At 41.6% G+C, this 72,089-nt stretch overlaps 1 protein-coding gene, 2 long non-coding RNA genes and 1 pseudogene across 3 annotated transcripts; all 4 read right to left on the reverse strand.

Annotated features, from left to right (window-relative positions):
* Positions 1-2,340: 2,340 nt before the first annotated feature.
* LOC130989087 (uncharacterized) lies at positions 2,341-5,473 on the reverse strand. Its single transcript, XR_009090458.1, has 3 exons — positions 5,256-5,473; positions 3,237-3,300; positions 2,341-2,720 (listed from the first exon to the last, which is right to left on the reverse strand). It is a non-coding gene; the product is annotated as an uncharacterized LOC130989087 (long non-coding RNA).
* Positions 5,474-11,669: 6,196 nt separating this feature from the next.
* On the reverse strand, positions 11,670-15,175 carry LOC130989088 (uncharacterized). The gene is made up of 3 exons (XR_009090459.1): positions 14,958-15,175; positions 12,939-13,002; positions 11,670-12,421 (listed from the first exon to the last, which is right to left on the reverse strand). It is a non-coding gene; the product is annotated as an uncharacterized LOC130989088 (long non-coding RNA).
* A 16,968-nt stretch (positions 15,176-32,143) lies between these two features.
* LOC130990764 (uncharacterized) lies at positions 32,144-33,157 on the reverse strand. The gene has a single exon (XM_057914996.1). The coding sequence runs from the start codon at positions 33,155-33,157 to the stop codon at positions 32,144-32,146; it is 1,014 nt and encodes a 337-aa protein (XP_057770979.1).
* A 10,900-nt stretch (positions 33,158-44,057) lies between these two features.
* Positions 44,058-47,355, reverse strand: LOC130990765 (protein trichome berefringence-like 7; annotated as a pseudogene).
* Positions 47,356-72,089: the final 24,734 nt, after the last annotated feature.

Here is a 72,089-nt window from a genome sequence, read left to right on the forward strand (position 1 = left end):
TCGATACTATCATCAATCATCTGTGCATCCGATTCACAAGTAAGTAAATCCTAACACCTGTGTGCAGCTGTTAAATTCATAGGAGCATGTTAGGATTACTCGTTGTATGGTAAATTAATAATAACCAAGAAACGATCATCGGGCAAAGTGGAACGTTAATTCAATTAAATATTCCTTCACATTGGTGTTTGATCCTGATATTGATCGTATAGAAAGACGACTGCGCGCAGGAGCACGAATAGCGAGACACGAAACGTGATGAGATGGGATGAGATGGGATATCCGCAGCATCAGGCAAGATGGGCTAGAATCCTTCTACGAATACTGGACGAGATTCAAGAGGATGTTAAGCAATTGTCCTCATCACCAAATCTCTCCAAAAGATCAGGCGGAGAGTTTTGTAAAAGGCATGCGGAAAAACGATCGCAGTTTGGTCCTAGCAGCCTGCAATAGATCGTTGATGAGTAAGACCCCATTGGAGGTCTTCCAATTGTTAGGCACCATGGCAGAAGAATCACGCGATGAAGGACATGAAAGGAATCTGGAAAAACCAAGGAGAGCTGAAGAGAAGGAGGAGATGTCTAAACTGGAGAAAACTATGGAGAAGAGTATGAACGAACTCAAGGAACTTCTATCGAGCTTGACTATACCGAAGAAGATTCGCCAGTGTGGCCTTTGCGATGCCACAGGACATCAATCTGAAAATTGCCCCAATTTTGGCGAAGATATTGTTGATGTCAACGCCATAGGAAGACATGATGGGAATCCACAGAAGTATGATCCTTATGCAAATACTTACAATCCAGGGTGGAGAGATCACCCCAACTTCCGGTGGAAGCAAGATGGTCCGCCCCAACAGCAGAACAATATGGCCGCACAAGTGCAACGTCCTCAGTATAATCAGAACCAGCGTCAACAACAGTACCAGTTAGGACCACCTCAACACCACAACCAAAATCAGCAACAACCCCCTTACCAACCACCACATCGGAGAGCACCTTGGGAAGAAGCCATTGAAAGCATGGCTAAGGAGAGCGAGAAATTTCGCAATGAAATTCGTGCCGGCATGAACCAAACTAACCAGCAAATTAGTCATTTGACTAAAGCCGTGGTCAAACTGGAGGAGAACGCTGGTAAACTTCCAGCCATGGGAATCAACCCCAGAGAACATGCCCAAGTTGTGCTGACTGAGTTCCCTGAGGGAGAGGAAAATGAGGAAGAATTGTTAGCAGAGGCTGAATTGCTTCGAGGAGGCTGGAATAAGAGTGGGAAAGGTCCAACTGATGAACAAGCTGGAGGTAGCAACCCAACCGAGGCACCCTACCCAGGACGCCTGAAACAGAAAGCTAGAAAGAAGGAAGCAAGTGAAATGATGAAGATGTTTCAAAAGGTTGAGTTGAGCATACCTCTACTCGATACTATCAGGCAAATTCCAAAATATGCCAAATTCTTGAAAGACCTTTGTTCAAGAAAAGTCAAAATGGAGGAAGAAGTCCGATACGTGATGGGAGAAAGTGTTTCGGCAGCGATCCAACGGAAGCTACCCACTAAGCGAAAGGATCCAGGGATGTTCACCATTCCATGCAACATAGGAGGAACCAACATGGATAAGGCAATGATGGATCTGGGAGCCTCCATTAATGTGATGCCATTGGCTGTATACACGAGATTGAATATTGGCGAGATGAGGAACACCCGTGTGGTCATACAGTTGGCTGACAGGTCCAACGCTTACCCTGAAGGAGTGGTGGAAGACGTACTGATCAAGGTTGAGGATTTGATTTTTCCAGCAGACTTTTATGTTCTAGATACCGGACCCGAAACAGGAGAGAATGCCATACTATTGGGGAGGCCATTCATGATGACCGCTGGAACTAAGATCGATATGAAAACCGGAATCTTGACATGTGAGTTCGATGGAGTTCAAGTGGAATTCAACATCTATGAGACCATGAAGAGGAAACAGGCAATGGAAACGGTAGACATGGTCGATGTATTTGAATCCTTGGTGCAGGAACAAGGAATTGCTTTCGGTTCCAGGGATACTACAGAGAAGGTGATTCAGTATGGTTTAACTGATAGGGATGCAGAACATATGGAGGATGATGAGATGAAGGAAGCCATCATGGAGCTTTACTCTCTCCGAGAAAGCACTTTAGAAGCCGAGGTAGAGGTAGACCAGAAGATCAAGGAATTAATCCAGGAGGTCTATCTAGCTGGGGGAATAGAGGCAAGCAAACCGGAGTTATTGGCTCAGTATGGGCAGAACGAGAAGCTGTGTCGCAGCCCGAAATCCCGACACTAGTGATAGTGGGGTACGAGTATCGATACGACTATTTTTAAAGAATAAAGGAATAGAAGAGTAGGTCGAACATCAAGCGGAAGCTCACATCAAAGCATGCTAAGGAAAATATTATTAATTGAACCCAAGGGTAAAATCGTCAACGTTGTTGTAACTTTTTAATTATCAGGAATTTCACGAACAAAAACAAAACAGGTATAGCTTATTTTTCGTAAGGAAAAATAATATGCAGAGTATCGCAGCAAAAGGCGAACCGATTACATGTATGGAGACACATAACCGTGAGTATATTACTTGATTCATATTTAAGGTAACTTCACATCAAGACTTTATCGATAAAAAAGGAAAATACGATAAAGTAAATACGTCATCCAACGATCCCCCACCAGCACCAGACCAATCTCACTCCTCGCTTAGCCTGCACATTTAGAAATACATGCAGGGCGTGAGTATATAATACTCAGTGGGCAAACGCCGAAAAACAAGAAAGGTGCTCTTAGAGCTATAAGTTTGAAGCTTGCCACATCTCAGCAATACACAGAAATAAGTTAGTATCAATGAATCTGTGCATGCAGTTTTCATAATCAACATCATAAATAAGTAACTGCGCAGTTTAAACATTCATCATGTATGTACCACATCCACTACTCATCATCAAAGGTACTGAGAAGTAGGCCTCCCTCTCAAGTACCGTGACCGGCCGACCCGAAGACGGCTCACAGTCACCTCTGTGCACAAAATCCCGCTTGTGGCAGGACCGAATTCGTCTCATCAGTAGAGGGTAACACACAAGCTCAACATCAAAAAATTGGCAAGTCAAACAGTTCTCAAACATCATTTATCTCAAAACATTTGATAAGCTCATAACATCATTATATCATCAAATCATTTTGGAAAACTCGGATAATATATTTATACTCAAAATATTGCCCACCTGAAGACCTTACTCAAAAACTCCCGTCAAAGCGGAGTTACTTACTTCCCTGCTCTGCTCGTGTCTTCAGGGATCATCGTCATCATCGAAGGTTCATGTCATAAAATGAATCTCGATTAGAACTCAACGATAAAAACTCATGCCTCAACTCATGCTCTATATTATATTCTATCTTCTTAACCAACTCTACATAAACTCTTCACTCATTTCAAATCCTTAAGTCTAAGGATAGGTTTCAAGAAAATCATGGTTCTAAGTCTCGATTTATCACTCATATAAGGCTCGTCTAATCTCATTCAAACACTTAGGCAACACAATCACATAAGGCACATAAGAAAATACCATCAAACATCATCAAGACATGTTCTGTTTTTACACAGACTCGACTTCAAACTTTAACACGTTCTGACTCCGACATCCCCTGGATTCCAGACTCATACCAAAAGAAAGGTATTTGAGTCTAGTTTCATTTAAAAAAAAGTAGAGTCAGAAACTCCAAGTGGTTTGGGAGATATGACTGTTTTACTACAGTCTACCATATTCGGCAGTTTTGAGCAATCGAAAAGTTTGATTTTTCAAAAATAGTAAACGTTGTCAAACTGCGCTCAAATTTGGTGGATATCTAGCCCATACAGTAAGGTTGATACCATAAAAATTTGGAAATCTAATTCACACAGGAAGTCACTGAAATGAATGACTTTGTCCCCTGTTCTCTGAAATTCCCGGCAGAAATGTGCAGATTTGGTTTTGCATTTTATAAAAATAGTAAATCAAGTCCAAATGACTTGAAATTTTACAGAGGTGCTCAAGACTCATGTAGGGACATTCTGTAAAATTTTCAAAGCTTTTTGACATCGAAAAACCGTCGATCACAGTAGGTCAGTAGCCTACGAAAAATCACCAAAAATTCATTCCCAACTCTTAAATGCTCAAATTAACATTTATACAAAGCAACCACATCAAAACTCATTTTAAGCACTTAAAGCACTTAAAAACATTCAAATACATCAAAATACTCATCATACTCAAATTAACTCTCCTCTTTTACATCTTAACTCAAATCTCAAGGGAAACGTTTCAACAACGTATCAATCAAATTCTCTTTTCAATCTCATGCTCAAAAACACTCAATCATTCATTATTGACTCCATACATCATGTAACTCATTTTACACATATATTTCCCTTTTTATCATGTAAACTAACTCTAGTGAAAAACTCATATATCAACATAAAATTCTCAACAAAAGCATGACATCTTTCACATAATGGTCATAAATCAAAATAGACCACATTTAAACATTCGATGACTTCTCAAATATGAAGACTCAAAAATTCTCATAAACTAACTCAAGTCAAAATTTTACTTAGTTAACAATAGACTTAATCATACATAATAAAACCCTAACATCATGTTCAATTTCATATATCTTAAGCCAAAACACTTATTAAACACATAGACAAGAAAGTCCTAATTTTTATTAAACTAAACCCTTTGAAATTTTATAAACTCACATGGATCTTTAATCTCATCATATATCTATCAATTTTTGTCATTTAATCTCACATCAAAACCATCAATTCACAAATAAGGGCATATATACACATATCCCTAATTCTAGTAAACTAACTCACATCAAAACTCCAATTGACATCATATACTCAAATTACTCCATCAATCATCATCATATACACCTCATAAACTCATTTTCATCATCAATTCATCACCTTGATCATCAACCCAAAAATTCCCAAATTTGGGGTAAACTAAACTCATCGAATCTTTACATCTCAAAACATAGTTTTTCAAAACACACCTCAATCATCACCAAACATCACATAGTTCATTTTTCTCACCTCAATTCAAGGAAAGAAGAAGAAAAATTTTTGAAGGGTAAGATACCCATTTTTTCGAAAATTTGAAGGAAAAAGGGAGGGGGTGATTTCTTGCTCCAATCCTTCAAATAAGCTCATATACACACTCATACAAATTATATCTATGAATATGGAGATCACTTACCCAAGTTTTCACCAATTATCCAAATTTTCTCTCACTATTCTTGAAACCAATCTTCAAGGATTCTCTTGGATTTAAGTTGATAAGAGGTGTTTATGGAGGATTTAAGTAGTGATTTATGTGTTTGGCATACTTGGGTGAAGCTTCGAAGGTTTCATCAATGGCTAACAATGGAGGAAAGTAGAGAGATGAAGGGAGGGAGAGAGAGCTCGAAAATTAGGGAAGAAGGAGAGAGAGGAATTCTTGCAAGATATGAAATGGATTTGGAAATCTTATAAAAGATTTGTGAATCTTTAGAGAATATTTGGCATTAATGCATCTTCTCACTCTAATCTCTTCTTTCTCTCTCAAATCTCTACACTTTCTTAATCTCTACTCTCTAATCTCTACTCTCTCAATTCTATACTTAGCAAAATTTAGGCATATGACATATGGTATGGGTAATTAAATAAAGTGTGTGAAAGGTGATCAAATAAAATCACAAAACTATGGTAATGTCACTCATTAATAAAATACCACATCATAAATATTCATGTGACCAAAATAATAATTATAGCACTCATATTAGTGCACTCACATATATATAATATTCCTCTTCGTAGGAAGAAAATTAATTTAAAAAAATATTATGCTCGGAAAAATTTTCATAAACCGGCATCATTCGATTTCTCGATAAAAATAAACTGCACTTGCTTTGTAAACTTAATAAAAATTCCAAGTGCTAAGGTCTCAAATAAAAATCATAATAACTCGGTCACAGTGACACACATCACGAAAATCACATAATCATTCAGTCATGTAAATTCACATAACATCACATCAAAATAGTCGGCAGGCTCAAATAAGCTAGACGTCTCTCTGACCGACTCTATATATCAAGGTTTCTCACTCTTTCGTCCTCGACTCTATTTCCAACTCAGTATTCCTATTTTCTTAATAGGACAGTCAGTCTCTGATAATTCAGTATCCGGTAACTCTATTCCCGGTGGTTGGAAATAAAATAAAATCTCAGCTCAATTCAATCAGCATCTCTATCTCAACTCATTTATCACATCTCTTCACTTTAGCTCCATCATTGATTTATTCACTCGTATCTCTATTTAAAAGACAATCTGTCTTATCTACTCATATAAAAAAAAAGTCTCGTATTTCGACATCTCAGTACTCTCAATAGTGTTAAGACACTATCTCACATCATAGGAAAAGTACGGGGTGTTACATCCTACCCCCCTTAAAAAAAATTTCGTCCCGAAATTTGAGTTGTTCACCTTCGGGAAAAAGCTCTGGATACTTCTCTTTCATCTTTTCTTCAAGTTCCCATGTTGATTCTTCTTGACCGTGATGTCTCCATTGAATTTTCACCAAAGGAATCGACTTGTTCCTCAATTGTTGGATCTTCCGGTCCAGAATAGCATCAGGTCTCTCTTCATAGCTCAAATCTGGTTTCAGGGATACTTCTTCTTGATGAATGACGTGTTTTGGATCAAACACGTACTTTCTCAATTGAGAAACATGGAAAACGTCATGGACGTTCGCGAAGCTCGGAGGCAACGCTAGTTTATAGGCTACAGGGCCTACCTTCTCTAATACATCATAAGGTCCTATATACTTCGGTTTAAGTTTTCCTTTCACTCCAAAACGGTGAACTCCTCTAGATGGGGAAACTTTTAGAAAAACCTTGTCTCCCTCTTCAAAATGAATCTCCGTCCTTCTGGTGTCTGCATAAGATTTCTGACGATCTTGTGCCTCTTTTATTCTCTGTCGAATCTGTCTCACAATAGTGATCATCTCTTCTATCGCGTCAGGTCCAAGTACCTTTCTCTCTCCAACTTCATCCCAATAAAGCGGAGATCTACACTTCCTTCCATACAAGGCTTCGTATGGAGCCATGTTGATAGTTGACTGAAAACTATTATTGTAAGCAAACTCGATCAGGGGTAAAACTTGCTCCCATTGGCTTCCTCTATCAAGCACTACAGTTCGGATCATGTCCTCCAAAACCTGAATAGTCCTCTCGGACTGTCCGTCTGTTTGCGGATGAAACGCTGTACTAAAATTTAATTTAGTACCCAACTCTTTCTGCATGCTCATCCAAAATCGTGAAGTAAACTTCGAGTCTCGATCTGATGTGATCGTCATCGGTACTCCATGCAATCGCACTATCTCTCGGATATAAATCTGAGCTAACTTGTCAGATCCATAAGTAATCTGAATCGGTATAAAATGTGCACTCTTCGTCAATCGATCGATGATTACCCAAATAGCGGTATTTCCTCTTTTTGACTTTGGCAGTCCTGTCACAAAGTCCATGGCTATATCACTCCATTTCCACTCTGGAATTTCCAATGGCTGTAACTTGCCATAGGGTCGTTGGTGTAACGCTTTCACTTGCTGACAGGCTAGACATCTTTCAACGAAAGACGCTATCTCTCGCTTCATTCCTTCCCACCAAAACTTCGTTTTCAAGTCCTGGTACATCTTCGTACTTCCTGGGTGCGCGGTATAAGGGGTGTCATGAGCTTCACTCATGATTTCATTCTTCAGCTCCTTTTTATCAGGCACACACAGTCTTCCCTCAAACAAAATGGCATTATCTGCCGCCTCTTGATAATTCTCCACTTTTTCAGTTCGAATCTTCATTCGTAACTTTTCCATCTTCTCATCCTCTCTCTGAGCTGTGACTACTCTCGTTCGTAAGTCAGGTGTAATGCTCAGTGCAGAAATTACTATCTCTGTCGTTTGTGGTGGTATTACTACCTCCAAATTCATCTTCTTGAATTCCTTGATCAGGTTCTCTTCTCGAGTAAGGAGAAATCCTAACTCTCCCTGATTCTTTCTGCTCAAAGCGTCAGCTACAACGTTAGCTTTTCCGGGATGATAATTGATCCCGCAATCGTAGTCCTTTACCAACTCTAACCATCTTCGTTGTCGCATGTTCAGATCTTTTTGCTCAAAGAAATATTTGAGACTTTTATGATCAGTGTATATCTCACACCGTGTTCCATAGGAATGGTGTCTCCAGATCTTCAAAGCATGCACTACGGCTGCTAATTTTAAATCATGCGTCGGATAACTCATCTCGTGTGATCTCAGTTGTTGCGAAGCATACGCTATAACTCTTCACTCTTGCATCAGTGCACATCTTGGACCATTTCTCGATGCATCAATATAACTGCATACTCTTGATCCCCTTCTGGAATAGCTAACATTGGGGCTATAGTGAGCCTCTTTTTCAGCTCTTGAAAACTTCGCTCACATTCGTCCGTCTGACGGACTTGACTTCTTTCTTTAGCAGGTGCGTCAATGGCTTGGCGATTTCTGAAAAGCCCTCAATAAAACGTCGATAATACTCTGCTAATCTCAGAAAACTGTGAATCTCGTGCGGTGTGGTTGGCGATCTCCGCTCCTGTACCGCTTGAACTTTTGCTCGGTCTACTTCAATTCCTCCCGCAGAAACAATATGGCCGAGAAAATTGACTTCTTCAGGCCAGAACTTTCATTTGCTAACCTCGCTTAAAGCTTTTCAGCTCGTAATCTTTCTAACACGGTCATCATACGCTCTTTGCGTTCTCGTTTACTCTTCGAGTAAATCAGGATATCGTCTATAAAGACTATCACGAACTTGTCTAGGTATTCGTGAGAAATGCAGTTCATATGATCCATGAATACTGTCGGGACGTTCGTCAAACCGAAAGACATATCTTCCAAACATCTTTGAGTTTATAGTAATGCCATAATGCATACGCGATGCCGTCTTCGGAAATATCTTCCGATCATATCTTCAGCTGATAGTATCCCATCCTCAAGTCAATTTTTGAAAAAGTGCTCGCTCCTTGTAGTCGATCGAACAGATTATCGATCCGGGGTAACGGATATTTATTCTTTAACGTCACTTTGTTCAGCTCTCGATAATCGATACACAACCTCAAGTTTCCATTCTTCTTTTAACAAAAAGAACTGGTGCTCCCCATGGTGAAACACTGGGTCGAAAAGAAACCCATATCTAGAAGTTCTTATAGTTGCAGCTTTAACTCTTGCAACTCTGTGGGGGTCATTCTGTACGGCGCTTTTGACGTCGGTACGACGCTAGGTTCTAACTCGATCGTAAACTCAAGCTGTCGATCTGGGGTAATCCCGGTAAAGTCTTAGGGAAAACGTTTTTATACTCTCGCACATCTGGTACGTCGTCAACGTTTGCCTCGAATTCATCTCTCTGGTTCAAAATATACAACATACGCGGTTGTATCTTTTCTTCGCAAGAGATTTCTTGCTTGCAGCGCCGAGATAATCGGCGTCTTCTTCCATTTTCTCTCAATACCAATGAAGGAAATTGGTTCTCGGCCAAAAGGCTGAAAATATATTCGTCTCTCCGTGCATTGTTTCTTCGCACGATTTTCCTCTAACCAGTCCATTCTTCACATTTATATCCAAGTACCACATATGCATCAGTCTCAGATTTCTAATCTCGAGCTTAATCGATTCTAACTTAAATTCTAAGTTAGGGCATACGGATGAAACCGTAGTAATTCTGTCTATGGGTATGGCTATTCTTTAGAGGTTGTGGAGCAAGCTCTATGTTCAGTGTCGAACAAACATACTATGGGCACATCTTTCAACTCGCCTATATCTAACGAATTTCCTCTATTCTTGTCCGGTGCTTCCTACTCAAGCGCGAACAGTTTCTGGCGATGCGGTTGATACGCCCACGACGATGCAGTCGATTCGCCTGCGGGGCTGGTAGTTGCCTTCCTGACTGACGCGGTCGATAGGCTGGCTGTTGTCGCTGTGGTGGAAATAGCGGTAGATTCCCTCCATTGCTTTGAGTTGCGGTCGAAACTGAATCGGTCGTCTTTACAAAATACAAATCCTCGTTTCTCATTTCACTTCTATATCTCATTTGTGATCTCAAAGTTCTCAAAACTCTCATCCAGTCTATTTCTCGTCTATCATCGTTCGAAATTCTCATCAATCTCTATTTCTCATTTTTCATCATGCATCAGCATCATCATCATTCTCAAAGCTCTGCTAAAGATAGTGAAACTCACTGATCATAAACATCTCTTGTATATATATATATGGAAAATTGCCTCTTTATCGAGGTCTTTTACAAAAGTGAAGTCTTATGTACAAAAGCCCTAACTCCAAAATGATGCTCTGGCTATACAAGCATCATACATACTAAGCATATATAGATCTAGGCTATACACACATACACACTATACTATGCTTCTCTACCTATATATATATATATAACAACTATGCACCTATACATATATACGCGTCTACAAGACATACGTAATCACTAGGCATCATCTCTCGAGATCCAGCTCGTCGCCTCAATCAATACGGGCTGTCATAATCTGACTCATCCGCTATCGGAGTATAGACAGGTGTCTCAGGAATAGGTATCCACGTATCAACTCCATCGGCAGTAGTCTGACGCTGCAGTGGCTGAGTCCAACCATAGCCGACCGTCATCTCTGGAGTCTCCTCCTCGGGGTCCTCCTCATCACTATCGGAGCGTGCCGGCCGAGATCCTCCCTCCTGGGCGTCTCGGTACGGTGAATATAAAATCGGGTGCATGTACGTCTGGAAGGCCAAAGTGCCAAGCTCAGGCAGCGGGGCAACCCTCGGATATGGATCGGAAGGAACATGCTGCGTCTCAGACTCAGTAGAATCAATCGGCTGTGTCGACTTAACAGGTGGCAATGGCAACGGTGTCGTCGCCGGTGTCAAATCCCAAGGCGGGAAATCAGCACTGGGAGAAGGAATAAGTGATACAAACGCAAACGGATCACGCTCAATCCCAGGTGAATACGGCTCGAAAACCATCGGCTCTGGATCATCAGACTCGAGAGAAACTGAAATCGGATCAGCTGGGGGTAGAGGTGCCATCAGAATCGGCTCCTCGAGAGGTGGAGGCACAACAACTAGCTCCCTTCCCTGGGCTGGTCCCTCAAGCTCTCCATACGGCGGTGAAGGCGGATCGCCATGAGCAAAATAACGGTGGCTCAGCGTCGCGATGAAGCCACTAAGGTCTCCGTACCTGATGCCCTCCAACCAGGTAGTATCTACGTACTGGGGCACTAACGATGTCGCCCAGTCTCGCCACAAAGGTGGCAGTAGTGGAATCAAAAGCGTAATGGCCTCTGCGCCATCGATCCCATAGGGAATAGCCCTCCTCCATCGTCGGTGATAGTGTGCCAGAAGTTCACCCAAGGTGTCATCCTCGTCCGGGATATACTCCCTGAACCATCGCTGCATCGCTGTCTCGATATGACTCGGCATCCTGTAATATAAAACATCATATCCATTAGAAAATGGATGACGAAACTTACTTGGTACATCTCAATCAACAACATACTCGTCCTCGTTTGGTACGGTGGGGCATCGGCTATATTAGCCTCAACATTCCTCCTCATATTCCACATCAACTGCCTCATATCAGATTCCATCATCTCAAATAATTCCGTCATCAAAACAATTCATAACTCATTAGTAACCCAAACTCAGCTTTTAACAGAAAAGCAATAAGAAACAACATCAACCTCTTACCTCGTTAAGCCGGAGGAGATGGGGTGCTGGGGTTTCGTTTCAAACTGACTCTCTCAAACTAGCCTAAGAATTCAAATTAGACTAGTACTCAAGTTAAAAAGATACCAGTAATCAAAGGTTCAACTCAGTCAAGCAATAGACTCAGAGCAGATGACCTGCTCTGATACCACCCTGTCGCAGCCCGAAATCCCGACACTAGTGATAGTGGGGTACGAGTATCGATACGACTATTTTTAAAGAATAAAGGAATAGAAGAGTAGGTCGAACATCAAGCGGAAGCTCACATCAAAGCATGCTAAGGAAAATATTATTAATTGAACCCAAGGGTAAAATCGTCAACGTTGTTGTAACTTTTTAATTATCAGGAATTTCACGAACAAAAACAAAACAGGTATAGCTTATTTTTCGTAAGGAAAAATAATATGCAGAGTATCGCAGCAAAAGGCGAACCGATTACATGTATGGAGACACATAACCGTGAGTATATTACTTGATTCATATTTAAGGTAACTTCACATCAAGACTTTATCGATAAAAAAGGAAAATACGATAAAGTAAATACGTCATCCAACGATCCCCCACCAGCACCAGACCAATCTCACTCCTCGCTTAGCCTGCACATTTAGAAATACATGCAGGGCGTGAGTATATAATACTCAGTGGGCAAACGCCGAAAAACAAGAAAGGTGCTCTTAGAGCTATAAGTTTGAAGCTTGCCACATCTCAGCAATACACAGAAATAAGTTAGTATCAATGAATCTGTGCATGCAGTTTTCATAATCAACATCATAAATAAGTAACTGCGCAGTTTAAACATTCATCATGTATGTACCACATCCACTACTCATCATCAAAGGTACTGAGAAGTAGGCCTCCCTCTCAAGTACCGTGACCGGCCGACCCGAAGACGGCTCACAGTCACCTCTGTGCACAAAATCCCGCTTGTGGCAGGACCGAATTCGTCTCATCAGTAGAGGGTAACACACAAGCTCAACATCAAAAAAATTGGCAAGTCAAACAGTTCTCAAACATCATTTATCTCAAAACATTTGATAAGCTCATAACATCATTATATCATCAAATCATTTTGGAAAACTCGGATAATATATTTATACTCAAAATATTGCCCACCTGAAGACCTTACTCAAAAACTCCCGTCAAAGCGGAGTTACTTACTTCCCTGCTCTGCTCGTGTCTTCAGGGATCATCGTCATCATCGAAGGTTCATGTCATAAAATGAATCTCGATTAGAACTCAACGATAAAAACTCATGCCTCAACTCATGCTCTATATTATATTCTATCTTCTTAACCAACTCTACATAAACTCTTCACTCATTTCAAATCCTTAAGTCTAAGGATAGGTTTCAAGAAAATCATGGTTCTAAGTCTCGATTTATCACTCATATAAGGCTCGTCTAATCTCATTCAAACACTTAGGCAACACAATCACATAAGGCACATAAGAAAATACCATCAAACATCATCAAGACATGTTCTGTTTTTACACAGACTCGACTTCAAACTTTAACACGTTCTGACTCCGACATCCCCTGGATTCCAGACTCATACCAAAAGAAAGGTATTTGAGTCTAGTTTCATTTAAAAAAAAGTAGAGTCAGAAACTCCAAGTGGTTTGGGAGATATGACTGTTTTACTACAGTCTACCATATTCGGCAGTTTTGAGCAATCGAAAAGTTTGATTTTTCAAAAATAGTAAACGTTGTCAAACTGCGCTCAAATTTGGTGGATATCTAGCCCATACAGTAAGGTTGATACCATAAAAATTTGGAAATCTAATTCACACAGGAAGTCACTGAAATGAATGACTTTGTCCCCTGTTCTCTGAAATTCCCGGCAGAAATGTGCAGATTTGGTTTTGCATTTTATAAAAATAGTAAATCAAGTCCAAATGACTTGAAATTTTACAGAGGTGCTCAAGACTCATGTAGGGACATTCTGTAAAATTTTCAAAGCTTTTTGACATCGAAAAACCGTCGATCACAGTAGGTCAGTAGCCTACGAAAAATCACCAAAAATTCATTCCCAACTCTTAAATGCTCAAATTAACATTTATACAAAGCAACCACATCAAAACTCATTTTAAGCACTTAAAGCACTTAAAAACATTCAAATACATCAAAATACTCATCATACTCAAATTAACTCTCCTCTTTTACATCTTAACTCAAATCTCAAGGGAAACGTTTCAACAACGTATCAATCAAATTCTCTTTTCAATCTCATGCTCAAAAACACTCAATCATTCATTATTGACTCCATACATCATGTAACTCATTTTACACATATATTTCCCTTTTTATCATGTAAACTAACTCTAGTGAAAAACTCATATATCAACATAAAATTCTCAACAAAAGCATGACATCTTTCACATAATGGTCATAAATCAAAATAGACCACATTTAAACATTCGATGACTTCTCAAATATGAAGACTCAAAAATTCTCATAAACTAACTCAAGTCAAAATTTTACTTAGTTAACAATAGACTTAATCATACATAATAAAACCCTAACATCATGTTCAATTTCATATATCTTAAGCCAAAACACTTATTAAACACATAGACAAGAAAGTCCTAATTTTTATTAAACTAAACCCTTTGAAATTTTATAAACTCACATGGATCTTTAATCTCATCATATATCTATCAATTTTTGTCATTTAATCTCACATCAAAACCATCAATTCACAAATAAGGGCATATATACACATATCCCTAATTCTAGTAAACTAACTCACATCAAAACTCCAATTGACATCATATACTCAAATTACTCCATCAATCATCATCATATACACCTCATAAACTCATTTTCATCATCAATTCATCACCTTGATCATCAACCCAAAAATTCCCAAATTTGGGGTAAACTAAACTCATCGAATCTTTACATCTCAAAACATAGTTTTTCAAAACACACCTCAATCATCACCAAACATCACATAGTTCATTTTTCTCACCTCAATTCAAGGAAAGAAGAAGAAAAATTTTTGAAGGGTAAGATACCCATTTTTTCGAAAATTTGAAGGAAAAAGGGAGGGGGTGATTTCTTGCTCCAATCCTTCAAATAAGCTCATATACACACTCATACAAATTATATCTATGAATATGGAGATCACTTACCCAAGTTTTCACCAATTATCCAAATTTTCTCTCACTATTCTTGAAACCAATCTTCAAGGATTCTCTTGGATTTAAGTTGATAAGAGGTGTTTATGGAGGATTTAAGTAGTGATTTATGTGTTTGGCATACTTGGGTGAAGCTTCGAAGGTTTCATCAATGGCTAACAATGGAGGAAAGTAGAGAGATGAAGGGAGGGAGAGAGAGCTCGAAAATTAGGGAAGAAGGAGAGAGAGGAATTCTTGCAAGATATGAAATGGATTTGGAAATCTTATAAAAGATTTGTGAATCTTTAGAGAATATTTGGCATTAATGCATCTTCTCACTCTAATCTCTTCTTTCTCTCTCAAATCTCTACACTTTCTTAATCTCTACTCTCTAATCTCTACTCTCTCAATTCTATACTTAGCAAAATTTAGGCATATGACATATGGTATGGGTAATTAAATAAAGTGTGTGAAAGGTGATCAAATAAAATCACAAAACTATGGTAATGTCACTCATTAATAAAATACCACATCATAAATATTCATGTGACCAAAATAATAATTATAGCACTCATATTAGTGCACTCACATATATATAATATTCCTCTTCGTAGGAAGAAAATTAATTTAAAAAAATATTATGCTCGGAAAAATTTTCATAAACCGGCATCATTCGATTTCTCGATAAAAATAAACTGCACTTGCTTTGTAAACTTAATAAAAATTCCAAGTGCTAAGGTCTCAAATAAAAATCATAATAACTCGGTCACAGTGACACACATCACGAAAATCACATAATCATTCAGTCATGTAAATTCACATAACATCACATCAAAATAGTCGGCAGGCTCAAATAAGCTAGACGTCTCTCTGACCGACTCTATATATCAAGGTTTCTCACTCTTTCGTCCTCGACTCTATTTCCAACTCAGTATTCCTATTTTCTTAATAGGACAGTCAGTCTCTGATAATTCAGTATCCGGTAACTCTATTCCCGGTGGTTGGAAATAAAATAAAATCTCAGCTCAATTCAATCAGCATCTCTATCTCAACTCATTTATCACATCTCTTCACTTTAGCTCCATCATTGATTTATTCACTCGTATCTCTATTTAAAAGACAATCTGTCTTATCTACTCATATAAAAAAAAAGTCTCGTATTTCGACATCTCAGTACTCTCAATAGTGTTAAGACACTATCTCACATCATAGGAAAAGTACGGGGTGTTACAAGCTGTTACCTTCAATTCAAAAATCACCCGTTTTGGAGCTCAAGCAATTACCTAAGCATTTACAGTATGCTTATTTGGGACCAGAAGAGACGCTACCAGTTATCATCAGTTCTGATTTAACCGTCGTGCAGCGAGACCGATTGGTCAGAGTATTACGACAAAACCGGGAAGCCATCGGTTGGACCTTAGCTGATATAAAAGGCATCAGTCCCACGGAATACATGCATCATATTTACCTTGAGGAGGAAGCCAAACTCGTTCGAGACTCTCAAAGGAAGATGAACCCGGTCATGAAGGAAGTGGTATTGAAAGAAATTCTTAAACTATTGGAATTGGGAATCATCTACCCCATATCCGATAGCCAATGGGTGAGCCCAGTTCATGTCGTACCGAAGAAATCAGGGATACAGGTTGTGGAGAATGATCAAGGCGAGCTTGTGCCCACCCGATTGCAAACTAGATGGAGAGTTTGCATTGACTACAGGAAGCTGAATGATGCAACCAGGAAGGACCACTTCCCATTGCCCTTTATCGACCAGATGCTGGAGAGATTGACCGGTAATGCCTATTACTGTTTTCTAGACGGATATTCTGGATACATGCAATTTTTTGTGGCACATGAAGACCAGGAGAAAACCACCTTCACCTGCGTATTTGGAACATTTGCATACCGGAGAATGCCATTCGGACTATGCAATGCACCGGGAACCTTTCAACGGTGCATGATGAGCATATTTTTCGATTTGTTGGAGAATTGCATTGAAGTCTTCATGGACGACTTCACCGTATATGGGAGCTCTTTCGGCACATGTTTGAAGCATTTAGAGCTTGTCTTGAAAAGATGTGTGGAGAAGAGCCTGGTCCTTAACTATGAAAAGTGCCATTTTATGGTAAGGGAAGGAATAGTGCTGGGGCACGTGATTTCAGAAAGGGGAATTGCAGTGGACAAGGCAAAAGTTGATTCCATCGCCAAATTGCCCTACCCGACAACCGTAAAGCACATACGGGCATTCCTTGGACATGCAGGCTTCTACAGGCGATTTATCAAAGATTTCGCCAAGATTGCCCAGCCCATGACCAGACTTCTTCAACAAGATGTGCCGTTTCAGTTTGATGATGATTGTAAGGAGGCATTCACGATTTTGAGAAACAAATTGGTGTCAGCTCTCAGGAAATACACACTGATAATTATCCAGTATTTGAGAACTGAGAGAGGCGCAGGAAACGTAGGAGTTCGTTAGCTTGGGATTTCTCACAGTTCGTTGTCCATCCAACGGTGAGACTTGAGCAGGATACAGTCCAGAAGATCAGAACTGGAGTTGTTCGATACGATCATCAATCATCTGTGCATCTGATTCACAAGTAAGTAAATCCTAACACCTGTGTGCAGCTGTTAAATTCATAGAAGCATGTTAGGATTAATCGTTGCATGGTAAATTAATAATAACCAAGAAACGATCATCGGACAAAGTGGAACGTTAATTCGATTTTATATTCCTTCACATTGGTGTTTGATCCTGATATTGATCATACAAAAAGACGACTGCGCGCAGGAGCACGAATAGCGAGACACGAAGCTATGGCAGAGGCTGAACAGGCAGAAGCCGTACCGGAGCAGACCCTCAGACAGTTGGCATACCCAACTAACCTCAACCTGAGGCCGAACGGAATCACCCTACCCGCAAATTCGTTCGCACCTCGTCGGTATGACATGAAGCCCTCATTACTTCAGATCTTACCGAAGTTCAATGGATACCCAGGAGATGACCCGCATACCCATCTCCAAGATTTCGAGATGACAATCATGCACCAATCAACTGATGAGCAGCAAGAGTATGTCAAGTTGATACTCTTCCCTTTTACCTTGGTAGACAACGCGAGAAGATGGCTGTATGACCTACCCGAAGGCAGTGTCACTACATGGGCGCAACTGCAACAGGCCTTCTTGGAAGAATTCTTCCCAGCAGCACGAGTGGAGCGGATGAGATGGGATATCCGCAGCATCAGGCAAGATGGGCTAGAATCCTTCTACGAATACTGGACGAGATTCAAGAGGATGTTAAGCAATTGTCCTCATCACCAAATCTCTCCAAAAGATCAGGTGGAGAGTTTTGTAAAAGGCATGCGGAAAAACGATTGCAGTTTGGTCCTAGCAGCCTGCAATGGATCGTTGATGAGTAAGACCCCATTGGAGGTCTTCCAATTGTTAGGCACCATGGCAGAAGAATCACGCGATGAAGGACATGAAAGGAATCTGGAAAAACCAAGGAGAGCTGAAGAGAAGGAGGAGATGTCTAAACTGGAGAAAACTATGGAGAAGAGCATGAACGAACTCAAGGAACTTCTGTCGAGCTTGACTATACCGAAGAAGATTCGCCAGTGTGGCCTTTGCGATGCCACAGGACATCAATCTGAAAATTGCCCCAATTTTGGCGAAGATATTGTTGATGTCAACACCATAGGAAGACATGATGGGAATCCACGGAAGTATGATCCTTATGCAAATACTTACAATCCAGGGTGGAGAGATCACCCCAACTTCCGGTGGAAGCAAGATGGTCAGCCCCAACAACAGAACAATATGGCCGCACCAGTGCAACGTCCTCAGTATAATCAGAACCAGCGTCAACAACAGTACCAGTTAGGACCACCTCAACACCACAACCAAAATCAGCAACAACCCCCTTACCAACCACCACATCGGAGAGCACCTTGGGAAGAAGCCATTGAAAGCATGGCTAAGGAGAGCGAGAAATTTCGCAATGAAATTCGTGCCGGCATGAACCAAACTAACCAACAAATTAGTCATTTGACTAAAGCGGTGGCCAAACTGGAGGAGAACGCTGGTAAACTCCCAGCCATGGGAATCAACCCCAGAGAACATGCCCAAGTTGTGCTGACTGAGTTCCCTGAGGGAGAGGAAAAGGAGGAAGAATTGTTAGCAGAGGCTGAATTGCTTCGAGGAGGCTGGAATAAGAGTGGGAAAGGTCCAACTGATGAACAAGCTGGAGGTAGCAACCCAACCGAGGCACAATACCCAGGACGCCTGAAACAGAAAGCTAGAGAGAAGGAAGCAAGTGAAATGATGAAGATGTTTCAAAAGGTTGAGTTGAGCATACCTCTACTCGATGCTATCAGGCAAATTCCAAAATATGCCAAATTCTTGAAAGACCTTTGTTCAAGAAAAGTCAAAATGGGGGAAGAAGTCCGATACGTGATGGGAGAAAGTGTTTCGGCGGTGATCCAACGGAAGCTACCCACTAAGCGAAAGGATCCAGGGATGTTCACCATTCCATGCAACATAGGAGGAACCAACATGGATAAGGCAATGATGGATCTGGGAGCCTCCATTAATGTGATGCCATTGGCTGTATACAAGAGATTGAATATTGGCGAGATGAGGGACACCCGTGTGGTCATACAGTTGGCTGACAGGTCCAACGCTTACCCTGAAGGAGTGGTGGAAGACGTACTGATCAAGGTTGGGGATTTGATTTTTCCAGCACACTTTTATGTTCTAGATACCGGACCCGAAACAGGAGAGAATGCCATACTATTGGGGAGGCCATTCATGATGACCGCTGGAACTAAGATCGATATGAAAACCGGAATCTTGACATGTGAGTTCGATGGAGTTCATGTGGAATTCAACATCTATGAGACCATGAAGAGGAAACAGGAAATGGAAATGGTAGACATGGTCGATGTATTTGAACCCTTGGTGTAGGAACAAGGAATTGCTTTCGGTTCCAGGGATACTACAGAGAAGGTGATTTAGTATGGTTTAACTGATAGGGATGCAGAACATATGGAGGATGATGAGATGAAGGAAGCCATCATGGAGCTTTACTCTCTCCGAGAAAGCACTTTAGAAGCCGAGGTAGAGGTAGACCAGAAGATCAAGGAATTAATCCAGGAGGTCTATCTAGCTGGGGGAATAGAGGCAAGCAAACCGGAGTTATTGGCTCAGTATGAGCAGAACGAGAAGCTGTTACCTTCAATTCAAAAATCACCCGTTTTGGAGCTCAAGCAATTACCTAAGCATTTACAGTATGCTTATTTGGGACCAGAAGAGACGCTACCAGTTATCATCAGTTCTGATCTAACCGTCGTGCAGCGAGACCGATTGGTCAGAGTATTATGAGAAAACTGGGAAGCCATCGGTTGGACCTTAGCTGATATAAAAGGCATCAGTCCCACGGAATACATGCATCATATTTACCTTGAGGAGGGAGCCAAACCCGTTCGAGACTCTCAAAGGAAGATGAACCCGGTCATGAAGGAAGTGGTATTGAAAGAAATTCTTAAACTATTGGAATTGGGAATCATCTACCCATATCCGATAGCCAATGGGTGAGCCCAGTTCATGTCGTACCGAAGAAATCGGGGATACAGGTTGTGGAGAATGATCAAGGCGAGCTTGTGCCCACCCGATTGCAAACTGGATGGAGAGTTTGCATTGACTACAGGAAGCTGAATGATGCAACCAGGAAGGACCACTTCCCATTGCCCTTTATCGACCAGATGCTGGAGAGATTGGCCGGTAATGCCTATTACTGTTTTATAGACGGATATTCTGGATACATGCAAATTTTTGTGGCACATGAAGACCAGGAGAAAACCACCTTCACCTGCGTATTTGGAACATTTGCATACCGGAGAATGCCATTCGGACTATGCAATGCATCGGGAACCTTTCAACGGTGCATGATGAGCATATTTTTCGATTTGCTGGAGAATTGCATTGAAGTCTTCATGGACGACTTCACCGTATATGGGAGCTCTTTCGACACATGTTTGAAGCATTTAGAGCTTGTCTTGAAAAGATGTGTGGAGAAGAGTCTGGTCCTTAACTATGAAAAGTGCCATTTTATGGTAAGGGAAGGAATAGTGCTGGGGCACGTGATTTCAGAAAGGGGAATTGCAGTGGACAAGGCGAAAGTTGATTCCATCCCCAAATTGCCCTACGCGACAACCGTAAAGCACATACGGGCATTCCTTGGACATGCAGGCTTCTACAGGCGATTTATCAAAGATTTCGCCAAGATTGCCCAGCCCATGACCAGACTTCTTCAACAAGATGTGCCGTTTGAGTTTGATGATGATTGTAAGGAGGCATTCACGATTTTGAGAAACAAATTGGTGTCAGCGCCCATTATTCAACCTCCGGTGTGGGACTTACCGTTCGAGAACATGTGTGATGCCAGTAAGCACGCCGTTGGAGCAGTACTGGGGCATAAGAAAGGCAAAGAGAGTTGCGTGATCTACTACGCATCCAAAATACTGAATCCAGCACAGTGCATCTATACCACTACTGAGAAAGAACTCTTGGCGGTGGTGTTTGCCATAGAAAAGTTTCGTTCCTACCTTTTGGGAACGAAGGCGGTGGTCTACACGGATCATGCCGCGTTGAAGTACTTGATGGCTAAGAAGGAATCCAAACCTCGACTCATCAGGTGGATCCTATTGTTACAAGAGTTCAATATAAAAATAAGGGACAAGAAAGGAGCTGCAAACCTCGTTGCGGATCATTTGAGCAGGTTGCAACTGGAAGAGGATGATGGTATGCCCATTACCGATACCTTTCCAGACGAAAAGTTATATTACATGAGCACCCTAGAGGAAGAAGAAGAACTGTGTGCTCTAACAAAGCAGGAGCCCTGGTATGCGGACATAGCTAATTATCTGATTACCAAAGAGTTACCCCCAGGATTGACAAGGTTCGAACAACGGAAGTTACTCGTGCAAGCACGATACTACTACTGGGAGGATCCATATCTCTGGAGAATTGGAGCAGATCAGGTCATACGGAGATGCATACCTGAGGATGAGCATGCCCAAATTTTAGACATGTGTCATGGAACAGCAAATAGTGGGCATTTTGGAGGAAAGCGCACGGCCCACAGAATTTTGGAGAGTGGATTCTACTGGCCCACCATATTTGCGGATGCAAGAAAATGGGTACAGAGCTGTCCGAAGTGCCAGATGACTGGAGGTATTACCGCAAAGGATGAAATGCCACAAGTTCCAATCATGCCGGTCGAAATTTTCGACGTATGGGGGATTGACTTTATGGGTCCCTTCCCAAAGTCAAAGAACTACGAATACATTCTGGTGGCAGTGGATTACGTATCAAAGTGGGTTGAAGCCAAGGCAACCGCCAGCAATGATGCTCATACCGTGGCAGGTTTCCTGAAGGAGCAAGTGTTTGGGAGATATGGCATACCCAAAATTCTAATCAGTGATCAAGGGTCTCATTTCTGTAATGCCACTATCAGAGCTTTAACCAAGAAAATGGGGGTGACACATAAGGTCACCACTGCATATCACCCCCAAGCAAATGGCCAAGCCGAGATTTCTAATTGAGAGATAAACAGCATCCTAGAGAAGGTGGTACACCCCAACCGCAAAGACTGGAGTAACCACTTGGGGGATGCGTTGTGGGCATACAGAACTGCTTTCAAGACACCCATTGGAATGTCCCCGTTCCGCTTGCTTTATGGGAAAATATGTCATTTGCCTGTGGAGATCGAACATAAGGCGTACTGGGCCATTAAGCAAATTAACCTCAGTATGACCCTAGCTGGAGAAACAAGGAAGTTGCAGCTGAGTGAGTTAGAAGAGCTTCGGTTGGAGGCTTATGACAATGCGGTGCTCTATAAAGAGCGAACCAGAAGGATCCATGATGCCAAGATCAGGACGAAGGAATTCTTGGTGGGACAAAAAGTTCTACTTTTCAATTCACGCTTCAAAATGATGGCTGGGAAGCTTCGTTCAAATTGGTCAGGACCATTCGTGATCAAAGAAATTTTCTCAAACGGAAGCATAGAAGTGTATGATCACAATGGAGTTGATACGTTCGTGGTAAATGGTCATCGCCTAAAGCCCTATCATGAGCTTGCTGAAGTAGAAAATGAGAAGGATGAATGCCACCTTCTCGACCCTGAGTACGAGTGAAGAGTGAAGGAAGGTCGAGCTCAAGACGGGAAACAAGAGCGCTTGCTGGGAGGCAACCCAGTGTGGTTTATTCGGTATGGTCTTTACCGAGTTTTTGTTTCTTCTCTTTTATTTCGTTTTGTTTTTGTTTAGATGCACTAACCCTGCAGGGAGACGGGCCAAGATGAATTTGGGAGGAGGCCCAGAGGTTGATCCGAGCCCACTTTGCGTTGCAAAGTGTGTAGGTGGAGAGTTGGGGGTTGGAACGGTCTGGAAGAGGGCTTACGAAGGGAGGTGACGCGAGCGTGTCAGAGGCAGGCGGCGATGTGACTGCAACTCTTCGGTTTCCGCAGAAATTTGAATTTCAAATTTTGGCCTTGATTTTATTTCCTTAAAAATTCTTTTTCTGCCATAACCGCCACACTTACCATATTCAAAGCCTTAATCCACGATCTTCTCTCCCACAAACCCTAACCTCCGAAAACTGCTACACCATGATCTCCACTCGCCTCAAACCCTAAATTTCCATAATTACCGATCACCCTTCTTAAAGACCAACCTTGCCTCCAAAAACCCCACAAAATCCAAAACTTCCGCACAAATCCTAAGTATTTTGATCTCTGAAAAGCACAATGGCAAAAACCAAGGGAGGAGCAGGCTCCGGAAGTACCCAACCGCCGAAGAAGAAAGGCACCAAACTCCCACCTCCAAAGCGTACCACAAGGCGAACCGCTTCGGAGGAGACCTCCAACAAAATTACTGAGGACCCTTTGCTGAAGATCCAGCCCGAGGACAAAGGGCGTGCCGAAGTCCTTCAACAAGAGGAACAAGAAGTAGCAAGAGCAGCCGCCGAGACGATGCAACCGGAAGAAGGGGAGCCCGAGCTCACCCCTCCTGTGAAGAAATCAAAGAAGGCTCAGGCGAGCAAAGCAACTCCGACGCGATCCACTGTCGCACCACCACCTATTCAAGCTCAACCGCAACCACAAATTCCAGAAACCTCCATGCAGGTGGACGAGGAGAAGGATGATGAAGCAGAGGAAGTTGAGGCCGTTCAAGAGAAGGAAGTAGGAATCCCGACACCCCAGAGCAAGAGACCCAGAGTGAAAAGAAAGCTAGATGTTGCCAAACCCCCACTACCAGTTAAGGCCAAACCGGCACCGGCAGGCAGTAAGACCCGAACAAAAGCTGAACAGAGTAAGAAACCAAGGAAACCCACTGCAGCCGAAAAAGGGAAGGCCAAGGAGATGGAGGAGCCGATGGAAGTAGACACAGAGAGAACCGAGTCGGTTGAAAGCTCCAACTCAGAGGATGTGATCGCCCCTGCTAAGCCGGTGACGAGCACAATCACCTCAAAACCCAAGGGCGTCAAGTGCAAGGGAGTGGTTCGGCCCAGCACTATGGACACGGTCATACTGAGGGACAATCAGAGGTATGCCGTTTTACAGAACCGGGAGATAACCCCTTGGTATTTTCTGGTGACTGAAGTGCTGGAGGATTTCGGGATAAAAGCACGTGTGGAGGGATATTTCAAGAGCATTGGTTGGGGGAAGATTCTGAAGTGGAATGTGTTGGCGTTCAAGAATTTGTCGGAAGAGTTCATGAGTACGGTGGAATTCAAGCCAAAGGGAAATTACTCGATTGAAACACCAGGTACCCTCCGCTTCCAATTGCGGGGGAAGATGTTCCCACTGTCCATCAACGACTTGAACATCCACCTGGGAGTAATCGAGCACAAGGAAGTGTACGATGATGAGTATAAGCAAGCTGAAACCATGGCTCCACCGGAGTGGCGCAGTCAGATTGACCAGTACTGGTCCCAACTCTCAACGGGGGCCAAATATGTGAAGAATATCAGCAAGTCCAATGAACTCCGCGACCCAGCCCTGCAGATTTGCCATCGTTGGTTGGCCTATAACATTTATGGCCAGATTGAGGGATCCAATGTAGTCAAGCAGCAAGAGCTCTTTTTGCTCTGGTGTATGGTGGAGAGAAAGAGGGTGAACTTTGGGTTCACCGCTGCACTACAATTTCAGTATGGGGTAACCCATACCAACAAGTATCTCTCCCTATGCCCGCTGGTGACCCTCCTGGCGAAGAAGCTTGCAGGTTTCAACGAGAAAGCCCCGGATGAAGCAGCCGTGGCAGAAACCCGACTCTTTGATATCGGGCGGCTGGTGCGTTGGCAGATTGTTGAGATGGATGAAGGAGGCGACTACCGTTTGGTCCAACCAGAAGGCAGTTCAGTTCGACCTGAACCGAAGGTTGCACAGGAACAGGGAACTTCTCGCCCAATCAGTGGCGAGATTATCAAGCTGACGGACGAACTGAAGGAAATCAAAGACGAGCTGGTGATGCTGGGAGGAGAAGTGGCCACGTTGAGGGATACTGTGGAAGAAGGATTCAAAGTAGTGGAGGCTGGTTTTAAAGAAATCAAGGAGATGCTGACTGCGGAGGCGAGATCCTCCGACCGAAACGACTAAGTACTTTTCCCCTGAACTCGTAGATTATCTTTTGCTTTTCTTATTTTGGCGTCTGTTTAATCTGTGTTTGAGTCGAGTCTACTTACATTGTTTGATGGTGAAAGATTGTGCATGCTGATTTCAGTCTTGGTATGAATTGGTGGATTGAGTATGAAATGCATGATGGTAGTTGTGAGGTTACTGAGAGTACCCCACCGGTGAGATCAGGGCCAAATTGAAAAAATGCATGTTTCTGGTGAGAATTTGCTGTGACTGGGAAATCTAGACTTTGTTTGAGGACTCATTTTGCTAGTACATGACTTGTGTGATTTGGGCACGATTCTTTGATTTAGGGCCCCAGATTCTGCTTTGTTGTTTAATGTGAAAAGAATCCCCTGTATGCCAATTTGAGCCGAATTCATTCTTTCTTGAGCCTTGCTATTGCTATATCTAGGAGAAAGAATTTATGAAGTGAATAAAATGGTGAACAGGGAATTATAGGAAAGAAAGAAATCTGGGCACAAAAAATTTTTATCTGATGAATGAAAATGATTGCCCACAAAAGAATCAAAGAAAAGATGAACCCCATTGAAAGCGGGGGAATAAATGGTTAGTTGTAGCTGTACTGAACGAGTATACTGAGTAAAGGTGATACTGAAATTAGCCACAGGACCATATATACCTCACCTTAGCTCCGTATACCCCATTACAACCCAACAAAGACCCTCTGATGAGTCATGCTAGTGTGCTTAATTTGTAGTCTTAAATCAAACTCTTAGAAGAACTGACACAGCAAATTATGAGTGTAAACACTTAGCCCGGTGCTTGAGCGAGAAGAGAGACTACCATCACACTTTATGCATGATCACTACTCTGGTTTGTGGTTTGACTAAACTGAATAATGCATGTTGGTATGATCTGATCCTGGAATCTATGCAAGTTTCGTGTCTCTTAGTTTTATTTCTTTTCTTTCAACCTTTTCGTCCGTGTCTTCTGTGAATCCACCTACATACTTGAGGGCAAGTATGCTTTAAGTGTGTAGGTGTGATGCGTCTTCGACTTTTGGGCCATTTGGCCCTATTTTTCTCTTTATTTGTGTCAGTACAGGTCTGTCCAGGGGGAAAACAAAGTTGTGGAGGAAGGAAGGTCAGTGGAGCGGAAACGGAAAGAATGTGGTTGGAATGGGCATTACCAAGCCCAGATTGCGAAGTCATGTTTACCAGCATGGAGCTTCGGCCAACAAGTACCTCTCCAGTTTAACTTGGGGCATGGGAACCTGGAGCAATCCACCTGGTATGAACCACACCGAAGAAAGCAATCCGTCTGATCGTTACCATGAGAAGCAGACAGCCAGAGCCACGAAAGGAAAGTCAATCTCGGAGATTTCGAAGAAGCAAGTAGAAGATGGAGGAAGAAACTGGAAGGATCGGAAGAATGGGAAAGGTTGACTAAGCTTGCAGCTGGAAGCCATCTTTAATCGGATCAATCAAAGATTGAGCTAAAAAAGGAAAGAAGATCCCGGCGAAGATTTGGAGCTGGCGCAGCTAGGGTTGGACCTCGACCATTCGGCGTTATAAAAGAATGAGGGTCTGCAGCGTGCACAAGCTCTTGGCACTTGGAACTTTTGTTTTTACTTAGCTATTACTTTAATTCGCCGTGTGTGGCATCCAAACAATTTACGTTTCAGTACTATTTCTCTATTTCCGTTTGTGTGTTGCATTTGAACGAGATCGAAGGCTTGAAGCCTAGGTATTATTTATCTATTCAAGTATTTCCTTTTGTTCTACAATGTGTTTAATCCATTTTGCATCGTTTTTCAATATGCGTGAGTAGTTCCCTTGGTGAGGTTTTAGGGGTGGAAATAATTGTTGTTAACATGTAAACATTCGTAAGGCATTTGTTCTTTCGGTTGAATCTCGTGGTTCCGGAAGGATCTGTTTCAAACCATGGACAGTAGGGGCCTAACGGGTGATCTCCGTTCGGTAAAACGCCGTCCGTGTCAAGCAAAGGCCAGGGTGTACCAAGGTATAACATCCGGTATGCCCAAGACCGAGTAGCTGAGCAGCGTCAACAAAAGGCGTTGTAGATCCGGAAGGTGGGGAAAGGATTGATGGGATACACTGTCCTTCCTCAGTCTTGGGCTTCTCTATAGACTATCCATCAACTGTGACGAGGCATAAAGCCATGGTTATCAAACGAGGAAAGCAATCTCGGCGCCGTAGCACGTCTATGACTGATCGGCTGACAAGGCCGAAAATGGTTCTGTCCAGGAGGTGTGTGCCACTCAAAGTGCGGAGTTGGGGACCTCGGGAGAGAAGGTTGGTGAGGGCCATACTTGGTGAGTAACGGGTATGGCTACCATCTACGGAGAAGTGAAGCACTGCCTTGTGACCGGGGATTGTGTGACCTTCGGACCAAGTGACCACAATGGGATCAACCATCCTAAATGTGAAGTATAACCCTTTGAAACACCCCAATGTCTTTGGGCCACGCCTTGGGTTTATATGGATCATGAACGGATTATCAGTATGCTTATGACCGAAACAAATGTTAACAACAGTTATGACCTAACCGAATAACCTCACTCCTTTGTTATTATTGATCTTGTTAATTTCTTGTGCAGAGTATACAGATTGAGACTTGTGACACCTCAGTTTGTCGTTGGAGAACAAAGTGGTTCCTCACTCCCTGCGGGATTCGACCCTACACTTACCACTAAGACTGAGTTCTTGTTGTGGGACGTAGGAGCGTGTATTGTCTGTACTGGGCATACACAAGTATTTTGCCTGCACCGCACGACGGGTGTGTGTCAGCCCCCGACAATTGTTGAGCCACTAATTGGGAATTGGTTCTGATGATAACATATTCAGCCCGTAATTCTGATAAAATATGCGCCCTCTGACCACAGCCTCGTACTCGGCCTCGTTGTTGGACATCCGGCAAGTGAATTTGATGGCAAATTGGTATATCCCATAACCTGGGGAGATGATGTACACCCCAATTCCGCACCATTCCTTTGTTACCGACCCATCAACGAAAGTAATCCAAAATTCTTGCACAGGTCGTCGAGTGGTTTCTTGGATGAAGTCCGGAAGAGCTTGCGCTTTGATTGCCGTTCTTGGCTCATATTCGACGTCATACTCCCCCAATTCCACAGCCCACTTGACCATTCTTCCTGACAAATCCGGTCGCCCCAGCACTTGCCTGAAAGGTAAAGCAGTTCGCACCACTACCCGATGTGATAAGAAATAGGGCCTCAATTTCTGTGCCGTGACCATGACCGCCAGAGCAGCCTTTTTGTTTTCCGTGTAGTTTAACTCGGGGCCCTGAACGATTCTGCTGACAAAGTAGATCAGCCTCTGGTGATTTCCCTCATCTCTGATAAGCACAGAGCTAACTGATTCTTCACCCACTGCTATGTATAAATACAATATTTCTCCCGGGACTGGCTTGGTCAGAGTTGGGAGCTCTGCTAGATAGGCTTTGAGATCCTCAAATGCCGTCCGACATTCCGCTGTCCATTGAAACTTGGTTCCTTTCCTTAGGATTTTAAAGAATGGCATGCTGCGCCCCGCTGATCGTGAGATGAACCTGCTCAGAGCAGTGATACGCCCGTTCAGAGTTTACACTTCCTTGATTCCTCTGGGCGGTGTCATTTCCATGACAGCCTTGACTTTTTCTGTATTGACCTCAATCCCTGCGGGAGTAACTTTGTATCCCAAGAATTTTCCCGTGGTGACCCCAAAGGTGCACTTCGTCGGGTTGAGCATAAGTCGGTGGTTTGTTATGACCGTAAAAACTTTCTCCAGATCAGAGACATGGTCCTCCGTTCTGATGCTGCGCACCAACATGTCGTCGACATACACTGATATGTTCCTTGAAAGTTGTTCTTTGAAGATTTTTTCCATCATCCTTTGGTATGTAGCCCCTGACTTTTTCAATCCAAACGGCATACTCTTCCAACCGTAAACCCCACAGCAGACGGCGAAAGCCATTTTAACAATGTCCCCTCTATGTATTTTCACCTGGTGATAGCCCTGGTACACATCCTGAAGGAATATTAAATTGAATTAACGTTCCGCTTTGCCCGATGATCGTTTCTTGGTTATTATTAATTTATCATACAACGATTAATCCTAACATGCTCCTATGAATTTAACAGCTGCACATAGGTGTTAGGAAACATTTACTTGTAAAACGGATGCACAGGTTGTTGATGATCGTGTCGAAAAACTCCAGTTCTGATCTTCTCGACTGTATCCCGCTCAGCTTTCACCATTGGATGGACAACGAACTGTGAAAGTCCCAAGGCAGAAAGCTCCCAACGTTTCATGCGCCTCCTCTCAGCTCTCAAACCCTAATAATTATCAGTGTGTATTTCCTGAGAGCTGACAGCTGTATTTTATAATACAGAAAGAAGGGGGAGGCGCCAGTTATGGTGTATGGGGCGATTTCTAGCCCTACTTGGGCTAGGAGACATTGGGCCAGTCCAGGGACCAGATACAAGGAATAAAGATGGGCCTCAAATAAATTAATTTATCAATGGTCAGCCCAGACCATAATTAATTTATAAATATCAGTTCATTCCACTAGAGAACCGATATTCACTTACCCTTTTATTACCGGTGATGAGTCGGGGCTTGTATTTAGACTTATTAAATCCTCGTATTTAAAATATCCGACATCCATTAATTAATTAGAGCTCTGACAGCCTAAATTAATTAATCTCTTTGTAATCCTTAAGTAGTACCACTCAAATCTTATTATTGCGCCTGAACATAATCAACCTGCAGGGTTTAGCGCAATAAACATTATTGAGCTCCTTAAGGGGATGTCATTATCCTATACCGGATATGAGTACTAATACAAATAATCAGATATCACATATTAACCGCTATCACCCAAGATACAGAGTACTCAAGTTACTATATAACTCTCGCTCATAGTAAGTCAAAGTGATAAACGAATCAACATATATATCTGACATCTTATTAGTATTAAGATCTTATAAGTCACCAAGATCTTTAATTCTTCACTTAAGTCAGATAGAAGAATATATCTCACTGTGGTCCTATCAATACGTATAACGTACCAGTATAGATAAGTAGTCAAGACAAACTACTTCCATCTATACCGCAACCTAAACCAATAACTTGTCCTAGAGTTATTTCGGCTATGATCATATTATATCTCTTAAGGTTAATCCAACTATATGGTCTTCTGTGATCTACAACACACCATATAATCTACTTATATAGAGATAAAGAACATACATATGCAATCATGAACCCAATCAGATAGGAGATTAAATAGTGAACACAGAAATCATTGTATACAAGCATAAAACGTTCTTGCTTTCAGTATACAAATCCAACACATCCATCATTGACAAAAGCGCGCAACCAGAGGTAGAATCTACTAGCTGATCAATCCTCGGCAGAGGATAATAGTCTTTTGGGCAGGCAGCATTCAAGTCCCTATAGTCCACGCACATCCACCAGGTATTTGTCTTCTTAGCCACCATCACGGCGTTCGAAATCCACTCTGGGTATTGTACTTCCTCAATATGCCCTGCGTCCAGCAGCCCTTGGACCTGTTCCCTGATTGCGACGTCTTTCTCGGCCCCAAAGTGTCTCGTTCTTTATTTCACTGGTTTGACCTTAGGATCCACATTAAGGCAATGTTCTACCAATCCTCTGTCTATTCCCTTTAAGTCGGCTGTGCTGAAGGCAAACACATCCGCGTTTCTTCGGAGGCAGTGAATTAGCTCCTCTGTAGTTTGTTCACTCATGGAAGACCCAGTCTTGGTCTGAAAACCCTCTCGCCCAGGGAATAATTCTATCATGTTGCACACGTCACTGGTGGAAACCAGGGCGAACTTCTCTGTACTATCCCGATCTTTCACTAATCCCGTCAACTCTTGTCGTTCCTCTGCCGAGGCGGTCGCCTCGCTCACTTTCCCCTTTTTCTGGGTGTCTGGCCCCTCCGTTATTCTTTCCCTTTTCTGCCCTGAAGAGTTTGTGAGCATCCGCACATGACATTCCTTTGATATTTTTTTATCACCCCATACTTCTCCCACTCTCCCCCCTCCGATGGGGAACTTCATTTTTAAGTGAAACATCGAAATAATCGCTCTGAAAGCCGTCAGAGCAGGGCTCCCAAGTATCACATTATAGGATGGTTGGGGCATATCTACTACCAGGAATCGTATCATCCTGTTTTTACACGCATCCGCTCTGCCCAGTGTAACCGGCAATTCCACAAACTCGACTGGCATGACAATCTCTCCCCTAAACCCGAATAGAAGGGAGTTCGTGGGTTCAATGTTGGCTTTAATTCCCATTTTCTGAAGGCATTCTAAGTACAGAATGTTCACCGCACTTCCCGAGTCTATAAAGACGCGATGTACAATGTAAGTTGCTATATCCGCTGAAATGACCAACGCATCGTCGTGGGGGTACATAAGTGTCCTCAGATCCTCGGATCCAAACGTAATAGGCGGCTCCTCTGCCGCGCTTGTAATCTCCATGACCTGTTTCGGGTAATACCCTTATTTCACTGCACGTACAACTTATTTTTTGGCCCTGTTGGATGTGGGTGTCCCATTTTCCCCACAGATCATATGGACTTCCCTTCTATATGGGAAGGGAGGTGCCTGCCTTTCTGCCCCTTCTCTGCGGTTATCCCGGTTTTCTTCGGGTCTGCGGTCCCTGTTGTTCCCCTGATCCTGTCTTTGTTCATTTCTTTGTTCTGGCCTCGGATCTCGGCCTTCATTCCCTCTGGCAATAAATTGATCCAGATTACCCTGATGCACCAAAAACTCCAGCTGGTGCTTGAGGTGCCCGCAATGCTTGGTATAATGCCCGTAAGAGTTATGGTATTCACACAGCTTGTTATTAGGCCCTAGTTGCAGCTGCCCATCTCTGTAAGTCCCTGGTGCCCTGAAGTACGGCTGGTTCTTGATCAAATGAAAGATCTCCTCATGTGGTTTGTTCAGTGGAGTGTACTCGTCAAAACGAGTTACTTCGTTTACAGTGCGCTGCTCACGAGGTGGCACTTCAGCTTGGGGAGGGGGCACCTTTGGGGGCAACCCTCTGAAAGGAACCCGGTCCTGGTGTCTGCTCCGCTCTGGTGCTTCTTCACCCTTTTTGGCCTTGTGTTTGTCATTTTCGGCCTTTCTTGCCATCCTGGCATCCTCCAACTGTAAATACCCTGGCAGCCTAGCCATGATATCATTGAAGTCCCTGGCCGGTCTAATTTGCAGCTCATCAAAGAAGAGCCCCGGCTTGAGCCCTCTGACGTAGGCGCAATTCTTGATCTGAGATTCCGCCTCTGGTACCTCCAGAGCGGCGAGATTAAACCTAGCAGTATACTCCCGTAGTATTTCATTCTGATCTTGCTTAATATCCATCAAGGAAAGTGCTGACTTCCCCACCCTTCGTGAGCTCGCGAACTGCCTCAGAAAATGCGTTTGTAAATCCTCCAATGAATGAATAGAATTTGGGGCGAGCGTCCCAAACCATAACTGGGCAGGTCCAGTTAGCGTGGTGGAGAATATCCGGCATTTGATGCCCTCAGTGTACATGTGGAGAGTAACCAGTCCTTCAAACTGGTTGAGATGTACTTCTGGGTCGGGGGTACCATCGTAGTCCAGAGAAATGGGCTTGTAACTCCTTGACAGAGTGTCCGCCAAGATGTCGGCGGAGAAAGGGCTTTTACTGGTGGTGGGGACCCTCAATGTTCTAGCTCGCTTATCATCCTTGTTCCTCACGTGCTCCCTTCTGTCCCTTGGTGGGTCATGAGCTTGACGCTTGTGAACCCTATGGTCCTGCTTTCCAGAGGAGTACTGATGCAGCCCAAGGTTCGTTGGTGCAAGACCCGGTGCATGTTCCTGTTGGTCCGGTTACAAGAGCACGAGCCAAGAAGTTCAAGGAGAGTTTGATGAGCTTAGTTCAAGAAGTGTGGGCTCAAGAGTTGATGAAGAGACCTATTGGAGATGGTGGAGTCGGCCCAAGTCTAATTAATCTCATTACATGCGAGTGGGCCGAAGCTTGAAGATGTGATTTATTTTGAAGACTTCATTTATTTAGTTTAACTTTGTTATTTTCGCAGCCCATGAGTTATAGGGCCTTGTTATTTTCGGATTTATTTAGTAAGGGCCTTGTTTGGCTTATTAGGGCTTGTTTTTAAGTTGTTTCCTTATTAGATTAGGTTTAGCCTTTGCCTATATAAGGCTTCTATGTGTTGGACGAATTTTTCAGCCTACCATTAATCAAATTGTGAGTTTTTATTCTCTCTTGAGAGTTTCGAATTCTTCTTGATTTTTCCAAGACGAATTCAATTTATCGACGTAACGGCGAGATCAACCAACCCTCGTCGGGTGTCATTCAGCGTCCCCGAGTTGCTGCGTCAACTGCACGTTGGGGTTTAGGGATCCGTTCGCCTAAATCATTCCGTGGGTTAGATTCAGAGGTTTTGGGATTTCCATCCTGTCCGTTCCAGTTCAGTCTTCCGCGTGCGTTGTGTTCGATCGATCGGCAAGGATCGTAACATTTGGTATAAGAAGTGCTTCAAGTGCCAAGGCTTCGGGCATATTATGAGTGACTGCCCGAACAGGAGAATTATGATCATGAGAGATGACGGCGAAGTCGTGACAGATGGTGATGAGACCGATCCTGATATGCCGAAATTGGAGGATGGAGATGGTACCGATGATGAGGAGGAGTGTGAGGAGATTTTCGCGCCCAATGGACAGCTTTTTGTAGCTAGGAGAGCCTTGAGTGTCCAAACTCAACCCAATGAGCGAGAGCAGCGGGAGAACCTCTTTCACACGAGATGTCTTGTTCAAGACAAGGTATGTAGTGTGATCATTGATGGCGGGAGTTGCACGAATGTGGCTAGTAGAGCCATGGTTGAGAGATTGGGGCTGACCACGGAGAAGCATTCCAAGCCATATCGTTTGCAGTGGCTGAATGAGACAGGCGTCATCAAAGTGACGAAGCAAGTGAAGGTTCCGTTTCGCATTGGGAAGTATGAGGATGAGGTTGTGTGTGATGTGATCCCTATGCAAGCGAGCCACATCCTGTTGGGGCGACCGTGGCAGTTTGATCGCCGTGTTATTCATGATGGCTTCACCAACAAATATTCATTTGAATACAAGCAGAAAAAGGTGTCACTTGTTCCTCTTACTCCTAAACAAGTTTATGAGGATCAAGTGCAATTGCAAAAGGAGGCGGACAAGGTGAAGTCAAAGGAGCAGCCCATGGAGAAGAAGGAGAATGGGTTGATTCATAAGTCCTTTCTTGCTCGGGCTAGTGATTTGAAGTGGTGTGTACAGGAGGAGAGGCCGATCATGCTGTTGCGATATCAGGAGAACTTGGTTATTACTAACGATCTCTCTTCTCTACCCTCTTCTATTCGTTCTGTTTTGCAGGAGTTTGATGATGTTTTTCCCGACGATACACCTGCCGGTTTACCACCAATTCGAGGGATTGAGCATCAGATTGACTTTGTGCCCGGCGCTACACTGCCGAACCGACCAGCTTACCGAACCAATCCGGAGGAGACAAAGGAGTTGGAGAGGCAAATTGGCGAGTTATTGGCCAAAGGGCATGTGAGGGAGAGTTTGAGTCCTTGTGCGGTACCCGTTCTACTTGTACCAAAGAAGGACTCATCTTTGAGGATGTGCTGTGATTGCCGAGCCATCAATAACATCACGGTAAAGTATCGCCATCCTATCCCTCGTTTAGATGATATGCTAGATGAGTTGCATGGTTCTTGTGTCTTTTCTAAGATCGATTTGCGTAGTGGATACCATCAGATTAGGATTAAGGAAGGTGATGAATGGAAAACTGCTTTTAAGACAAAACTTGGTTTGTATGAGTGGTTAGTTATGCCTTTTGGTTTGACTAATGCGCCTAGTACGTTCATGCGTCTTATGAATCATGTTTTGCGTGCTTTCATTGGCAGATTTGTTGTTGTCTACTTTGATGATATCCTCATTTATAGCCAGAATCATGATGAGCATGTTGAACATTTGAGGTCTGTTATGGATGTGCTTCGAAAGGAAAAGTTGTTTGCTAACCTTAAGAAGTGCATTTTCGGTACGGACAAGCTTGTGTTTCTTGGTTTTGTTGTTAGTGCACAGGGTGTACAGGTTGATGACGAGAAGATACGAGCTATCCAAGAGTGGCCAACGCCGACGAACGTTGCAGCAGTTCGAAGCTTTCATGGACTTGCTAGCTTCTACAGGCGATTCGTGCCTCATTTTAGCAGCGTGGCAGCACCTTTGACGGAAGTCATCAAGAAGAATGTGGAGTTTAAGTGGGGCAAGGCGCAAGAGGATGCTTTTCAGCAGTTGAAATACAAATTGACCCACGCCCCGGTATTATCTCTTCCTAATTTCTCCAAATCTTTTGAGATTGAATGTGATGCTTCTGGTGTTGGCATTGGTGCAGTGTTGATGCAAGAGAGACGACCCATTGCGTACTTCAGCGAGAAGTTAAACGGGGCGACGTTGAGTTATCCCACGTATGATAAGGAGCTGTACGCATTGGTGAGAGCTTTGCAAACGTGGCAGCACTACTTGTGGCCCAATGAGTTCGTTATTCACACGGATCACGAGTCGTTGAAACACTTGAAGGGGCAGCACAAGTTGAACAAGCGGCATGCGAGGTGGATGGAGTTCATTGAGACGTTTCCCTACGTCATCAAATACAAGCAAGGTAAAGAGAATGTGGTGGCTGACGCTCTTTCTCGGAGGTATGCCTTGATCTCTACTTTAGATGCTAAGTTGCTTGGTTTTGAGTGTATCAAGAGTTTGTATGAGCATGATGGTGATTTTGGTGAGATTTATCAAGCATGTGCGAGAGCTGCTAGTGGAGAGTATTTTAGGCATGATGACTATCTTTTTAGGAAGAATAAGTTATGTGTTCCTAAATGTTCTTTACGTGAGTTGTTACTGCTTGAATCTCATGGTGGGGGATTGATGGGACATTTTGGTATTGCTAAGACTTTAGCTGTTCTGCATGAGCATTTCTTTTGGCCTCATATGAAACGTGATGTTGAGAGAATTTGTGGTCGATGTGTTACATATAAACAAGCTAAGTCTAGGGTGAGTTCCCATGGATTGTATACACCATTGCCTATTCCTACAGCACCTTGGATTGATATTTCTATGGATTTTGTGTTAGGTTTGCCTAGGACTAAGCGTGGTCGAGATTCCATCTTTGTGGTTGTTGATCGATTTTCAAAGATGGCACATTTCATTCCATGTCATACATCTGATGATGCATCTCATGTAGCTGATCTATTCTTTAGAGAGATTGTTAGATTGCATGGCATGCCTAGGACTATTGTTTCTGATAGGGATTCGAAGTTCTTGAGCTACTTTTGGAAGACTTTGTGGTGTAAGTTGGGTACTAAACTTTTGTTTTCTACTACTTGTCATCCACAAACTGATGGTCAAACAGAGGTAGTGAATAGGACTTTGTCTACTTTGCTTAGAGCCATTATCAAGAAGAACATTAAGTCTTGGGAAGATTGTTTGCCTCATGTTGAGTTTGCTTATAATCGTTCTGTTCATTCTGCTACTCAATTTTCGCCATTTGAGATTGTGTATGGATTTAATCCTTTGACTCCATTGGATTTATCTCCCTTACCTGAGCATGAGTATACTAACCTTGATGACAAGAAAAAGGCTGATTTTGTGAAGCAGATTCATGAGAAGGCAAGGATGAATATTGAGAGGCGCACGAAGCAGTATGCCGAGCGAGCCAACCAAGGACGTCGCAAAGTAGTGTTTGAGCCCGGTGATTGGGTATGGCTACACATGCGCAAGGAAAGGTTTCCATTGCAGCGGAGATCCAAGTTACTTCCTAGAGGCGACGGGCCATTTCAAGTGTTGGAGCGCATCAATGACAATGCCTACAAGTTGGACTTACCAGGTGAGTATAATGTGAGTGCTTCTTTTAATGTGACTGATTTGAGTCCTTTTGATGTAGGTGATGCTTTGGATTTGAGGACAAATCCTCTTCAAGAGGAGGGGAATGATGCAGCCCAAGGTTCGTTGGTGCAAGACCCGGTGCATGTTCCTGTTGGTCCGGTTACAAGAGCACGAGCCAAGAAGTTCAAGGAGAGTTTGATGAGCTTAGTTCAAGAAGTGTGGGCTCAAGAGTTGATGAAGAGACCTATTGGAGATGGTGGAGTCGGCCCAAGTCTAATTAATCTCATTACATGCGAGTGGGCCGAAGCTTGAAGATGTGATTTATTTTGAAGACTTCATTTATTTAGTTTAACTTTGTTATTTTCGCAGCCCATGAGTTATAGGGCCTTGTTATTTTCGGATTTATTTAGTAAGGGCCTTGTTTGGCTTATTAGGGCTTGTTTTTAAGTTGTTTCCTTATTAGATTAGGTTTAGCCTTTGCCTATATAAGGCTTCTATGTGTTGGACGAATTTTTCAGCCTACCATTAATCAAATTGTGAGTTTTTATTCTCTCTTGAGAGTTTCGAATTCTTCTTGATTTTTCCAAGACGAATTCAATTTATCGACGTAACGGCGAGATCAACCAACCCTCGTCGGGTGTCATTCAGCGTCCCCGAGTTGCTGCGTCAACTGCACGTTGGGGTTTATGGATCCGTTCGCCTAAATCATTCCGTGGGTTAGATTCAGAGGTTTTGGGATTTCCATCCTGTCCGTTCCAGTTCAGTCTTCCGCGTGCGTTGTGTTCGATCGATCGGCAAGGATCGTATCAAGTACTCTTGCTCCCGTCCCTCTGACCTTCTTGTTTGTTGTGATTTCTCTGACCGGTGTGATCTCTCTGACCGGTACGACTTCTCTGCCCTATGGGATTTCTCTGACCTCTGTACCCTTTCGTCCCTCTGGGACTTCTCACTCAGCGAGTCCTCCAAGTCCCTGAGCTGGTTTTTCAGTTGTGATACTTGGTTTTTCAGCCTCACGTTCTCCCTTGGCCTTCCCTCCTCGAACATGGGAGTGATGGATTGACTATCGGATTCGTCCACCCCCTCCTTCCTGATGATGCTATTGAGCCTAACTCGGCTCCCCTTTGGTCTTCTCTCCAATTCCCTCTCAGCAGGGACCTTATGTGTCTCCCTAGGCATCACAGCCTGTTTGTTGGCAAGCGGGTCGTTCACCTCCAGAGCAGCAGGAGGCGGGACTTCAGTGCCCTGTGGATTAATCGTACCCATCAAGGGAGTTGCAGCGGGGACGGTAGACAGCAGAGGAGTCCCCAAAGCTTGGCGCACAGCAGCGTAATTGAGCAGAGCCATCATCTGCTCTGCCAGCCCAAAGTTTAGCGGTCCACCACCAGACGTGGGGACCAAGCTTGGCATGTCGGAACCCGGGGTCACCAGAGCAGATCTCTGGGTATTAGCATTCTGTCTCGTCAGTGGGGTAGCTGAGACAGTGTGAAAGCCTGGCGGCATGGTGAAGACGGTGCTAGCCTGCATACCGTTGAACAGCGAAGTAGGAACCTCAGTGGTGTGAGCAGCGGAATTAAGCCCAACGTTGTCAAATTCCTTCTCCAGAGTGCGGTGAGCGTTCGAAGAACCCATAGTACCTACACATGAAAAATGTGAGAAGATATTTCACGTAAAAAGCAGATCGGATTGTCCGTTATCGGAGAAATACGAAATGTGGAATGTCGCGAACTCTGGCATGAAAGCCATTAAGGGATCCCATAAGAAACACCTCCGTGCACTAGGAAATAAACCCAGAGCACGGTTTAAAACGTAAGCAGAGAGAACGGTGGAGATTTTCCCATAGATTCGGAGTCAAATTCGGAAGAGCAGACGCATTACTCGGTAAATTAACCACGAAAACCCCAAAAACACAAAAACAGAGCACCAATCAACAGATCGTTAGCGAGATACGTTAGATTCGTAAGAAAACTAAGAATTAAACGAGAAAACAGTATAACCGCACACACTTATCACGATCGCATGCAAAATAACCACAAAACAACCTTCTATCTTCATTTTCCACACCGTCCCCCACATGCACATGCAAGGAAAACATAAAAAACCACCGATCTTAAAGGATCGGAGGTTGATCAGCATGAAAAACACAAGTATCGGTCCAGATTCGGTTGGGTAATCAAATTATCAGCTCAATTGTGACCTGCGCACGCAAATCCGACCACAATTACGGATCTGCATGCGCAGGCGGTCGAACCTCATGTCTTAGCCCAGATTTCCCACAGACAGCGCCAGATGGTGAAGTATGATTGAACGGGTATAGATTTGATTGGTATATTATTGTTGGAATTCGAATTATACCTAGTGTTGTTTGGAAAACGAAAGAGAAAAGCAAAGTTGAGAGCACGAGAATCCGGTTGCTGTTGTATTGCAAGTGAAGTAAGCGTAAATCTACAAGGTACATCCTCAAGGCTATTTATAGATTACACGTTAAGGGTAAAATGGTAATTCCATCGCTGGAACATGCGTCATGCGTGGTCGGGGGCATAATAGTAATTTTGCCCTCAAGCGGGAGATTTTCCCGCTCTTTTGATGATTCCTCTGTCGAGAGTGATTTCTCTGATGCAGACCGCTCCTCTGACAAGGCCCATCCCTCTGACTTCTCTCTGGAACCCGTTTCTCTTATGAAGCCCGCTCCTCTGGCTTATACCACTTCTCTACTCTGCACATATTACTCCTCATCACATACGCAGCGGAAATTAAACTTAGTTTCGTAATAGCCTCGGTTGAGCACGTTGTTGGTCTTAGGTTTCTCTTCGTTAATCAGTGTTCAGTTTATCAATTGATATAACACAAGTATGAATATAAAACTGAAAGCTGTAAACAACACAGAGACTTTTACGTGGTTCGGAAAAACCCTTTCCTACATCCACGGTCAGTTGATCAGACCAACAATCCACTCCACAAGTGCTTAACAGGTGCACTACAAACCAAACCGTGTGCTTGCCGGGTGCACACAACCGTACCACTGAAGAAAACCCTTCTTCAGTACCCACACTTCACTCGTGTTGGATTTCTCTTGCTCAACAAAACCCATGCTAAGATTTCTCACTCAGAGTCAGAGTACCTTCCTGAACTCCGAATCACTCATACACTCTTTTGGGGGGAGGTTTGAACGAGTGCCAACTATACTTACAAAGAACAAGTTCTTTGAAGCAAGTTTGACCTTGGCTTCTAGGTAAACAGAGGTTTGCCTAAGGTCTAAGAGAATATGTGTAATCAGCAGTGACTGATTTTGGCTTTGGAATTCTCTTCTTCGATTCAAGCTTTGGAAAGGTTAAGCTTTAGGCTGAGTAGCAATTTTGGCAGAGCTTCAGCTTATGTCGTTGAATCGGTGAAGGTTGAAGTGATCCTCGAGCGCTATTTGTAGGAGAACTCTTGAATAGATTCGTTGGCGTAGAACGTCATCAAGATTTCTTCCATTGGAGAGCAATTCGAATTTGGGCTGAGGCTTCAATCTTCGAGGTTCCTTGTCTGGGTGGAAACGGCTCTCTTGATGGACAGGAGATGTGACATCTCTGAAAAAGTAACCACCAGATAGGAATGACCTCTGCAGAGATAAGGATATCCTGAGATCTCTGCATTTAATACGGCTGTACTTTGTGAGTACGTGGCTTCCTCTGAACGTTGGAATATCAGTTCGAGGAGGAATGTTCAACTGATACTTGACTTTAGTATCAGTCCATTGCGCGCATTAAGTAATCAGTTCCTAACTGATTCTTCAACTGATACTTCAGTTGGTATCTGCAGTCTTCAGTCCTTCGTTCTTCAGTCTTCAGTCTTTGAAACCGCAAACTAAACTAGAAACGAACTCTAACACTTGAGTTCAAAACAATTCTAGTCTATTACAATTACGACCTATGAATTTTGGTATCATCAAAACAATTCTTAAGATATTCCACAAGGTTCCCAACAGTTAATTTGTTGAAGATTATCTTTTTATTTAGGGTTAATAGCCGGAAAATACACGAACTTTCACGAAATTTACAAATTGCACATGAGCTTCAAAAATAGCCTCAGAATACATCACCTTTTAATTTTGTTGTAAATTGCACACGGTGAGAACTCCGGCTATAATTAAAGTTGACCGGCAATGACATGGACTATACACGTGGCATTTTTATTGTAGGTGGCAATATGCGTGGCATTTTTATTGATCTGGCATTACAAGTGTCATTTTTATTGAAAAAAAAATTAAAAAAAATGAAAGAACGATGAAGAATGATGAACCACCGCCTTCGTCGATGCGGTCTGAGTCCGGCCACCACCGTTTTCCCTTTCCACCACCACCGTTTTCCGTCATCTCCACCACCACCACCACCACCGTTTTCCCAAAGAGAATCATAGACCCTAATTTAGTTTGCAGATTTGCGAAGAATCTTCACCGGCCACCAGCTCGCACGCCACTCGAATAGAAGGAAAGACAGAAACCACCGCACCTCTCCTTCTCATAAGGCGGCATGCTTCGCGATGATCGGATTTGGCCTTTGATTTCATCTATTGAAGGGGAAGGGTTTGATTTGATCGGAGTTGGCCTTTCATTTCCCTCCCTCTTCCCCACGATTTCCGCCGCCCGCTGCCCTCCCTCTTCCCCGCAATTTCTGCCGCCCCGTCGCCCTCTCTCTTTCCCTGCGACTTCCGCTGCCCCGCCGTCCTCCCTCTTCCCCCACGATTTCCGCCGTGCAAACCCTCTTCCTTCATCGACCTCCCCCTTCTCTTCGACCCAGCCGCCACCTAAGCCTTAGAACCCCAACCACTCGATTTTAGAAATCGCAGAGCAATAATTTTAGGACCCCAAACAAGCAAACAAACAAAACTTCCTAAAACGTAGCAAAACAAACAAAACCTCCACCAAATCGCCGTCGTCTAAGCCCTAGAATCCCAACCACTCGATTTTAGAAATCGCGGAGCAACGATTTGGCGGTTTTGTGTTCCTGGTTTTTCGGCGAAGATCAATGTTTTTTTCTTTTTTTTTTAATTTAAAAGAGCTTGACAAAAAGACGTCGTTTTACTACATCAGAAAATCGTCCACGCTAACAAAATCCGACAGCCACGTCACCACCGATCAAGGTGGTAGTCAACGCGGGTGCAATTTGCGATAAAATTAAAAGGTGGTGTATTCTGGGGCTATTTTTGAAGGTCATGTGCAATATGCAAATTTGGTGAAAGTTCGTGTATTTTTCGGCTATTAACCCTTTTATTTATTTATTTAATGCTTCATTGTTTTAGAATCGACCAAAATTTATTTATGTCCACGACTTAAAATTTGATAATAATTTATAATAGTCGTCCTCACTAAATATTACTCACTTTGTTTTTTTTTTTTGAAAATAATATTTCTCACTCTTACTTAAAGTAATCGACTTCAAAATGGAGAAATCAATCTGTCTTCGTGCATAGTCACACACACAAAGTTTAAGGATGAATAATGATCGTCTAAGTTAGATGTAAAATTAACTTATTTGAAGTATATTTTCTGTAAGTTACATGTTATCATATAATGTAATCTAGATACGATAAAATAGAACACATTCCATGTCTCTAACACACACACACACACACACACACACACTTCACCTTAAGAGAGGCAAATTTGTTTGGTCTACAAGACCTTTGTCTTGAACTCTTTAAAATTGCTCCATTCTCCATTTGGATGGATCTGAGACGCCAACTCACATATCTGCATATGAGTATAAATCAACATTATCGTAAACTTAAATTCGCATTGCCTTTGATGAGATGCAACCATCAATAGGGAAATCCTTAAATGCATCTACACATACGATACCAATCCATTGATTTTGTAACTTATGGTAGTTGGACCCACTATTTTCCATAAAAAATGGTGGGACCAAGGCCACATGTCACAAAATCAAAGGGTTGGTGTAGTAAATTTACACGTATGATTAAAGACCCCAGTGGAATGATATGAAAGCTGCTAAAATCAAGAAAATATGTAAATAAATCTTCATATTTTTTGTTAAAAAAGAAACATGAAAATTTGTTTCAACATGAGATTTTATAAAAGCAAATCTGTTGATGAGCAGTTGAGTCAAACTCTTGTATGCACTCATACATCATGGTTCCTAATCCTAATACTAAAAGGGTTCCCCACTTTCAGTGCTTTCTAAAAAATATTCCAATTTATATTTTCACTTTAAGACCTCAAATTTAGCCTTTTTTTTTTTATTATATGCCTTACAGAATTCCAGGGGAAAAATGATTCACCTTGCCAAAATCCATATCATTCAATATAAAATTATAGAAAAAAAACCCTAAACCCTAATAATCCACCTAAGAATTTGGTAATGTGACGCATCATTCTATCATTGAATTCTGTAAGGAAAACGCAACATAAATCAAACTTTTTCCAAAGCTAAGGATATTTTGACTTGAAAATGTCAGTTGAAGACATCTTTTGAAAAACGTTGAAAATTAGGAACACAAACTATGATTAACACATATTAAAATGGGATGTAGGCGATTCAAACTAAAAGAACTCGCTCTCGTAAGAGTTTAACAATTGTGAACGAGCAAGTAAAGCATACCATGTGCTTTCACTTGGAAGCACTCCGTAGTTACCTAATAGATAAGAAATGAGTATTTCATTCCATACATCAGGTACTCTAGGCAGACACCAGTGGCTGCAATCAGATAGAGACGACCGATCGCTCCAGGTACCCACGTGTGCATCACTTCGGAATGCTGACATGGGAGTTACATGAAGAACAGTCACAGGTGCCACCATACCATTCACCACCTCAAACACCGCATCTGAAAATGGACTCAAATCCTTTCCTTCAACATCTTCAATTGGTAACTTAGTCACCTTGCACTGTCGTAGTGTAAGATTCCTGATGCAGACACAAAAATAAAGTTCTTATAAGAAGTTATCTACTAAAAATGATCACTGTCATGAAGAAACCAACTTCTTACCCTCCACTTGAAGAAAGCAAAAATACTAATCTTGCGAAGAATGCAAGTTGATTTCAAGCACTAAATGAGTTTCCTGTTATTGGCTAATAAATTTAATGGAAATGCAAAAACATATATTTTTAGATATAAGTTGTAGCACTAGTGCACATTTGACAATAATTATAACTTTAGAAAAGCGTATTTGAATTTATTGACAATAAAAAATTATTGTTCAAGATGGAGAAAAGCACCTCCAATGAGATGGTTCGAAAGTTCGGAAGAAGATGTGTGTCTTTTTCGAGTTAATCGTATTGTCCACCCAAGATGCCCAAGTCTGTAACGCTGTTCTGAAGGCCGTAGCAATCGTCATTCCAAGTTTAAGTGATTCATGCACCCACCTGAAAATAGCATCCCCTGTGAAGGAACTCAATTCAATCTTACATGCACTCAATGCTCGCACACACACAGAGGCACAAAGTTACATTGACAACTTGTTGTTTCAAGTATAGAGAAAATATATTGATAAATTAACCCATCTCACATTATGCATAATTATATATAAAATACAAGATTAATTGTTTAAAAAACATATATCACATAAGAAGTTTGTTGATGTACATGGTTTGTACGTATGAAAATTGATTAAAAAACTTGGAGTAGTTTGATAATGTTCAATTAGCATATTGATCAGAGAAAGCAATACTTCCACATATAAAACTAACCAAAGTAAGAATCATATCGTAGAAACCAATTAATGATATTTTTGAGCCATAATGGATACTCAAGACTTCTTTGATGCATATACTACCGAAGCAACACAAGAGTCTAGAAGAATTGAATATATAATGATTCAGTAAGTTTAGAACTACTTCAGCAGAGTTCGAGCAAGAAACCACTATCCAAAAGGATTGAACTTCTGCATTTTCATATATTTCCATATTCTCCTGATGTAGAATCATTATACCAACATAGCAATAGTATGTTCGAACAAGATTATCAAATTCCAGGAGGAGTGAAGTCTAGGTAGATTAATTGATATATAAGGTCTGGCTATAGTTTCAAGAATCTAAAAGCATCTATAGCAACAAATTTAATTCCAAATACTAATTAAAGTCGCTTGCCAAACTTATAGGCATTGTATTTTCACCAAGCACAAATAATAAAGGACAACTTCCCCAAAAATAAGAACCGAGGAACTTTGACATTCATCCATTCACTAGATTCAAAATGTGAGTTTGATGGAATATAGAACAAGGGTATATTATCTAAATTCTAACTTGTGGCCTCTCTTTGTAAGCATTATGGTTTCACTAAAGCATATGTTCTCACACATTACTTGAAACATTTTTTTCTAGTTTTAAGGGGCGTTTGCTATTGAGGATTAGACTAGATTGATAGAAATAATATAGGCTAAAGTTAATCCATTGTTTACTAAGATGGATCGGATCTTTGGGATATCCAAGGCCCTTGATAACTTTTATAATTTGAACCAACTTGCTCGATCCATATCATATTGAAAGGGGTGAGACTGGAGAAATCCCAGTAATGAGGACAAAAAGTACTAAAACATGTATATTATCAATCATGAAAAGTAAATGCTCCCTTAATAAATTTATTTTGACAGTAATATTTACGCTACTGTAAATAGACACACTTGTGCAAAAATTAGATATGTCACCATCATGATTTCAAAGACATTAGAATAAATGTGTTTATGTACGAAATGTGAGGAAAAGAGACCAAGGAGGGCAATATCATAATGAAGAACTTCAGAGTACTTCATGTTGCCGAAAGAAATATATCATATTAAATAAATCATCAATGGAAAGAAAAGAAAACAATAATCCATACCATAGTAGGACATAATTTCACGATGGATTAATTTATTTATAATGAGACAAGCACAAAACAATTGAAATAATGTAATCATACTGTCAACACAAAGAATCTATGCTAATGTAAAAACAAGTAATCATCAATTATGATAAAAATGAAAGAGGTAAAGACGAGTGCTAGCCAAATTTGCATATACTACAATAGAGTATCTTAGAATCATACATAAAAGTGGAGAGGTAACGAGCTTACGTCCCAAAAAGCTTCGCTGGAACCTACCACTGACCAGAATTGAAAACCAGAACATCTGAGTCGATCCACTCTTTACTGATATCATCCAATTTGCCCAACAATAGTGTTGATCTAACCCTCTTTGGTGCATCTCTCGGTGCCCAGTTGTGTTGCACAAGGAAAACTGATCTATAAAACTCAATGGTGAAGTTAAAAGAACTGAATCGAACACCAAGAAAACTAATATGCTTCGTTATCACATTGTCATTGACCTCATAAACACTTCCCTTATCTTCCATTCCAGTCATTAGCAAACATATAAGAGATTCCCACTGAGTTCTACTCATGGAATCACCAACAAAAACAACTCTCTTATTGCGGAGTATTTCCAACGTCTGTTGCACATTAACTCTTGGAATGTCGCAGTGCTTTGGCTTCCACCTCCACTTTAGATAATCGTCATCCACTCGACCATTTCCTAAACAATTGAATCTTTGCTCTACAAAAGGGCATTCTGAGACATTGTACAAGGGGTAGCGGTCGTCCAGCACCCAGCTTCCATCAAATACATCACATGCATCTATCGAACTGTTGGAGTTGGAGAATCGGTACTCATGATCATGTAAAGTATGTGAAAGATTAGGCATGAAATACACGTATCCGCAACCAATGGCCAACAAGAAAAAAACTAGTGATCCGAACATAACCAAAGCACGAAAACCCCATGTCTTCCTACACAATATTGGGCTGCCAACATATACTGCCCTTTGTTTAACTTTACAGGACAGACTCCTACTGAAACTACTCATCTTCTCAATGGAAAGCACCATCATCGCCACATTTGATATTTGCCAGAAATACACTGTTGAAAGTCAATCAAGACATGCACTTAATCAATAAAACTTTCATCAAGATTAGCATAAGACGCTCTTAGTAAGAAAGCAATGCTCCATACCACATACTTTTCAACAAACATATAAAATTCTTTAACAACCATGAGCTTAACCACTAAAATTCGGCAGATTTGATTTACACTAAGAAACACAATCTCCAGAAAGCCTCATATAGACTAAATTAACCAAACAACCAAGAAATGCTAAAATTAGACAATGCCAACAAATCAAAGTCAAGAAAGCCTTGTTTAAAGGCCATTCACGCGTCACGCGGTATTAATGATTTCATGAAACTTTGATGTTCAACATTTTTTAACCCTCGAGACTTACAAGAAACGACAACACTTCAAAATCAAACGGGCATCCGATGTTACCCAGAAGAAAAAAAATGATCTTTAATGAATCTGAAGCATACCGAGATCGGAGGTTATGCATGGTGGATGTAATGATAACATACGAATCAAGACCAATGCAAGATTAGTAGAGAACAAGATTCAATTGACCGTCGCATTTGACAAATGGAGAAAAATCTCAGATGCAATTGAAGAGGATTAAAATCGAGCTACTGGGTGGTGATGGGAAAGAGGAATGCAGAAAACAAGAAACAATAATACGTGGAGTGTAGTGCGGTTGGTATATACATATACATATATATATATATATATATCACTTTACAATAATTAAATGAAATATTAAGATTATAGTTAAAGTTGTTTATCATGATGAGTATGATGATGAACCGATATAATAAGGTTATGATTCAATCTTTTGAACCCATCTACAATATATATATATATATATATATATATATATATATATATATATATATATATATATATATATCCAAAAATTGTTGATGGGGCATCACTTTACAATAATTAAATAAAATAATGAAGTTAGAGTTTAAAATTTTGGAGTTCTTGATTGTTGATTAGGTGTATTTTATGTATATTTTGAGTGTTTTTTTAGTGATGTATAGTACATGATAATTATTATCTTTTGGAGTTAATTGTGAAACTAATGAATCTTTTTTATGATTTTTATAGATTATGGAGAAAGATACTCGATTTTAGAAGATTTTTGAAGTCGTGACAATTTGTGAAGGAAAAGCTGATGAGCATGAAAGTCAAGCAATATGTCGTACCACTTGGAATGTCTGAAAGTAAAGTTGACGTGGAGAATTAGTGGGCTGTTGTTTCTGTCTTTTAGTAGGCTATGTTTATTTTAGTATTGTGGGACTAAAATTTGTTGTTGAGGCTTTCTTTGCTTTTCCTTTCATAAATATGTTTAATTTAATCTCTTTAAATGGATATTGTCGTATAAAATTAAGATGGACGCATATTACACCGAAGCTGCTGGAAACGTGAAACCTTGTACAATCAATCAAGTTTCTTTTCTTTCATTTTTCTTTTCACTATTTTTATTTTATTTTTTGTGTTTATTTTATTGTCAGTTCTAGTTCATTCTTTTTATTCTGGCGACGATTAAGGAAGCATTAGCAAGATTATTCTATGAGATCTAATATGTTATTTTTACTTTATTTTATACTTGCATATGTGATTCTCCGTATTTAATGTTATGAATTGTTTCAATCTGCTAGATAGTTGCAAATATTTAGTGGTTTGAAATTAATTATATAGCCAATTAAATCGATCATATGTATTCATGATTTAGGTTTGATTAGTAGTAAATTGACTCATCAGGGTCAAGGGAAAAATAATCTTAATTCAATTATCTTACTATTCGAAAAGTTGTTAGTGAAACTTCTTCCTAATTACCAATTAAGTAAGGAGAAATTAGATGACATCATAAGTTTCTTTATGGTTATAATTGAATTGTTTGCATATATTAGAGTTATATTTGCATCAAGCATCGAAATAATCAAGTTAGGGTAAACTTAATTAGAACTTGAATTCTTTAACAATTTTTGTTTCAAAATTTTCATGATTTTCTTATAAATTTCATTTGTTGATTTACTTTACATGTTGAATTTTAGGAGAGTTCCCGCTGATTCCTTGGTTGTTGTTAGGTCCGGGGGGTCTCGAATAGGTGTATGGGGGGGGGGAATACACCTATAGGCTATTTTTATGACTATCTACAAACCTCAATCAGAGGGATCTCAGTCAGAGATAGAAGCGAAACTTTACACGCAAACAAGACACCTGTTTAACCGAAATAAGTGTTGACCAACAGGGTTGACGACTGATACTGAAAGCTCTTCAGCAAACAGTTATCAGTTAAGTCACTGGAACTTAACTGATCCACGTAAGGGCTTCAGTCGTGTTTGCAAAGATGAAGATGACATCTCTCTTCCTTACTATCAGAGGATAGTGAGTCAGATTGATATCATACGCAGCAGAAATTAAACTTAGTTTCGAATAGCCTCGGTGGAGCAGATAGTTGGATTAGGGTTTCTCTTTTCAGTTAGTCAGCATTCAGTTTTATCAATTGAAATAACACAGTTATGAATGTAAAACTGAAAGCTGTAAATAACACAGAGACTTTTACGTGGTTCGGAAAAACTCTTTCCTACATCCATGGCTGGTTGATCAGACCAACAATCCACTCCGCAAGTGCTTCCCTGGTGCACTGCAAACCGTGAACTGAAGATAAACTCTCTCTTCAGCACCTACACACCTCGCGTAGGGTTTCCCTACCTACACACCTCGCGCAAGATTTCAGCACCTACACAGCTCGCGCAGGATTTCCTTGCTAAGCACACCTCGTGCTCAGACTTCCCTATCAGAGTTTAGAACACCTTCTGAAACTCCGAGTCACTCAAACACTCTTATGGGGGAGAGGTTTAAACGAGTGCCAACTATACTTACAAAGAACGAGTTCTTTGAAGCAAGTTTGACCTTTGGCTTCTGGGTACACAGAATATATGCCTAGGGTCTAAGAGAATGTATGTAATCAGCAGTGACTGATTTTGGCTTTGGAATTCTCTTCTTCGATTCAAGCTTTGGGTGGTTTAAGCTTTAGGCTGAGTAGCTATTTCGGCAGAGCTTCAGCTTATGTCGTTGAATCGGTGAAGATTGAAGTTATCCTCGAGCGCTATTTGTAGGAGAACTCTTGAATAGATCCGTTGGCGTAAATCGTCCTCAAGATTTCTTCCGTTGGAGAGCAATTCGAATTTGGGCTGAGGCTTCAATCTTCGAGGTTCCTTGTCTGTGTGGAAACGGCTCTCTTTGATGGACAGGAGATGTGACATCTCTGAAAAGTAACCACCAGATAGGAATGACCTCTGCAGAGATAAGATATTGAGATATCTCTGCATTTAATGCGGCTGTACTTGAGCGTACGTGGCTTCCTCTGAACGTTGGAAGATCAGTCCTAGGAGGAATGTTCAACTGATACTTGACTTTAGTATCAGTCCATGGCGCGCATTAAATAATCAGTCTTCAACTGATTCTTCAACTGATACTTCAGTTGGTAACTGCAGTCTTCAGTCTTCAGTCTTCGTTCTTCAGTCTTCAGTCTTCAGTCTTTGACACCGCAACTAAACTAGAAACGAACTCTAACACTTGAGTTCAAAAACGATTCTAGTCTATTACATTTAAGTCCTATGAATTTTGGTATCATCAAAACAAGGATTAGGATATTCCACAAGGTTCCCAACAATTTCCCCCTTTTTGATGATGCCAAAACCACACAGCAGTTCTAGACAGCAAAAAGACTGAGCTCACAGTACAAGTTCTAGACAAGGGGTGAAAGCTGTCCCCCCTTAACAACAGAACCTAAATAACTTGTACTCAGAGCAAGAACGAAAACAGTTCTAAACACAGAACAGCAAGAAGACAGAAAAATAACCATAAATCAGAGCCTGGACAAAGAGTCATTGTCTTCAGGGTGAGATCAATAAGAAGTTCATTTCATTAAACGGACTGATAAGCCATCAGTCTAGGTACAGAGCAAGACTTACATTGGAGTAAAAAGTAAAACAAAAACATCATGGATAAACCATGGACTCCAGCAGTCTGCTTGGCTGCGCCTTGAACTTCTTGATCTTCATCTTCTGTCTTCGTGTCTTCAATGTTCCTAAGCTTGTTCCACTCTCACTTGTTTTCCGTTGAATTGAGGTCTCTTCTGAAACGTCATCCTTCTAGTGATCCATAGCTATCCCATCTACAGTCAAGAAATAGGGACAGGAGTAATCTTCTCAAACAGATTACTCACTGACTCTTACTTTCCCAACTTTCCCCCTTTTTGGCAACATCAAAAAGAGAGAGATGACCATGGAAGCTGAAAATCAAATGAGACAGCAACTCCAATTCTCAAGTTGTGAAAACGTCTTGAGAAGAGGAGAGGTCCCGAGAATGCAGAAGGAGAAGGACGTCAGGAGTGGGTGGAGAAGAAAGAAAAAGAATGACGGAGAAGGCGGGGAGACAGAGGAATGATGGAAAGCAGTGTGAAGGAAAGGAAAGTATGCATAGCATCGTTAGAGATAATCATGAGATGCAACTATACATACTATCCGAAGAGCGAGGAGACAGACGAGAAGAGATGAATTAGAAGTGCGAGAGGAGGGGAGGAGAAACGAAGGAAATATATGACGAGGCGTTCATGAAAGAATTGGATCAGAACATGCCTTCATCATACATGGGGGAGAAGAAGATGTGAAGATGAAGAATCGAATCAGTGACAGTCGTCAGGACTAGCACTGTCGATTTTGCGCCGGATGGCAATGAGCTTTTGCGCATTGCTGTTGCACCACATGGAGTCTTCACCAAAAGGTGAGAAGTTTCCTGAGAAACAGGTGAAGTCTGTCCATATTCTAGACAGGAACTTCCAATCCATGTGCCGGGCATGAGGATGGAAGACGCTCGCTTCGCTGGATACAAGTGAGGGTAGAGCAAATTTTGACGCCGGAGAGACGTTGTGATCCAGTGGAAGGGTCCGGTGAAGACCAAGACTATGAGCGTCATTCTTCCACTCCATGACTTTGCAGTCATAGATTTCTCCTTTAGTCGGAACAATTTTTATCTGCAACTTTGGAAACAATTGAAACTTTTTCTCACAGTGAAAGCTGTGGAGAGTTGTTAGTTGATGCAGAAACACTATGAAGACAACATGGTATAAATAGACAAGATGTGAACCATGTAGAAGATGAAAAGGTTTTTCGAAAACTGTGCCTTAAATGCAATTGAAGAAAAATTTTGCGTCCGCCGTCACTGCGAGCGACTTCAAAAGGCATCATTACATATGTCATGTCAATGAGCGTTTCAAGAAATTTTATTGCAGAGGCAAAAAGGTTGGAAGGATTTTTGGCAAAAAGATCAGGACAAGTTCAATCAAAACAGATTTTCATTTTATAACAATCTTGTCCTTTTTCGGATATTCCAATTCCAACAATTCCAATAATCAGTTAAAGTTTTTGAAAGAAACTGATCAGTTAGAGAAAAGATTTTGAACTAAAAACTTAAAGCTCTAAACTGAAATAACTGATTTTGAAAAGGTAAGCATCTTAAAATACTTACTGATCAACTGAACATAGTAGTCAGTTGATACCACGTGATCCTGGATGATTCATCAGGATGACTTCCTCTTCAGATGAGCACTCGGACTTCATTGCTTTTTACGTCGACGAACGTAGAAGCAGCAGTTGGTTGACCACCAGTCAGCATGACTGTTTGAGAAAATCTTCAAACACAGCATCACTCTTCAGGGTTGATGAGGCCAATCTTTGCACAAAGATCGTTGAACCTCTCTTCTGGAAGAGCCTTGGTCAGCAGGTCCGCTCTCTGAATAGCAGTGGGAATCTATTCCACAGAGACATTCTTCTTTTCGACATGATCACGAATGAAGTGATGTCGAATCTCAATATGTTTGACTTTGGTGTGATGAACTGGATTCTGGGAGATTGCAATAGCACTGGAGCTGTCGCAATAGATAGGAACTTCCTTTTCCTCGATCCCATAGTCCTTTAGTTGATGGACTAACCACAGGATTTGTGAGCAGCAGCTTTCGGCAGCAACATATTCAGCTTCAGTTGTAGAGGTGGCGACTGAAGTCTGTTTCTTAGAAAACCAAGAGATGAGCTTGTTGCCTAGGAATTGACATGTTCCGGAGGTTGATTTGCGATCAAGCTTGCATCCACCGAAGTCGGAGTCTGAAAATCCGGTGAGCTTGATGTCGTCCTCTGCTGGGTACCACAATCCTAAATTGGGTGTGCCCTTGAGATATCTCAGAATCCGCTTAGCTGCATCTAAATGAGCTTCCTTAGGATCTGATTGATATCTTGCACAAACCCCGACTGCAAATGCGATATCTGGTCTGCTCGCAGTCAAATACAACAAAGATCCAATGATTTCTCTGTACTTCTTCGAAGAGACAGAGCTTCCTTCTGAACCTGGATCAACTTTCCAGTTTGTGTTCATTGGGATCTTGACTGACTTCATGTGCTGAATACCGAACTTAGCTATCAGCTCCTTCGCATACTTGGACTGGCTGATCAGTATTCCTTCTTTGGTCTGCTTGACTTGCAATCCGAGAAAGAAATTCATTTCTCCCATCATGGACATTTGGAATTTGTTCTTCATGATGTCAACAAACTTATTGCACATGTGTTCGGATTTGGATCCGAAGATTATGTCATCGACATAAATTTGAACAAGCAAGAGATCTTCTCCTTCTTTGAGAGTGAACAACGTTCTGTCCACAGATCCCTTTTTGAAGCCTTGTTCAACTAGATACTCCGAGAGAGTATCATACCACGCTCTTGGTGCTTGCTTCAACCCATAGAGCGCTTTCTTCAGCTTGTACACCTTTTCTGGTCCAACAGCCTCAAATCCTGGAGGTTGTTCTACATAGACTTCATCTGTGAGCACTCCATTGCGAAATGCACACTTGACATCCATTTGGTGTACCTTGAAACCTTTGTGAGCTGCAAAAGCTAAGAAGAGTCTGACTGCTTCCAATCTGGCAACTGGGGCAAATGTCTCGTCGTAGTCGATTCCTTCTTCTTGACTGTATCCTTTAGCCACAAGCCTTGCTTTGTTTCTCACAACGTTTTCTTCTTCGTCTTTCTTGTTCTTCAAAATCCATTTCAAGCCAATCACCTTTGCATCGTCTGGTCGATCCACAAGCTCCCAAACAGAATTCCGGTTGAATTCATTGAGTTCTTCTAGCATTGCGATGACCCATTCTGTGGACTTCAGAGCTTCTTCAATATCCTTCGGCTCTGTAGTTGATAAGAAACAGCTGAAATTCTTATCTTCGTTGATGCAGTTCTGATTGATGTCGAAGACGAGGTTGCACATAGATCTCCGAGTCTTGACGCCATCTGATGGTTCTCCAATGATGTTCTCCTTAGAGTGGAGTTCAAACCATCTTCGATATTTCTTGATTTCTTCAGGAGATGGTGGAGCTTCTTCAGTTAGAATAGCTCTGGGATGTTGAGCACTTTCTGGAGCAGGGGAGAGTTGAGCTGGGGCGGCTTCTGTGCGTTCAACTTGAACTTCAGCAACTGGAGTTCCCCCTTGACTATTGCCATCTGTATTGGCTCCAGTTTGAACTTCAGACCGTTGGTTGATCTTCTGATACTGAAGCATCTCAGTATCTTCATCCTTGCCAGGTCCTCATACCAAGACAGTAGAGGGCTCGTCAGTATGGATTTCAGCTTTGGAACCTTCAGTGATCTGAACATTCTTTTCAGCATCTTGTTCCCTGAAACCATCTGTAGACTCATCAAAGATCACATGAGGTGTTTCTTCTACACATAGAGTTTGAGTATTAAACACTCGATAGGCTTTGCTTGAACGTTCTGTTCCGGAGTATCCAAGGAAGACTCCTGGATCAGCCTTGCAATCGAAGGTGTTCAACCTCTTCTTATCGTTGTTGTGTATGAAACACTTAGAACCGAAAGCATGAAAGTGGGCAATCGATGGCTTTCTGTTCTTCCATAACTCGTATGGAGTTCTTCCATGTCTCTGAGTGAGGAAGGAGCGATTCTGCGTGTAGCATGCGTTGTTGACTGCTTCGGCCCAAAACTTCAAGGGGAGTTTTGACTCGGCTAGCATCGTTCTTGCTGCTTCCTTTAGAGACCGGTTTCTTCTCTCTGCAACTCCATTCTGCTGTGGAGTTCTTGCTGCAGAAGTTTGATGACTGATTCCTTGTTCATCACAATACTCACGAATGACAGTATTGAGGAACTCAGTCCCACGATCTGATCTGATGCTGATGATGTTGACTTCCTTTTCAACGCTTAGTCTATTCAACAGCTTTGGCAGTTCCTCCAGTGTCTCCTTCTTTTTGAAAAGAAAGATAACCCAGGTATATCGTGAATAATCATCCACAACTACCAAGGTGTACTTCCTACCGTTGTAGCTTCTTGGAGTGATCGGGCCAAACAGATCCATGTGAAGTAGATGCAGAATCCTTTCAGAGGAGTGTCCTGTCTTTGACTTGAATGATGTCCGCGTCTGCTTTTCTCTGAGGCATGCTTCACATTCTTGCTTCTTCTGGAATACAATAGAAGGGAGTCCTTCTACCAGTTGATGTTTAGCAAGTTTGTTGATCGTCTTGAAGTTGAGATGGTTGAGTCTCTTGTGCCATAGCCAATTGAGCTCTGAGCTGCTTTTACTGATGAGGCACGTTTCTGGTGGGCTGTCTTCCCAAGAAACGACGTAGAGACTTCCTTGTCTGAATCCCTTCAGAACCACCTTCTTCTGATTGTTTCTAACAGTGAATTCATCCTTTTTGATTTTCACTGTGAAACCACTGTCACAAAATTGACTCACAGACAACAGATTATGTTTAAGACCAGAAACAAAGCTAACATTACTGATACTGGCGTTACCCATGTTGAGCACACCATAGCCTTTTGTTTCTCCAATCGAGTTGTCTCCGAATGCAACTTTGGATCCAGCTTTCTCAACATACTGGGATAGATATTCTTTGTAGCCTGTCATATGCTTCGAGCAGCCACTGTCCAGATACCACGTTCTGATTGAAGCTTTGGCCTCTTCCTTCTTTTTATGTTTCCTGACATTGACCTGCAAGAAAGAGTTGCTTCAGGCACCCAATCAAGCTTTGGGTCCTTCAATGTTAGTTTGAGTTCCCTTTGGAACCCAAATCTGCTTCAGAATTGGTCTGGCTGATTTCTTGCGCATTGTTGGATGTCTAATCGGTGTCGTTGGCGCTTCAGGTGGCATATGAGCATTCTTCCGTTGAGAAATCCTTTTGAAGGCCTCACTCTTATAGCAGTTCTGTCTGGTGAGTGGTTGAGGTCTTCTTTGCTCGCCGAAGTATCTTTCGTGAGATACTTTAGTCTTTGCAGACTTATGGAGATTTGTCTGACGTCCAGTGGCTTGTCGTCGAGGAAGTGGCATGGCTCAACTGGACTCAGCATTGCTTGATCTCCATGGATGTTGTTCTTTCTGAAACTGAACTGAGGATGTCAGTTTCTGACTGATGTGGCCTTTCTTCCCCCTGGGTTGATGAGAAAGATTCTTCTTGGCTCCTGATGTTCCTTCCCGGATCTTTGACTGAAATCTGCTTTCCAGCCTTTTCAATAAGATGATCTGGTTGGGAGCCTCATTAGCTCGTCTGTAGCTTCGTGGAGGTGGAACATTTGATCTGGCCATCAGTCTGCGCTTGTGAACTTCATCCATATCATGATCTCTTGATTCTTCTGAGGTTGTGATTTCAGAAGGATCATTCTTAGAGATGATCATGATATCCTTTCCTTTGGCAGCTGCAACCTTTCCTCCGATGCTGTTGACCAGTCCTTTCGATGGAAAGTTGCTCATCCTGGGAGACTGCATCATGCAGTTCCTGACTGTTTCTTCCAGCTTGTGATTAATCCTTTTGATTTCATGAGAAGCTCTTTCACATTCTGAGTTGGAGATTCTGAGCTCTTCTTCCAGTCGGTTGTTCTCCATGATTAGCTGATCAAGACATGTTTCATCCGGAAAGTAGATGATTGTCTGATGTTTAGCTCGTTCATCATCGATCTCCTTGTCCTTTTTCTGATTCTGCTTGAGGAGATCTTCGAACATTTTCCTCAGCTGACAGTGATCAGTCAGGAGCTGATCAAACTCGTCAGTTTCAACGGATGAGCTATCTCCAGATTCTGAGTGGTCTCCTGAAAGCATCAGGAAGTTATCAGTATATGGAGTTTTCGTGAGAGATTTTACCTCTGGGCCATTCATTCCATTGTCGTAGCTGTTGTCAGCTACACTTTCTGATTCGTTGGCCATCAGGGCTCGGCTCTCATCATCTGAGCTGGAACTGTCGAAGTCGGATGATTCTGATGTGTCGTTGGAAGAGTCAGCATCATCAGCAACCATCGCTTTCTTCTTCAAAGATCTGCGATCTTTCTTTGCTTTCAGTTCCCTGCGCTCAGCTGGAGTCAGATCAGGACATTCATGCTTAAAGTGTCCTTTCTTTCTACATCCATAACATTCCAATTCTTTGATGTCATAAGCGGCTGACTTCCTTTCTCCGCTTCGATCTGTGGAATGTTTGGAGTCCCTTTCTCTTTCTTTTCCCTTGTAGTGCTGCTTGTGGAACCTTCTGTACTTCCGGAACTTGGACTCCATCTTGTTGAATCTGTCAGTCAACAAGGCATATTGACTGAAGAAGTCCTCAGGGTTGAGTTCCGTTGGCTCCTTGATCTGCTTCTTGTCTTCTCTGGTTGAGGCCTTCAGTGCAACTCCTCTTGAGGTTGATGGACCATCGATCTTCGTCTGATCCTCCAGCCTTCTTGTTACCAAGATTTCTCAGAAGATCGAACTCATTTGCCATGAGATCGGAGAAAAGCTTGTTTGTCGGGAGCTGACTAAATCCTGGCTTATGCTGATGAGCGACTGAGTAGATCTGCCATTCTCCTCGTGGCAGTGCTCGAAGAATCTTCAAGTTGATTTCTCGTTGAGTGTATTTGTCTTTGGAAATGGATTGAACTTCATTCAATATGAGATTGAATCTTTGTTCCATTTCCTCGACAGATTCATTCTTGAGCATGAGGAAGGAGTCGAATTTCTGACAAGCTATGGAAAGCTTATTCTCCTTGATCTCCTCAGAACCTACGCACATTCTTTCCAGAATATCCCACATCTCCTTTGTTGTCCTGCACTTGATGATCTTCATGACATACTTGTCAGGAACGGTGCCGGAGATGATGCTTTTGGCGAGGTTGTCTAGCTCATCTTGCTTCCTTTCTTCTGTGGTGAAGTCTGCCTTTGACTTGGGCTGGTCCTCATCGTAAGGTTCCTGACGGATGTCAGTAGGAACCCTTTTTACAGTTTCGGTGATAATGATTGGACCGCTGGTGATGACTTCCCACATTCTACAATGTTGGGCAATGAGGAAGCTTTCAAGCCGAAACTTCCATATGTCGTATTTTTCAATACAAAACATAGGTAGAGAAGATAATCTGCTGTGGTTAGTCTCCATAAAAAAAAAAAGAACATATAACAGCAGATAAAGCAAATAGAAAGCACAAAAATAAGAAAGAGTAAAACTTTTTCGAGACCTTTAATAAGGATCTAGTTCAAGTAAAACTAGTCAGAGACAGATAGTTCTTGCGAACAACCTGCTTTGATACCAATTGTTAGGTCTGGGGGGTCTCGAATAGGTGTATGGGGGGGGGTAAATACACCTATAGGCTATTTTTATGACTATCTACAAACCTCAATCAGAGGGATCTCAGTCAGAGATAGAAGCGAAACTTTACACGCAAACAAGACACCTGTTTAACCGAAATAAGTGTTGACCAACAGGGTTGACGACTGATACTAAAAGCTCTTCAGCAAAGAGTTATCAGTTAAGTCACTGGAACTTAACTGATCCACGTAAGGGCTTCAGTCGTGTTTGCAAAGATGAAGATGATATCTCTCTTCCTTACTATCAGAGGATAGTGAGTCAGATTGATATCATACGCAGCGGAAATTAAACTTAGTTTCGAATAGCCTCGGTGGAGCAGATAGTTGGATTAGGGTTTCTCTTTTCAGTTAGTCAGCATTCAGTTTTATCAATTGAAATAACACAGTTATGAATGTAAAACTGAAAGCTGTAAATAACACAGAGACTTTTACGTGGTTCGGAAAAACTCTTTCCTACAACCACGGCTGGTTGATCAAACCAACAATCCACTCCGCAAGTGCTTCCCTGGTGCACTGCAAACCGTGAACTGAAGATAAACTCTCTCTTCAGCATCTACACACCTCGCGTAGGGTTTCCCTACCTACACACCCTCGCGCAGGATTTCAGCACCTACACAGCTCGCGCAGGATTTCCTTGCTAAGCACACCTCGTGCTCAGACTTCCCTATCAGAGTTCAGAACACCTTCTGAAACTCCGAGTCACTCAAACACTCTTATGGGGGAGAGGTTTAAACGAGTGCCAACTATACTTACAAAGAACGAGTTCTTTGAAGCAAGTTTGACCTTTGGCTTCTGGGTACACAGAATATATGCCTAGGGTCTAAGAGAATGTATGTAATCAGCAGTGACTGATTTTGGCTTTGGAATTCTCTTCTTCGATTCAAGCTTTGGGTGGTTTAAGCTTTAGGCTGAGTAGCTATTTCGGCAGAGCTTCAGCTTATGTCGTTGAATCGGTGAAGATTGAAGTGATCCTTGAGCGCTATTTGTAGGAGAACTCTTGAATAGATCCGTTGGCGTAAATCGTCCTCAAGATTTCTTCCGTTGGTGAGCAATTCGAATTTGGGCTGAGGCTTCAATCTTCGAGGTTCCTTGTCTGTGTGGAAACGGCTCTCTTTGATGGACAGGAGATGTGACATCTCTGAAAAGTAACCACCAGATAGGAATGACCTCTGCAGAGATAAGATATTGAGATATCTCTGCATTTAATGCGGCTGTACTTGAGCGTACGTGGCTTCCTCTGAACGTTGGAAGATCAGTCCTAGGAGGAATGTTCAACTGATACTTGACTTTAGTATCAGTCCATGGCGCGCATTAAATAATCAGTCTTCAACTGATTCTTCAACTGATACTTCAGTTGGTAACTGCAGTCTTCAGTCTTCAGTCTTCGTTCTTCAGTCTTCAGACTTCAGTCTTTGACACCGCAACTAAACTAGAAACGAACTCTAACACTTGAGTTCAAAAACGATTCTAGTCTATTACATTTAAGTCCTATGAATTTTGGTATCATCAAAACAAGGGTTAGGATATTCCACAAGGTTCCCAACAGTTTAACACCCCACATTTTTCCTTATTATAAATATTTTGAGATTTATTTTTAAGAGCACTGAGATATAAAAATAATCTTATGATGAGATGAGATATCCCCATAGTTTGAGCTATTATATTTTTGATGATGGAACTAGTAAATGAAATACTTTGAGGAAATAAGGATGTATAGAGATGTTGGTTGAACATTGATGAAGTTAAAAATTTTCTTTTCTTTCATCGGTTGGTAGCAGCTCTGGCGTATCCGAGCTTTGCTCTGGAAGCAGAGCTGAAGTGGAACCGAGCTCTGCTCTGGAAACAGAGCTGATGTTGAGCCGAGCTCTGCTCTGGCCGAGTCAGTTAGCTCTGCTCTGGCCGAGTCAGTCAGCTCTGCTCTGGCGAGTTTTTAGCTCTGCTCTAGCCGAGTCAGTTAGCTCTGCTCTACCGAGTCATTTAGCTCTGCTCTGCCAAGTCAGTCAGCTCTGCTCTGCCGAGTCAGTCAGCTCTGCTCTGGCGAGTTTTTAACTCTACTCTGGCAAGTTTTTAGTTCTGTTCTGCTGAGTCATTTAGCTCTGCTCTGCTCTGGAGGCAGAGCTGAAGACAAGCTCTGCTCTGGAGGCAGAGCTGAAGACGAGCTCTGCTCTGGTGGTCGAGATGTGCTCTGCTCTGGTGCGGAACTGACTTTAGAGAGAGAAGTCAAAGCAAGTGGATAAACAAGCATGTGTTATTATCCAATACTTGATGGCTAAGTAAATGGGGTTATATATATAACACCTTTCTCTTTCATCCCTCATAACAGACGTCCCTTTCCTCTCTCTTCTCTCTCTTTTTCCATCAACACCTTCCATTGTTGGACATAACTAAAGCTCCATAGATCAATTCTACACCATAGAAAGCTCTAAAATCAAGCACGAAACATCATTATCTCCATTAATCAAAAGCTAGATTGTGGTTGAAAGCTTGGTTTCAAGAAGGAGGAGCTATACTTTTCTCTTCAAACTCATAGAGTAAGCTTCTAAACACATGAATCTACTTATATTTAAGAATGATAAACATGTAAATGGAGGATCAAAGCATGAAAACATCACCTCGTCTTTCCTTCAATATTTTCGAAAATTACTAGGGTTGGAAGTCTTCTAAAATATTGTCATCTTCTAACTTTAAGTGGAGAGTATATGCATGCTATTAAGATGTTAATTATTGGTCTTTGAATGAAAAGCATGATTTGATTTTGAGATATGGAATATTGAAGGTGTTGGTTGTGTGATGTTGGAAAGTTGAAGTTCATGAAGAAAGTAAGGGTTTGAGTATAAGAATGAGCTTATGAGATTGTAGCTATGATTGTTGATGGATTAAACTGATGATTAGAGATGATTGATAAAAATTATGATGAATTGGTTTGATAAGAAATAAAGTATGCTTGGCTATATGCTTAAGGTGGACTAGTTGATGAGTGAATTGGCTAGCTTATTTAAGCTACTGACTTGATTGGTTTCGATGGCGTTTTTGATACCCAAAAATCTTGAACATTTTATGGTAAGTATATATAAGTGTTAGGAACTTTCATGTAAAATTTGAAGTCTTTTGGACATCGTTTGATACCCTTTTAAATTATGAATCTCCAACTGCAACTTTCTACCGAAAGTATGGAAGAAACTGATACAAGAGTCACTTTTCTAATAGTTTTCCGTGAGTTTTTGGTTTCCAAATTTTTATATGAACAATATGAGCATGTTAGATAGCTACCCACAAAATTTCAAGTCATTTTGACAAGATCTACTATTTTTCAAAAATCAAAAACTTCCAGTTGCACAAAACTGTCGAATATGGTAGACTGTAGGAAAATGGTCATATCTCCTAAACCACATAGATTTTTGCAACCTACTTTTTTCAATGAAACTAGACTTCAAGAGGTTTCAAACGGTATGAGTCCCAAACCCAGGAGAGTTCCGAGGTAAAACAGTTTATTCTCTGAAGTTAAAACAGAAGGGTATGAGGTCAAGTATGGTCTTTCACAGTACACCTACTTTTGATTTATTATAATTTCGTGTGTTAATGACAATAATTATACAGCATATTAATTCATAAAAATGCTAATGGGGTATATATATGTGTGTTTATATATATAACACTTTTTCCGAGTTTAATTTACTTAACCAAATTTGGTTCACTTGAGATATTTAATCACATAATGATGTCATTAAGCATTATATGAATTATCGAGTATATATTAAAGAATGTGATATAACATCATAACTTTAGTATGTGATTGTTAGATATTATCTGGGTTTGAGTATTTAGGAATTGTTCCTTAATGAACAGATTAGACTTAAAATTTTGGTAAGGAGTTGAAAATGGAAACGATGAATATTTAGGAAGTATTAGTATAAGAGTGATTAGTTACAAAGAAACGATGAGAAAGGAAGACTGGTACTTAGATAAGAATAGTAAACCTGGTGAGGATTTATCTGATCAACGTTTATTTTATTACATGATCGTCTATGCCAACGATGATATCTGAAGACACGAGTCAAGGGCATAAGTAAGATTTCTCCGAAGTACGAGGACCAAAGCTAAGATTTCCAGGTGGGCATTACTTTCTAATACTCCTATTACTGGCTTTCTAAATGATGATTATGATCATGTTATAAGTTTTAAGATGATTTGAGATAAATTGATGTTTGAACTAATTAACTTGCCGAGTGTAACACCCCGCTTTTTCCTTGTTAAATATTTTGAGTTTTAAGAGCACTAAGAGCACTGAGATATAAAAATAAGTTTATACTAATTAAGATAAGATGGAGTTATGATGATAAGTAGAGATATTGAGCATTAGAGTTACACTTTTGATGAGATAAGATAGTCCAATAGTTTGAGCTATTATATTTTTTTCGATGATGAGATTAGAGAATGAAATACTTTGAGGAAATAAGGATGTACAGAGATGATGGTTGAATGATGATGAAGTTAAAAATGTCTTTTCTTACGATACTATGTAGCCGAGCTCTGGTCTAGGAGTTCTGCTCTGGTCTGGGAGTATTGCTTTGGCTTGCGAGCTCTGCTTTGGATGCGGGCTCTGCTATGCCAGAGGCGAAGTCATTCCTGTGCCCTGCCAGAGGGGAGCCAAGTCCTCTGCCCTGCCAGAGGGGAGCCGAGTCCTCTGCCCTGCCAGAGGTGAGCTCATTCCTCTGCCCTGCCAGAGGGGAGCCAAGTCCTCTGCCCTGCCAGAGGGGAGCCGAGTCCTCTGCCCTGCCAGAGGCGAGCTCATTCCTCTGCCCTGCCATAGGGGAGCCGAGTCCTCTGCCCTGCCAGAGGCGAGCTCATTCCTCTGCTCTGCCAGAGGGGAGCTCATTCCTCTGCCCTGCCAAGGGGAGCTCATTCCTCTGCCCTGCCAGAGGGGAGCTCATTCCTCTGCCCTGCCAGAGGAGAAGCGACTCCGCTGCACTGGCGAGCGACTCCTCTGCACTGGCAATCATTTCTCGGCTCTGCCAGAGAATTCATTTCTCGGCTTTGCCAGAGAATTCAGTTCTCGGCTCTGCCAGAGAATTCATTTCTCGGCTCTGTCAGAGAATTCGTTTCTCGGTTTTCCCAGAGAACTCATTTCACCGCTATGCCAGAGAATTCGTTCCTCTGCTCGGGGGCAGAACTGACGTAAGAGAGAGAGAGAAGTCAAAGCAAGTGGATAAACATAGTTAGCAGATAAGATATTTTAAGCAAGTGGATAATTAAGCATGTGTTATTATCCGATACTTGAAGGCTAAGTATTTAGGGTTATATAAAAAAAACACCTTTCTCTTTCATTCCCCATAACAGACGTCCCTTTTTCTATCTCTTTTCTCTCTCTTCTCTCTTAACTGATTTTACCCAACACCATAGATGAGCTAGTAAAAAGCTTCGTAAGTTACTTGTATCTCATAACCACCGTTTAAATCAAGCTGAAAACACTCGTAGATCCATAAGAACAACAGCTGGACGAAGGTTTGAGCTAGGAGTCAAGAAGGTGGAATTTTACTGTTATCTATACAGACCATAAGAGTAAGCTTCTAAACACATGAATCTACTTATATCTAAGCTTTATGAGCATGTAGATGAGGGATCAAAGCATGAAAACAACTCCGAATTCAAGTTGGTAATTTTTCGAAGATTACTAGGGTTGGAAGTCTTCTACAATTTTGTCGTCTTCTAACTTTAAGATGGAGAGTATATGCATTCTATTAAGATGTTAATTATTGGTCTTTGAATGAAAAACATGATTTTGATTTTGAGATATGGTATATAAAGGTGTTAGGTTGTGTGATGTTGGAAAGATAAGATTCATGAAGAAAGTGAGGATTTGATTATGAAATGAGCCTATGAGATTGAAGTTATGATAATTGATGGATTAAAATGATGGTTAGAAATGATTAATAACGATTATGATGAATTGGTTTGACAAGAGAATAGAGTATGCATGGTTAATGAGTTAATTGGCTAGCTTGTAAGCTACTGACTTGATTGCTTTTGATGGGGTTTTTGATACCCAAAAATCTTGAAAATTTTATGGTAAGTATATATAAGTATTAGGAACGTTCATGTAAAATTTGAGGTCATTTGAACATCGTTTGATAACCTTTTAAGTTATGAGTCTTCAACTGCAACTTTCTACTGAAAGTGTGGAAGAAACAGATACTAGAGTCACTTTTCCAGTAGCTTTTCATGAGTTTATGATTTCCAAATTTTTATATGAACAAGACGAACATGTTAGCTAACTACCCATAAAAGTTTAAGTCTTTTTGACAAGATCTACTATTTTTCTAAAATCAAAACTTTCAGTTGCACATAACTGTCGAATATGGTATACTGTAGGAAAATGGTCATATCTCTTAAATCACATAGAATTTGACAACCTACTTTTTTTTAAATGAAACTAGACTTTAAGAGGTCTCAAATAATATGAGTCCCAAATCCAGAAGAGTTCCGAGATAAAACAGTTTATTACTTGAAGTTGGGACAGAGTATATGAAGTCAAGTATGGTCTTTCACAAGTACACCTACCTTTGATTTGGTTAATTGCATGTGTTAATGGCGATAACTATACACCTTAGTAATTCATAAAAATGCTAATGGTATATATATGTTAGATGTAAATACTTTTCCGAGATAAATTTACTTAATCAAATTTGGTTCTCTTGAGATAATTAACCACATGGTGAAGTCATTAAGCGTTATGTGAGTTATCTGATATATGTTAAAGAATGTGTTATAACCTCATAACTTTAGTATGTGATTGTTAGATGTTATCTAGGTTTGAAGTAGTTAAGAGTTGTTCCTTAAGGAACAGATTAAACTTAAAATTTTGGTGATATGTTGAAAGTGGAAACAATGAATACTTAGGAGGTATTATTAGAGTGATAGATACAAGGAAACAATGAGAAAGGAAGACTAGTACCTAGATAAGAATAGTAAACCTAGTGAGGATTTGTCTGATTGACGTTTATTTTTACATGATCCTCTATGCCAACGATGATATCTGAAGACACGAGTCAAGGGCATAAGTAGGATTTTTCCGAAGTACAAGGACCAAAGCTAAGATTTCCAGGTGGGCATTACTTTCTAATACCTCTATTACTGGCTTTCTAAATGATGATTATGATGATGATTAAAAGTTCTTAAAATGATTTGAGATAAATTGATGTTTGAACTAATTAACTTGTCGAGTTTTGATGACGACGAGCCTGTACGTTACCCTCTACGGATGAAACGATTTCGGGTCCTGCCAAAGGCGGGATTGTGTACACAGAGGTAACCGTGAGCTGTATACTGGGTTGGCCGGTCAGAAATGACTGTGAGCCGACTGTCAGGTCGGCCGGTTACGGTGCTTGAGAAGGAGGCCTACTTCTCAGTACCATGATGATGATAAGTTGTAGAAGTGGTACTACATGCTAAGTATTTATGACTGCAGTCTATTTTTCATTACTTTGTGATGCTTATAATTTATCAATTGCTTACTCAGGTTCTTTTAAAGAAAAACCCCTGTGTGATGTATAAATGGCAAGTTAAGTAATAGCTCTAAGAGCGAGATTGTTTATTTTCGGCTTATGTCCACTGAGTATTTTATACTCAGCCCTGCATGTATTTCTAAATGTGCAGGATGAGCAAGGAGAGAGATTGGGGGATCGCTGGAGGGCTGTTGTTCTAGACGACTTTTGAAGTACCGTATTTTACTCCTATACGGTAGTGTGAATAGTTGAAGACTATGTTCTTTTGAACTTAATTAGGAATGTCACTCCCAGCTATATGTCTTCATACATATAGTTTAATCGCGTTTGCTGTGTTACTCTGAACAATTTGAATCATTGTAAACAATTTAGCTATACTCCTTTGTTTTCGTTGACTAGAACCTTGATACCTTTGAATGAATGAAGCCGATAATGTTTCTATTAAGTTTGATGATATTTTATTGCTTTAACTTGAATTATTAGTAACTTCCGCTTGATGAGTCTTCTAGTTCGCTTGTTTTTACCCTATCATTTTATTAGTCGTATCGATACCCAATCTACGCTATCACTGGCTAGATGTCGGGCTGCGACACCGACTTTTGATGACGATGAGCCTATACGTTACCCTCTACTGATGAGATGAGACGATTTCGGGTCCTGCCAACGGCGGGATTGTGTACACAGAGGTAACCGTGAGCTGTATACCGGGTTGGCCGGTCAGAAATGACTGTGAGCCGACTGTCAGGTCGGCCGGTTACGGTGCTTGAGAAAGAGGCCTACTTCTCAGTACCATGATGATAATGAGTTGTAGAAGTGGTACTACATGCTAAGTATTTGTGACTGCAGTCTATTTCTTATTACTTTATGATGCTTATAAATTATCAATCGCTTACACAGGTTCTTTTAAAGAAAAACCCCTGTGTGATGTATAAATGGCAGGTTAAATGTATAACTCTAAGAGCGAGATTGTTTACTTTCGGCTTATGTCCACTGAGTATTTTATACTCAGCCCTGCATGTATTTCTAAATGTGCAGGATGAGCAAGGAGAGAGATTGGGGGATCGCTGGAGGGCTATTGTTCATAGACGACCTTTTGAGTATCGTATTTTACTACTATACGGTTGTGCGTATAGTTGAAGACTATGTTCTTGAAACTTAATTAGGATTGTTACTCTCAGCTATATGTCTTCATACATATAGTCTGATCACGCTATGATGTGCTACCCTGAACAATATGAATCATTGTAAATATTTAGCTATACTCCATTTGTCTTCGTTGACTCGAACCTTGATACTTTTGAATGAATGAAGCCGATAATGTTTCTATGAAGTTTGATGATATTTTATTTGTTTTAACTTGAATTATTAGTAGCTTCCGCTTGACGAGTCTTTCAGATTCCCTTGTTTTACCCTATCATTTTATTAGTCGTATTGATACCCAATCTACGCTATCACTGGCTAGATGTCGGGCTGCGACAGAGTGGTATCAGAGCCAGGTTGTCTGCTCTGAGTTTCATTCTTGATTCAGTTCAAACTCCTAGATTGAGTTAAACTTTCACGATTAAGCCAAATGATTGATTTCAATTATCCAGGAGTTGAGTAAATCTTTTGATCTCATTTACTCAAGGGACTAAGTCCTACCTTGAGAATGAGTCTAGCCTATCTTGAATCCTTAAGCTAGAGTGAACATAAGATAGAGAGTAAGTCTAAAACAACACCTCAGCGCCCCATCTCCTCCGGCTTATCGAGGTAAGAGTTATTATTGTACTGTTTTGATGTTGAATATAGATTTTGATGTACTAACGAGTTATGTAATGTTTGATGAATGGAACCGCTTGAGGTGATGGAATATGATGTGAGCCAGTGGTTTTGGAATAAATGGAGAAATATTGAGGCTAGAATAGCCAATGCACCACCGTACCAAACGAGATTGAGTATGTCATTGTTTGAGATATATCAAGTAAGTTCTTTATCCTTGATGTGATAGAAGTTAGAATTTTATTTCAGGATGCAGCGACATTTAGAAGAGATGATGTGTCGATGGTTCCGAGATATTAGGCCACAGGAGGGTGACACGTTGGGTGAGTTTGTAGCACATTACCATAGACGATGGCTAGAGACTACCGCATATGGGATTGATGACGCGACAACTATCACCCTTTTGATTCCATTGTTACCACCTGGATGGCAGGATTGGGCGGCTTCCCTGGTGCCGCAGTATATTGTTAGGGATGAGTTTGGAGGTTTCGAGCGTGCAGATTTTAGGGGTTTTGTAGCGATGATTAGTCACCGCTACTTTGTATTTGATGATCCCCCACTACCACCATATGATGCACCCCCTCTTCTGACAGATCCTTTCCCGGTTATACCTGCACCCCCAGTTGATGAGGTTCCGTATGTTCCGGAGCCATTCGTGCCTGATGAGGCCGTTGCATTTGAGCCCATTGTCCCGGATTCTGCTATTCCGGAGTCGGGTATTCTGCAGACTGGATCACCATACATGGATTTTGATCCATTTCATTACTTGACACTGATACCCTTTCCCAGTGCTGATCTGCCTCCTTGGGAGCCAGCCCCAGCGACAGCGCCATTATCATTATCTCCTTCAGAGATTATACCACTTATTCCATCTCTGATGCCTTGGACCGAGTATGTGCCTGTTGATCCTTACCCGAGGGTTGCTCCTCTACCTGAGCCCAGCACATTTGAGTTTCAGCTTTATATGCATCCCATTCTATACCCACCATCCAGAGATGCACAGGAGGGACCATCTCGTCCGATTCCGATTGATAGTGATGATGAGGACCCAGACGAGGAGACGCCAGAGATGACAATTGGGCATGGACAGACCCGACCACTACGGCATCGGACCACTACTGATGGAGTTGATGTATGGGAGCCTATTCCAGAGCCACCTGTTTGTTACCCGATGGCAGACACAGATGTTGAGGATGAGACAGAGGATGATGATGATAGTGAGGAAATCGAGCCTACTGAGGATGAGGAGATTGAGCCCAGAGAGGATATGACAGTAGATGATGCAGGAAGTAGAGTATCAGGAGACGGCTTCGGTGGGACTGGATGGATCTGAGTGAGAGTAGCTACATATGATGATGGGATGGTGATGTTTATATGTAGATAGATGTATATAGATAGAGATGCATAGTATAGTGAGTATATCAGTATCTTCAGTATCTGACATATATATGTGCCTAGTACGTATGACGACCATTTTGATAGAGCGTCATAGTATGTATTAGGGGACATTTTGCTGTATATATCCCATTTTGTAAAAGTCCTCGTAAGAGCCAATTTTCATATATATATATGATGATGACCTAAGGGTCTTTTATAAATAAGAGTTTTGTTTTATGCTTTCATATTATGATGTTAAATACAAAAAAGAGATTTCCACTAAGAGATGTAATGTTATAGAGATAGTATGCTGTTGAATAAGAACCCTAAGATTGATGATTTAGCAGAACTAGTTTTAAGAGCTGACGTATGTTTTCTTTTTAAGAATGCCGCCGAGAAGGAGATATAGAAATCAAGAAGAAGAAGAGGAGGAACAAAGAGAACCTACGCCACCACCACCCCCTCCACAACCAGAAAGAAGAATAGAAGAACTCTTTTTGAGGCAAAATCCAACTACCTTTAATGGGTCTGGAGATCCTGCAGAAACTGAAGAATGGATAAGGAGTATGGAGCGAATCTATAGATTTCTGCGATGTGATGATCTTGAGCGTCTTATGTGTATGTCGTATCAACTTAAGGGGTCAGCGGATTTTTGGTGGGAAGCAAAGCAGAAAACCATGACCCCAGAACAAATGGTTGCTCTAACTTGGGAGCAATTTAAGATAGCGCTATGTGAAAAATACGTACCGCGAAGTTATCGAAAGAAGAAGGAGACGGAATTTGTAAATCTGAGGCAGGGAAACAAAACAGTAGCTGAGTACGATCGTCTGTTTTGTGATTTGGCTCGATATGCACCATATCGAGTAGACACGGACGAGAAGATGTCAGAGCTGTTTTGGTCTGGACTAAAACAAGAGATACGGGTTGTTTTGGCAAGTCAGAGTGCGCTGTCATATGCTGAAGCTTTAAATCGAGCATTGGATATGGAACTGGCAATGCAGCCAGAAAAGACGAATCAAATTTCTGTACCCCAGTCGAACCCGAACCCTCAAAGGGGAAATCAACCTTTTCCAGGACAGGGACAGAAAGGAAAGAGAAAATGGGAAGACCAAAGTCAAGAATTTAAAAAGCCATGGCAGTATCAGAATGCACCACCACAATTTCAAAATAGAGATAAGCGACCTTATGCTGGACCTCCGGCAACACCACACGGACCTCGAGGGATACCCCCTTGTCCGAAATGTAACAAGCTACATCTGGGAGAATGCAAGAGTGGAACGAACAACTGCTATACCTGTGGAAGGACTGGACATTATTCAAATCAATGTCCCAATCGTCAGCAAAGTGGAGGCGGAGGGCGACCAAAACAGTTCTAGCCACAACTTAGGGCTATGGAAGGACATCTACCGTTACCGCCGCCACAGTGCCAACAACAAGCTTACCAACCACATCAGGCGGGAAGACGACCTCTAGCCCCGCAGGCGAATTAGCGACATCATCAGAGAATGTTTGCCATTGGTCAGAAAGCGAAGGATGGGAACCAAGGAAATTTAGCAGGTATGGGTGAGTTAAAAGGAGTACCCATAGTAATATTGTTTGATACTGGAGCTTCGCATTCTTTTATCTCCATTCCGTGTGTGGATACGTTAGAACTGAACGTAGAACCTGCTCCACAATATCTAAGGGTAACCACTCCCATAGGCAGAACTTTTACGGTTTCACATGTGTGTCATAACTTAGAATTTAAGTTGGGATCAATACAGCTTAAGGCTAGAAACCTGAGGGTAATGCCTATGTGGCATTTGGACATCATATTGGGAATGGATTGGTTAGAGGAAAACCACGCGATGATACAATGCAAGGAAAGACGTATATCATTTCAACCTCCTGGCCAAGAGTCTACCTCTTTCATTGGCATTGAGAGGAAATGGAAAAAGACGCCAATCATCTCAGCGCTACAAGCCAAAAAGCTTTTGGAGAGGAAAGATACAACTGCTTACGTAGTATACTTAAATCAAAACGAGGAATCCAAGGCAAACATCGACGACGTGTCAGTCGTGCGGGAGTACCAAGATGTTTTTCCTGAAGCTTTGCCAGGATTACCGCCCGATCGACAACTCGAGTTTACGATCGACCTTGAGCACGGAGCCGCGCCGATATCAAAGGCACCTTATAGAATGGCACCGGCAGAGTTATAGGAATTGAAGCTGCAACTGCAAGAATTGTTGGACATGGGTTTCATTAGACCCAGTGTTTCCCCGTGGGGAGCACCAGTTCTTTTTATCAAGAAGAAAGATGGCAGCTTGAGGTTATGCATCGATTATCGTGAGTTGAATAAGGTGACACTGAAGAACAAGTATCCGTTGCCCCGGATAGATGACCTGTTCGACCAACTACAGGGAGCGAATAC

The sequence above is a fragment of the Salvia miltiorrhiza genome, chromosome 6 (genome assembly GCF_028751815.1).
Source record: "Salvia miltiorrhiza cultivar Shanhuang (shh) chromosome 6, IMPLAD_Smil_shh, whole genome shotgun sequence".
Taxonomy (NCBI): Eukaryota; Viridiplantae; Streptophyta; class Magnoliopsida; order Lamiales; family Lamiaceae; genus Salvia; species Salvia miltiorrhiza.

What these genes read in the sequence shown, in the direction of transcription:
- LOC130990764 (XM_057914996.1), bottom strand. Translation starts at nt 33,157, where the DNA reads ATGTACACTGAGGGCATCAAATGCCGGATATTCTCCACCACGCTAACT.